General features: G+C 49.1%; 2 protein-coding genes across 3 annotated transcripts; both read right to left on the bottom strand.

Annotated features, from left to right (window-relative positions):
• Positions 1 to 20843: 20843 nt before the first annotated feature.
• SLAMF8 (SLAM family member 8) lies at positions 20844 to 31055 on the bottom strand. Of its 2 annotated transcripts, none has more exons than XM_059673628.1 (5): positions 30878 to 31055; positions 27028 to 27354; positions 23574 to 23870; positions 23368 to 23490; positions 20844 to 21483 (listed from the first exon to the last, which is right to left on the bottom strand). In XM_059673628.1, exons 1-5 carry the CDS (start codon positions 30954 to 30956, stop codon positions 21419 to 21421), a joined length of 891 nt encoding a protein of 296 aa, XP_059529611.1. In that variant the 5' UTR covers positions 30957 to 31055; the 3' UTR covers positions 20844 to 21418. The 2 variants fall into 2 exon arrangements, with proteins under 2 accessions (XP_059529611.1, XP_059529612.1); XM_059673629.1 differs by having other exon boundaries at positions 23392 to 23490; positions 30878 to 31053.
• A 23234-nt stretch (positions 31056 to 54289) lies between these two features.
• On the bottom strand, positions 54290 to 55176 carry FCRL6 (Fc receptor like 6). Its single transcript, XM_059675004.1, is given in 5 exon segments — positions 54290 to 54545; positions 54547 to 54670; positions 54817 to 54905; positions 54907 to 55080; positions 55169 to 55176. Coding segments are annotated over 5 exon segments (651 nt in total).
• Positions 55177 to 64267: the final 9091 nt, after the last annotated feature.

The raw sequence follows: 64267 nt of genomic DNA, 5'->3' as shown, positions 1-64267 counted from the left end.
CAGGCATGTTTGACTCTAAGACCTCAGGCTGTTTCTCTCATACTGGAATTCTTCCGACAGCATTCCTAACAAAGGCCATTCCAACCTTTTCTTGAATACGTTTAATGGCATCACCCTGTCTCCCAAATGCAGTCCATTCAGCCTCTGACTGTCAGAGATATGTTTCTTCTACTGAGCACAGTTTTTTAAAAATATATTTTATTGATTTTTTACAGAGAGGAAGGGAGAGGGATAGAGACTTAGAAACATCGATCAGCAGCCTCCTGCACGCCCCGCCACTGGGGATGTGCCCGCAACCAAGGTACATGCCCTTGACTGGAATCGAACCTGGGACCTTTCAGTCCGCAGGCTGACGCTCTATCCACTGAGCCAAACCAGTTAGGGCTACTGAGCACAGTTTTGGTCCCTGTAGAGCTTTTATCCCTTGGTCCAAGTTCTACCCTTAGGGAGCCCTCAACATCACACCTCCAATTCCACCGCCTCTCGTGGAACAGTGGTTGAACTCCGTACAAGGTGGCAGCACCACGCCCACAACAGCACCTGTGTCTGGTCTAGGGCTTGAGGGTCTCCTGAAGAGCATGGTGTTTCACAGTCACTCAGTTCTACCTGCCTTTGCCCAGCCACCTGCCTGCTGAGAGCCCTGGCACTTCCTTCTCTCTTTGCCTCTTTTTCTCTTGAGGCAAAACTGGGCTTCCTAATTCTTCCTTCTCCTACCCTGGGGCCACATGAGGTATGGGTATGATGGACCTCAGAATACCTGGGTTTCAAGGTTGTTGTTTTTAATAAATATTTTTATTGATTTCAGAGAGGCAGGGAGAGGGAGAGAGAGATAGAAACATCAGTGATGAGAGAGAATCAATGATCGCCTGCCTCCTGCATGCCCTACAGGGGATTGAGCCTGCAACCCCAGGCATGTGCCCTTGACAGGAATCGAACCCAGGACCCTTCATTCCGCAGGCCGATGCTCTATCCCCTGAGCCAAACCAGGCAGTGGGCTTCACATTTCTTAACTGAGGAAGCCCAGAAGCGCTGCTTAGTCATATATAATGAGGAGGCCCTGCTGGCCGGCTTGGGTGTTTGCAAAGGGTGATAGCATTGCTGGCACGGCCTTGACAAACCTGTGGAGGAAAAAAGAGAGGCAGTGGTGGCACAGAGGGAGCCAGCGACAAAGGTCTTGAGGTGGCGGTGGGAAGTGGGAGGTTCTTGGGGAGGGGTGGGGATACAGGGGGTGAGGGGGTTAAACAGCAGGGGAGCAGAGACCTGCAGGAACCTTCCATCCCTTCGTTTATTTGCACACACTTGTGAGTGCCCAGAAGATGACTTGTTAGATCCGTGGTCGGCAAACTGCGGCTCGAGAGCCACATGCGACTCTTTGGCCCCTTGAGTGTGGCTCTTCCTAAGCCTTAGGAGAACCCTAATTAAGTTAATAACAATGTACCGACCTATATAGTTTAAGTTTAAAAACTGGCTCTCAAAAGAAATTTCAATCATTGTACCGTTGATATTTGGCTCTGTTGATTAATGAGTTTGCCGACCACTGTGTTAGATGGTTAGGTCTTCGGCAGGGCCCTGGGCCTGGCACACTGGTGCCCTAAGCCAGAGGACTGACCAGGATGGCTTGCGGAGGGCCCTCCGGATGGCTTTGAGGAGCCTCCTACTGAGCCTGGTGCAGGGTGGTGAGGGAAGGAGGCAGCCAGCTGGCTGTAGGTACAGGCTGTGTCGTATGACATCACCTTCCCCGTTCCTGGAACCAGGGAGTCATGCTCAGACTTAGCCTTTACTTAAAGGGTGAGAACAGCGAGGCTCTGGTAAGAAAAGCTCACTAATGAGCAGTAAGAGAGATTGTAGAGACTCTGGAAACAGCTTCCTGCCAGGGTGACTCACCAGGGGAGCCAGGGGAGGTCCCCCATCCGGGCTGGAGGGCAGTTATTACTGCATCGCCGCTGCTGGGAGCCGCGAGGGAGGAGCCTGCTTCTAGGATATTGCTCCAGGGACCCTCGGTCGTTTGCTGTTTCTCCTCATTAGAGCTGGAGAGAAACACGTGGTGGAAAACGTTTAACAGCGAGTTGGGAGCAGGTGGGGGTGCACAGGAGGCAGGGAAGCCTTGGTTTATAGCTTTTGCCGTTTCTGTGGTGTAAGTTCTCCCACCACGGCTGACTTCAGGCTACCAACGTGATGTGCCTGGCGTGGAGTCGGGAGGATGAGCAGTAGCACCCACGGTAGAGTATTTCCACCGTCCAGATACCATAGGCGTCAATAACCTCAGGCAGTGAGACCGGAGGGAACCATAGTCAAAGAATTAGGAAGTGCTGCATTGTGAGTACTGACCTCCTTTGTTATATATAACTGATTTAATTGTTAGTTTACATAATTTGATTTTTTAAAAAAATATATTTTATTCACTTTTTACAGAGAGGAAGGGAGAGGGATAGAGAGCCAGAAACATCAATGAGAGAGAAGCATCGATCAGCTGCCTCCTGCACACTCCCCACTGGGGATGTGCCCGCAACGAAGGCACATGCCCTTGACGGGAATCAAACCTGGGACCCTTCAGTCCGCAGGCCGACGCTCTATCCACTGAGCCAAACCAGTCAGGGCTATAATTTGATTTTTATTAATGGCTGCATTTAACAACTGGCTTGCAAAACTCAGGTGGATCATGTCACCAGGCTAGAAGACTGCACACGCGCGGCCTCAGAAGGGGCCCTCCAGCACGGTCCCGATTCTCCTGTTTTCCCGCAGAGACACACACAGCACAGAGGCAGCTGTGTCCATTCTGCTTCCCAGTGTTGCCTTTGGCGTCTCTCTTCAGCCTTGCCGGAGCGGAATTCTAGTTGCTCTGGTCACTGAAACGTTATTTAGGTACCGTCTGTGTCCTTGGTAGCTACCAGAAACCCAGCTTCACATCCAGCCTGGGAAGTCTATTCAAGAGACGTTCCGAGTCCTTCCTGACTCGGTTTCTTCCCCGATCTCTTCCCCCGGTTTTAGGAAGCCATTCTCCTGTCTTCTCTTAAGCCCCAAATTCTCAGGACCATGACGGGGATGGAGTCACAGTGAATTTCCTTCTCTGTGCTCCTGTTAGAGTAACTACTGGCACGCACGCTGCCCAATTACATTGCAGTTACTCTAGGCCAGTGATGGCGAACCTTTTGAGCTCGGCGTGTCAGCATTTTGAAAAACCCTAACGTAACTCTGGTGCCGTGTCACACATAGAACTTTTTTTTATATTTGCAACCATAGTAAAACAAAGATTTATATTTTTGATATTTATTTTATATATTTAAATGCCATTTAACAAAGAAAAATAAACCAAAAACATGAGTTCGCGGGTCACCTCTGACACGTGTGTCATAGGTTGGCCATCACTGCTCTAGGCTCAGTCGGGCTGGGAGGAGTCGGGGAGGGATGACTATTTTTTCTTGCCTCGCTGGGAACAAAGGAGTTCTGAGCGTTACCCAGTCGCTGCGGAGGCAGGGCCTGTGTGGGGCAGGGAGCAGGCTCTGAACTTCAGCCCTGTCCTCTGCGCTTTCTTTCCTGGTGAGAGCCTGGGACACCCTTGCTCTGGGGTTTGCCCTGCATCCAGCCAGCCTACCAGGAGCAATCATCTCATCGGTTCCTGGTGTATGGAAACAGAGCTGATTCCATTTGGTTCCTTGCAGTTAGATTAGGAAGAAAGTGTGAAGGGAGAGAGCGATGAGAGAGGCAGGCCCCAGGCAGGCAAGGTGGGCGAGTGGCTGCTTTGGGAAATCTGGAAGAGCTTGGGTGTGGCCACTGGGCCTGCCAGGGAGAGTGGACAAGATGACCTCCTGCCACCCCTCTGCAGCCGTTGCCTCAGCAACCTTGTTGGGTGCATTTTGGAAGGACGGGAAGGATGGGATACTGAGTGCGCATGGGAGAGACCAAAACCCTTGACAGGGCAGGCCATGGAGCCAAGAGGATGGAGCAAAACTGCCCAGCTCATTTCACAGAGGCTGAGTTTGGGGTGATGGTGGGCTCATGCGGGCGTCTTGGGGAGAAGAGAGGAAAGGAGGGAGGAAGAAGACTTGTAATAAATATTTGTGAGTTAGTCATGATCACGTACGCAAAGGAAAAGACTTCAGTTTGGGAGTCAGAAAGACCTGAGTTTGCAGTTATTTCGTAAGCTCCAAAGCCTCAGCTTTTTTCATCTGAAAAATGGTATAGTAACAGGACTGTTTTTTTGTGATGTGCTTGTTATAGAGTGTGGTACATGTCAGGGATTCCATAAATACTGGATACCCAAGTCTCCAGTCCTCAAAAATGTAGTTTTATCTCCCACAGAATGGCAGGCATAGAGGCAAAGACCTAAGACACAAAGGTTGGGGTGGAGGCTGAGGTAACTGAGATCCACAGAGAGGGGGATGGAGCAAGAACAGTCAAGCCTTGGGATTGAACTTGGAGCTGGCTCCCTGTCTGGGGGAAGAGACACGGAGCCCAGGAAGCAGCAAGTGGAGAAGCAGGAGGAGCACCGGGCCTTGCCGTGGAGTCCCGGGCTCCGCACGCATGTGTTATATCAAAGTAATCCTCATTGCTAATAATGATATTAGTGAGGACCGGACGCACCTGAAACACGAGTTTGGCAGGGCCCCTGAATCAGGGTTGGCTGGGGACAGGCTGCCAGAATTCTAAGGGCCACCTCCCTGAGCCAGGGCTTGGCCTCCCGTGCCTTCTCAGCTACCTGCTCTCAGCTCCTGGCACCAAGGCTCCCTCTGGGCCCGGTGCCCGCTGTGGTGTCCTCTGGCTCCTGACCTTGATAGCACCTCCCAGGGGTACGGTCCCTCCTGAAGGGTCTCCACATGGCTCTCCCAACGCTGAGGAGGGCCCCTCCCAGCAGGGGGCACATACACGCTGGGAGAATGATCTAGTCGCGGAACTGAGCTCCTTCAGCTCACTACACCCCCCACCTTCTCCCTTTCTCCCCCTGTCAGTCCCCACAGACACCCTGGGTCTGTGCCCTCCCCTTCTCTACCCTAAGCCTGGTGGCCCTTCCTGCCGGTGACTCTCCGGGATTGGCTCCATGGCTTTTCAAATGCTGGGGTTCAGCTCCAGTCCCGGCTCCAGCCCCAGCCCCAGCCCCAGCCCCTTTCCTAAGGCTGTTGGCCTTGCCTGTAACTGTCTCTGTCCCTCGTCCTCTGTCACCCTCCTTCTCAGGCTGCACAGGTTCCTCACAAAGGCAGGCTTGCATGTACGCCCTGTGTACTGTCCGGTGCCCACCCTGCTCCCGGATAAGGAGGAATGGCGGCTACTGTTACCTTTCCCTGCCCCGGGAATGTCCTGTGAGCTCCCGCCTCCAGCAGACTAGACTCCCACGGCGGGCAGGGCTGGGTCACCTTCTTCCTCAACAGCCACTCCCTTAAACAGCGCTGACTTTCCCTCCCATGAGTGTGCTAGAGATTGTACGAAAGACTCCTCCCCAAACCGGGGTGCTGACAACCACCAAAGCTTGTGGTTACTAAGGAGCACGTGATGAAAAAGGCACACAGACCCCCCCCCAAAAGTCCGGGTGAAAACTGCCCTCTCCGAGGGCCCCTCGCTGAGGGGTCAGGCCGGCCGGGGAAGGTCGGGCTGTGCCCTGGGCCCCCTGGCCCGGGAGGAAGGCCACGGCCACGGCCACGGCAGGCAGGGCTCTGCTCCACAGCTCACCGTGCCTGTTCCTTTGACCCCAGGCCCTTTGGGAGCTCCTCTCTGCCCAGCACGCAGGTTCTCATTCAGTTTGTTACGGACGCGAGGGAACGCCATCTTTGGGGTCGCCACCACTAAAAACTGAGCAACAGGTTCTCGGTCAGGAGCCTCCGCTGCTATAACATTGTTCCTGTGGGGAAACCGGACTTTTCCCTTTCGGCACCACCAGCCTTTCCAGGAAGGGAGCACAGGGTCAGAGAAAGTGAAGAAGAGGGCTGACCCTAACCTCCCCCGGCCCGCCCCCCCGCCCCCCCACCTCTCTATCAATCTATAATCAGCATGTCAACAACACCCACATTCATGCACCCAGGCCAGACCTCGCTCCTACATCCCGCAGTCACGTATTATGATTAACAGACACCTCAGACTTAGCAAGCCCCACACATGGCCCCTGGTCCTCCCTCAACCTGCTCCGACCGCCGCCTCCCCCATTTCAGCTGATGGCAACTCTGTTCTTCCTGAGTTCCCTTCTTCCTCTCCGCTCCCCCCACCACCTCCAGCCTCCAGCAAGTTCTGTTGGTTCTACCTTCAGAGAAGACCTGCATTTCGGCCCTCCTCTCTTCCCCACGATTATTTTCCAGCTCCCAGCCACCATCATCTCTTGCCTGGGTTCTAGCAACGGGGTCTCAGCTGATCTTCCTGCCCCTCCCTCCTTCCCCCATTACTCTTTATCGTCAAAGGAGAAGTCAGATACTTAAATCATTCTTCTGTACAAAACCCTGAAGTGGCTTTGTGCCCTCCTTTGTACTCAGAGCCAGGCCGGGGTCCTTACACTGGCCCTCCAGGCCTTCCATGTCACCTTAGGGACCTAAGCTACGGTCCTTCTTCCCCTGGCTCTTCCCACTTGAGCCACACTGGCTCCTCACTGTTTCTTCAACCTCATCGGACATTTGCTGTGGCTCTTTTCTTTGCCCAGAATAGCTTTCTTTCGGATTTCCAAATGGCTTAGCTCTTTACCCCTTTCAAGTCTTTGCTCAACTATCCCTCTGACCCTTGCGCTGTGAGCTCTACAAGAGCAGGGAACTGGTTTTACTCATTCATGTACCTAAGCTCCAAAACATACCAGGCACATAGTAGGTGCTCAATAAAATTGCCTCAAAGAATGAAAGAAGATGGGAAGAGACGAAGTGTAGCAGGAGCAGTTAACTCCTCCCCAGGGCCCCTGAGGCGGTAGGAAGTTAGTGAGGGGCAGCCTGTTTCCTTGTGGGTGTCCAAGAGGTTCCTAAGGGGCCCAGGAGGTTGTTGAAGCCCAGTCAACTGATTTTGCTGGAAGGTGTGTGTGTGTGTGTGTGGGGGGGGGGGGGGGGGTCTCCAGGTCATAGAGCCTCCCAGCCTGAGACTCTTGGCTTCTTCGATGGGAGGGATATCTGAATGGTTGCTTATTGTCCACCTGCGTGCCTCCCCGGCCCTGGGCATTGCCCAGTTTGAAGAGGTGCTTCCTGTGTGCCAGCGGTAAGACTGGGGTATGAAATCTGGCCCGCCCGGGAGCTCCCAGCCTCACTAAGGACACTATGAACCTCATTTGGAAAAATTAAAGGATGATGCACGCGACTGCTGATTCAGCTTCATGCGAGCAGGAGCGTTGATGCTGTGATCACCCAGGGGAAGGTTTCTGGGAGGAGTCCCTAGGGCTGGGCTTTGAAGCTTGGCCTGGAGAACAGATGGATAAAGGGCTGTGTTCTAGGCTGGGAAGCAGGGGAAGAGCCTGGACAAAGGGACAAAGGGCATGAGTTTGTCAGGTGCAGGGGACAGACAAAAGCTACAATGGGCTGCTCACTGCCGAGTCATCTCCATCACCAGGCCTCCCGAGGGTGGGGCTGGGGGAGGAGGGAGTGAAGGTGTGTGTGTCAGCTGGAATGGTCCCCGGTGAGGGGTGTGGGTGAGAGTGAAGGGGGTGTTCCTTCCTCCACATTCCAGGCTGAGGGCCCTATTTCTTCTGCCAACGAGTGCCCAGCAAGGCCTCATTCCCTACCTTTCTCTTCACCCTCCCTCGACCCTGACCTTGACCCAGGCAGTGAGGGAACACTTTTCTTCTCGGCAGCGTAAGGGACAGAAGGACCGGCTGACGCAGCCCTCCAGGAAAGAGGCCCTTCTCTGGGGCAGCATGAGGCTGTGCTGGTCCCTGAGGCTGTGTCTGAGGGGGCGGGATGTTCACTGGGGTCAGGGAGGACATGGCCACAGCTTCCAGCAACGGGACCCAGCAGACTGCCAGCACCCTCCTCTGCTGGCCCCAGAGCACCCCCGCCCGAAGGCCCTGACTCCTGCTGCCCTGGCTCTCTGCCTGCCCTCCCCTTCCGTAGGCAACTCATTGAATATGGGACATATTAGCCCAGAGTGGCTGCAGAGCCAGAGGTATTCTCTGCTACAGCCCTACTCCAGCTGGGAGGCCCCCTGCCTGCAGGCACCGGTCTCCATCCCGGAAACTGGCACCTCCTCACAGCCCTTCCACCAGCCACTCGGACCCTCAGCAGCTCCTCTTGAGGTGCTCACCATGAAAGGACGCCCCCTAGAGAGATTCCGTGGCCTCTGCCCTGGCTCCTGTGACTTACCTCTCCGGGACGATCACTCTGTGAGTGGCCGATGCGCTGGCCTTCTGTGTCTGACCACAAACTGTTCCTTTGCTTGGAAAGTCCCTCCTGAGACACCATCGAGAGCTCCACCCAGACAAACTCTGGGACTCTGAATGCTGCAGGAGTGGGCATGTGGTGGGGTGCATTCAGAGGCTCCTGGGCCAAACACACGCCCCATGGCCCCGAGGCAGCCCCAGCGCTCTGCTCCATCATTAGACTCGAGCCCGGTATGGAGCTGGGCAGACAGGAGTCAGGCCAGCGGGGAGACGCGCACCAGGCCAGGATGGGCAGCAGCAGCTTGGGCCGAGGGGGCGGTGGAGGACCTGCAGCCCCGACTCAGGTTTCCGGGATGGAGACCAGTGCCTGCAGGCAGGGGGGCTCCCAGGCGGAGGAGGGCTGAAGCCTCCCACCCTCAGGTGCAGATGGAAGGACCTGGAATGTAATTCTGAATCTGGTTACAGCTGTGGACCAGCTGACCTGAGGGTGGAGTGGGGCAGAGGAAACTGGTTTTCTTCCTCAAATCGATTCATTTAAATCAGTGGTTCTCAACCTTGACTGCACATTAGAATCACCTGGGAATCTTTTTAAAATCCTGATTTCTGGGCCTCATCCTCTGGAAATCCTGTTTCTTTGTTACTAATGTTGTGGCCCCGCCCCATAACAAAGACACAGAATTTCCGGAGGATGAGGCCCAGAAATCAGGATTTTAAAAAGATTCCCAGGTGATTCTAATGTGCAGCCAAGGTTGAGAACCACTGATTTAAATGATTGGGTTGCATCATATGAAATTACTTATTCTGACCATTTTTTATTTCTAAAAAGAGCCATTTTCATATGATTCAACCCAATACATTGTTCAGCCTCAACATGTTCTGTTCCTTTAAGGCCCAGTTCCCCGATAACGAAGGGCCAGGTAATTCTTGACTTCACCCTAAACGTGCTCTTCCTTCTGTATTTCTAGTTTGATAAACAGCGCCTCCATCTGCCTAGTTACTCAAATCAGACAGCCCTGTATGATCCCTTGCCCCGCCTCACAACCAATAGTCCTGTCTACTCTAGCTCCTAAATATTTCTTGAATGTTCCCACTTCTCACCCCATCCTCACTGTTCCAAGCTGTGCTCGCATCTGGCTAGGATCCTGCAGTTGTTTCTTCATCGTCCTGCTTTCCCTCGCTCCCCCTTCAGTCCATTCTCCGCACAGCCAGCCACCAGAGTGCACATTTATAAATGCAAGGAGGACCATGTCATTCACCTTCTTTTGAAAAAGCTGAACATGTTAATTGATTAGTACATGTGTCTTTTTTTATAATATCTTTTTATTAATTTCAGAGAGGAAGGGAGAGGGAGCAACAGATAGAAACATCAGTGATGAGAGAGAATCATTGATCAGCTGCCTCCTGCATGCCCCACACTGGGGATCAAACCCACAATCCAGGCATGTGCCCTTGACCGGAATAAAACACAGAATCTTTCAGTCCTCAGGCTGACGCTCTATCCACGGAGCCAAACCAGCTAGGGCTCATTTGCCTTCCTAACACTCGTCAGTGGCCTTCCTTTACATTTAGAATTAAATTTTAGCCCTAGCTGGTTTGCTCAGTGGATAGATTATTGGCCCGCAGACTGAAGGGTCCCAGGTTCAATTCCGGTCAAGGGCATGTACCTGGGTTGCAGGCCCCATCTCCGGCCCTGTGGGAGGCAATGAATCGATGTGTCTCTCACATCGATGTTTCTCTCTCTCTGTCATTCCTCCTCTCTTCCCCCCCTCTCTAAAAATCAATGGAAAAATATCCTTGGGTGAGGATTAACAAAAAATATAACTAAATAAATTTTAAAACTTACCACTTTAAATCCTACTGGACTCTGCAGGATCTGACCGCTGTTCTCTCTTCCCAGAGTCTCCCTTGCTCACTACCCTCGTGCCATGGGATCTTCCTTTAGAAGCTCATGTTTGCCAGGATCATTCCAGAAGGGCTCACCCTCAGCATGGCAGGCCCTGCTGGCCCCTTCTCAGAGAGGCTCCCATGTTGCTCCTGCACCGGCTGTGTTTTACTCCCTGATCATCCTTGCTCACAACCTTCAGTTCTTTTCCTCTACAGAGCTTAGCACACTTTTAATTAAACATTTGTGTGTATTTGTCTACTGTCAGTCTCTCCAAACGAGACAGCCAGCTTCCTAGGTGCCATGTGTGGCTCACAGCTGCAGCTCTAGTGTGTCTGGCACACATCGGCTACATGGGAGAGATGTGCTGAGTGATGAACGCTGGGGATGCTCAGTCCTCCAGGAAACCAGGGGCTGTTGGTCCTGGGACCCTGCTCTGCATTGTAGGGGATGGGGAAGATCTCAGGTTTAGCAGGTAGATGGGAATCATGATAGAAAAAAGGCCAGGGGAGAGGACCCTATAGTCAGCCCTGCCCTTAACATTGGTACTGATAACTCAAACTAACAGTTTGCTACATAAAACATGTCCTGGCCTCTGACATTGACGAATATACCTTCACAATGGCCCGGAAGGCCAGATTACACTCAGAGATCTTGGACTCTTTGGATTTCACACCAGAGCTTGGTAGCATAGGAAGAACTGTCCCCCAGCCCCAGGACTGAGGCCAGACCCCTTCTCTTTCACCCACAAATCTTTCCCACACTGTGAAGCGCCTTCATATTTGAGCTCCATGCAGACCCCCAAAGCTGCCCTTTAGCTACGCTCAGACCTAGGGGTGCACATATAGGTAGTTTGGAAAGGGGCTTGTTCCAGATTCCCGTGTGGACAGGGAATTCCATGATTCTGGATTCTTTTTTTTTTAAAAAATATATTTTATTGATTTTTTACAGAGAGGAAGGGAGAGGGATAGAGAGTCAGAAACATCGATGAGAGAGAAACATCGACCAGCTGCCTCCTGCACACCCCCCACTGGGGATGTGCCCGCAACCCAGGTACATGCCCTTGACCGGAATCGAACCTGGGACCCCTCAGTCCGCAGGCCGACGCTCTATCCACTGAGCCAAACCGGTTACGGCCATGATTCTGGATTCTTAGTGCGTTACAGGCCCGGGGCAGGGGCCCTCTTGCCTTGGTGGAAGCCTGGTACTGTCTGCCTTTGGCCTCCTAGGAGTAACTGGCCAGGGGATGGACTGACAGACATCCTGTGTGCTCATCCTTTCTGGACATAGTCTCCAGAGGAATCAACTCTCTACTACCTGCTGCCTGGAGTTCGCTGAGGCTCTCGCTGGCACCTCTGGGCTCCGGTGTGCACCCAGCCCCTCTCAGGAGTGCATGGGAGACAGCTCCGCACCTTCTCCTTTTCCTGGGTGCTCAGGCCTCAGGGTACCAGGCAAGCTGGGAGCTCAGCCCCATCCCTGCACTCCTGTCCCTCTTCCTGGAGTGGCCAGGCCTGCTGTCAGGCTTACTGTCATCTTTGTCTTTCACATTCTCATGTGCCGGAAGCCGGTCCATCCTTGCTGCTTGACACAGTCGCTGCAGGGAAGAGACATCTGCACAGCTTATGTTCCAAGGGACCTGGTGTATATGGCATACTGTTCTTAATATGTTTGCTCCCCTTCTTGGTGCTATGTGTTTTAACCAAGGTCACCTCTCTGAGAAAGGTTGTTTACCCAGGTAGGGATTTTTCCCTGAAGTTAGGGAGGGGATAAAACCCCTTAACTAAGTGCCAGGCGGGTAGTTAATCACTTTAACTATGACCAATCACCCTTAAGCTACATAATCTTTACTCCCTGGAATGGAGATAAGAAATGCCCTAACCTTTGGAATAGAAATTGATAGGATTAAGATCAACTGGTATAAATACAGATGTAACAAGACAATAAAACAGAACTTGCTGGACATCCTGGACAGAACTTGGCTAGAGACAGCTCTGAGCACAGGCCGGGGGCTGTGACATGGTTTACTCCTTGGAATCACTTATTGACACACTTCTCCATTAGCATGTAACCTCTTTGAGGGCAGGGATGGTGATGCCACTATTTAGACATCTCTGTGTCCAAGTTGGTACTGGTGGCCAGTAGGTGATGAGTAAATGCTCCCTGAATGAACAGACACATGCATTTCCTGCTCTACAGATTCCTGTTCAAACTTCTTTTTGTATTTTATTTTGTTAGACCAACTGCCACTTGTGATAAGCTATCTTGCAACTCCTCCCTATGCCCCTAAGGGGGGAACTCTTGACCCCAGCGAGGCCAGTCAAGTTCAATCTGTTTGTTGGGAATTTTAATCTTCAGTGAGCAACACGGGAACAGAAAATATTCCATGGGGGCCCTTGAGGAGGTTGTCCTGAGGCCTGCATCCCTGAGGCCACCTGGCGTGTCCTTCCTAAGGCCTGGTTGGTCAGAGTTTTCTCTGGTCTCTGAGTGCTATAGGCTGAATTTTTGTGTGCTCCCAAAATGTATATGCTGAAACCTACTGCCCAGTATGATGGTGTTTGAAGGTGAGCTCTTTGGGGGTGGGGGGTTAGGTCTTGAGGGTGAAGCCTTCATGAGTGGGATTAGTGCCCGTAGAAGAGAAACCCAGGAGCCTTCCCTCACCCCCTGTACTGTGTGAGGACACAGCAAGAAGATGGCTCTCTATGAACCAAAAAGTGGGCTCTCACTAGACACTAAATCTGCTGGTCCTTGATCTTGGACTTCCAGCTTCCAGAACTGGGAGAAATAAATATCTGTTGATTATAAGCCTCCTAGACTATGGTATTCTCTTACAGCAGCCTAAACCAAGACACTTCTCTACCCACACCTTTCTAATAATTCCTTCTTTTGCTTTAGTTAAAACCAGAGTTGTCTTCTTTGCTTGCATCCAAAGAACTCTGATACAAGTGTTGTCCCGTTATTCTGAAATCTTCTAAAGAACATGATTTCTTAAAGGGCCCTGTGATCATATTCATTTATTTGACTGCTTTTATGCTACTTTTTTATGTGCTTTCGTACTACTACTCCCCATCAAGCTCTCCTGTGAATCCGGTTCTGATCTATTTCCTGAGTGATATACTGAGGAGAATGGCAGAACAAAGGGAGCTAGCATAATTCTACTTTATAGGAAGCACAGATTGTGTCTGACACCTGGGCCAGATCCCTTCATTGGCCTCTTTTGTTCCACTGTCTATGCATTCATTCTTTAATTTATAATTCATTCTCAATGTCAGAAGGATCTGGTGGAGTGTCCAGGGCAGGAATGGAAAATTGGTTTCATCTTGGCTCCCCACTTCAATGAATTGTTGGGGTTACTTGATGTACTGCATGTGGACTCAGTGGGAAGAGTGTGCCACAATTAATTATCTACGTTCAACATGGCCTTTGAAGGCAGGTTCTTTATTGGATACAACTTCCCACCTAACTTGTGAAATGTCTCTAGTCTACATAGCATTGTTCTGAGGTGATTTCTGCTTAAGCACATTCATTGAAACAGCTCACTTCCTATTTGGATTTCTACATTTGTTATTAAGTCCTTCCCTGGGAAGGACTGATTTAGAAAGTTAATTCTGACTCTGCCACCGACTAATTATGTAACCCTAGGGAGTAACACTATTTGGACTTCAGTTTTCCACTGAGAAATGAAAAATGAAGTGAGTAACCACAAAGTCTCCTTCCAGCTTTAGGACTATTATTCATGAGTCAATATCTGCCTTTCAGTGTCACGTTCCACTGGCCTCAGCCACACAACCTGGCTTGCAGGAGAGCCTGTCAACTATCTGGGGACTTGTGGCCGTCTAAGCTGTTTGTTCAAGGTGAAACATGACTGGTTTCTTTAATCATTTCTTGAATGATAAGGTTTCTAGACTCTTCACCACCTTCGTCATTCTCTTCTGGACATTGAAGTTTTCCAGTGTCTCCCTGGAAGTGAAGTGTGCCTTCCAGAACTGGACGGCCAGTTGTGCAGTGGGAGTGTCCCCACTACTCACTCATGTGCTCGGTCTGGCCCTCCTGGCAGATGGGACCCACGTGAGTAGTGCACAATCCGAGGGGAGGCACCGGCTGAGACTGTGCCGGATCTGGGGATGTGCTGTGTTAGAGGCCCTCTTTCAGGCTGCATGCAGAACAGATGCAGGGAGCCACTGAGTCAGAGCTGGAGGGAGATGGTGTTTCTCTGCAGACCAGTAAGTTACCAAGTGCTGATGAACTGAACAGGTGCTACTTCTAATAATGGTGGAAGGAAGATCTTCCAGAGATGTCCAGATGAATGTTTGCAGCCATTGTTTTTAAACAAGGCACTGGGTGCTCCTGTCTCCATTGATTAAAATAATGTCTCTCTAACCCTTTTCTTTTCTCTAACCATCTCTCCATTCTCTCTGACATCATGTCACATGACACCTTTGCCCCATCAGCTCTTGTATTTGTCCTTTGCACAGAAGGACAGATACAGAGGGTCTTGCTCAAGGAAAATATAACAAAAACAAGTAAAAGCAAAAACAGATTTGGAGAGGACTGGTCTTGAGCCTACTGGAAATAATAGTACAAAGGTTGCCATAGGGCTCTCCTGGCCATCCTCACCCCAGGGAAGGGGAATTCTGAAGACTGCAAGGTCCCATGTGCTGTGACCCAACGCCATTACTCTGACACTCCCCTTCCACTCTCAGCCCCTTGTTTTTGTGTGTTTTTTAAAAATATATTTTATTGATTTTTTTTATAGACTGGAAGGTAGAGGGATAGAGAATTAGAAACATCAATGAGAGAGAAACATCGATCAGCTGCCTCCTACACACCTCCTACTGGGGATGTGCCCGCAACCAAGGTACATGCCCTTGACCGGAATCGAAGCTGGGACCTTTCAGTCTGCAGGCCGACACTATCCACTGAGCCAAACCAGTTGGGGCTGTTTTTTAATTTATTTATTTTAATTGAGGTAACATCTACAATAATAAAAGCGTAATATGCTAATTAGACCGGACATCCGAATGACCTTCTGGACCTCCTTCTGGATGACCTTCTGGATGAAGGCAGGGCTGCGAGGGCCAAGGCAAGCCACCATGGCTGCAAGGGCCGAGCCCCTTGCATGAATTTCATGCATCTGGCCTCTAGTTGGCTAATAACATTAAATAATTTCAGGTGTACAATGTTATAATTCTTCACCTGTACCCATTTTACCCTTCCCTTCCCCGCTTCTCTTCTCATAACCACCACTCTGTGGTCTGTATCCATGAGTTTGTTTTTGTGTTGTTTTGTTTGTTACATTTTCATTTTTTAAAAATATATTTTATTGATTTTTTACAGAGAGGAAGGAAGAGGGATAGAGAGTTAGAAACATCACTCAACTGCCTCCTGCATACCTCCCACTGGTGATGTGCCTGCAACCAAGGTACATGCCCTTGACTGGAACCAAACCTGGGACCCCTCAGTCCACAGGCCGACGCTCTACCCATTGAACCAAACGGGTTAGGACTAGTACATTTTCATTTTAAACAGAAAGGCAACCAATTGAATGGAAAAAATATTTGCAAATAATATATATGTCCAGGGGTTAATATCCAAAATATATAAAAAACTTACATAACTCAACAACAACCAAAACCAAACAACTCAATTAAAAAAATGGGCAGAGAATCTGAATAGACATTTTTCCAAGGAAGACATACAGATGGTCAACGGGCATGTAAAAAGATGCTCAACATCACTAATTACTAGGAAAATGTAAAACATAACCACAATAGGATACCACCTCACACCTGTTAGAATGGCTATTATCAATAGGACAAGAAATAACAAGTGTTGGCGAGGATGTGGAGAAAAGGGAAGCCTGTGCATTGTCGGTGGGATTGCAAATTGGTGCAGCCACTGTGGAAACAATTTGGAGATTCCTAAAAAAAATTAAGAATATAACTATCATATGACCCAGCAATTTCACTTCTGGGTATTTATCTGAAAAATATGAGAACACTAACTTGAAAAGATATATATAAACTCCTATGTTCATTGCAGCATTATTGACAATAGGCAAGATATGGAAACAACCTGTGTCCATCGATAGACAAAAGCACAAAGAAGAGGGGGTGTATCTATTCAATGGAATATTACTCAGCCATAAAAAATGATAAATATTGCCATTTGCAATAACATGGATGGATCTTGTGGGTGTTATGCTAAGTAAAATAAGCCAGACAGAAAAGGACAAAAGCCGTATGATGTCACTCATATGTGGAATACAACAAAAAAGTAAGAAACAAACAAACAAAACAAAACTCACTCTCTTGTTTTGACCCAGCTGCCTTGGCCTCCATTCTAGTTCTCATAAACACCAGCCATGCTCTCACTTCAGGGCCTTTCCATTGTCTGGTCTCTGGAATGCTCTTTTCCCAGACACTGCATGGCTCACTCTACTTCATTGGGTTTCTGTTCCAAGATCACCTCATCAGAAGGTGTTCTCTAATCGCCGTATCCAAAGATGGACCCCTTCTCCTCAACATAGCATTTGCTAGTCTTTCACTCGGCTGATCTTTCTTTTTTTTTTTTTTAATATTTTTTATTGATTAAGATATTACATATGTGTACCCTCTACCCCCCCCCCCCCCCCCCCCCGCTCATCCCCTCACCCCCCCGTTGTCCATGTCCATTGGTTAGGCCTATATGCTTGCATATAAGTCCTTTGGTTGATCTTTCCCCCTTGCCCCCACCCTCCCCTACCTTCCCTCCAAGGCCCGACAGTCCAATCAATGCCTCTCCGTCTCTGGATCAGTCCTTGTTCATCAGTTTATGTTGTTCATTATATTCCACAAATGAGTGAGATCCTGTGGTATTTATCCGCTCTCCAGTTCCATCCATGCTGTGGCAAATGGTAAGAGTTCCTTTTTCTTCTTCCTCTTCTTAAAGGATACCTTTCAGCATTTCATATAATACTGGTTTGGTGGTGATGAACTCCTTTAGCTTTTTCTTATCCGTGAAGCTCTTTATCTGACCTTCCATTCTGAATGATAGCTTTGCTGGATAAAGTAATCTTGGTTGCAGGTTCTTGCTATTCATCTCTTTGAATATTTCTTGCCACTCTCTTCTGGCCTGCATGGTTTCTGTTGAGAAATCAGCTGACAGTCGAATGGGTACTCCCTTGTAGGTAACTGACTGTCTTTCTCTTGCTGCTTTTAAGATTCTCTCTTTATCTTTTGCTCTTGGCATTTTAATTATGATGTGTCTTGGTGTGGTCCTCTTTGGATTCCTTTTGTTTGGGGTTCTCTGCGCTTCCTGGACTTGTAAGTCCATTTCTTTCACCAGGTAGGGGAAGTTTTCTGTCATTATTTCTTCAAAAAGGTTTTCAATATCTTGCCCTCTCTCTCCTTCTGGTACCCCTATAATTCTGATGTTGGTACGCTTGAAGTTGTCCCAGAGGTTCCTTACACTATCTTCATATTTTTTGAATCTCTTTTCTTTTTTCTTTTTCGGTTGGGTATTTTTTGTTTCTTTGTATTTCAAATCTTTGACTTGATTCTTGGGATCCTCTTGTCTGCTGTTGGATCTCTGTAAATTATTCTTTATTTCAGTCAGTGTATGCTTAATTTCTAGTTGGTCCTTTTTCATGTCCTCCATGGTCTCACTATACTCCTTGAGGGATTCATTAAATTTATCGGCGGTTTCCATAAAATTCTTGAAAAACCTTATAAACGTGGCCTTGAACTCTATATCCAGTCATTTGCTTTCCTCCGTTTCTGCCATTTGTGACCTTTTTCTTTGTCTCCGCATTTTGGCTGCTTCCCTGTGTTGATAGAGTGGCCCTGCGCGCCAGGTGTCCTGTAGGGCCCAGTGGCTCAGCCTCCCCAGTTACCTGGGGTAGACACTCTTGGTGCACTCTTGGTGCCTTGGTTGTTGTAGGATCACTGGGAGGAATTGACCTCCAGGCCAATTGGCTGTGGGAATCAGCTGTGTCTGAAGTGGGAGAATGGTCCCCCTCTGACCACTGGGTGCAGTGGCTCCTGGATCTAAGGAGGTGCTAATTCAGCCCCTGCCTGAGGCCACACAGCAGGAGCCACGAAGAGGCTCAGCTGTGAAGCAATGCAAGCCGCTGCGGGGCCTTGGGCCTTCTCTTGGAAGTTCCGGGTCTGCCTGGCTGGGCTGTAGTTAGGTACATTCACATGCAAAAGCCTCTGCCGCAGCCTGGGTGGGGCGGGGTCTCAGGGAGTCAAAGGGCGGTGAAAGCAGCTATGGTGATTCTCCGCGCCCGGAGCGGCGCGTCTCAGTGTCCCGGCAACGGCTGCAAGCACCTCTGAGGGAAAGCCGCCCTCAAGTTCGCCCGCTGCCGCCCGACAGACCAGCCTCTCCCCGTATGAGCCCTGGGTCCCCAGAGACCCGCTGGAACCGGAGTTCAGAGCAGTCGGGAGCTTGTGATTCAAAAAGACAGCCGCGTCCTCAGGCACCACCCCCTTTCCGCGCGCGCGAGCCGCCGCCGTACCTCTGCACCTCACCTCTGCAGCTCCTCTGGCTCTCAGCGTGCCCCTCTTTTCCTCTAGGTGTAGAAATTACACTCAGCCAGCCTTCCTGTTGTTCTGGACGATGTTTGCTCTGACCCTTGCGGCATTCTTCAATTGTTGTGTGAGGCGACAATTTCCCGGTGTTTATCTATGCCGCCATCTTCAACTGTATTCGGCTGATCTTTCTTAACAGAATCTACAAACACCTGGCCTATACGTACTTGCTTATTTATTACCTAGAATATAAACTCTGTAAAGGAAGGGCATTGCTTTGTCCACTGCTGATTTCCTAGTGTCTTGAAGGGCATCCAGCACACACTTGACCCTCAGTCAATACTTGTTCTTGTGTGACTTTTAAAGCATCAATCCACGTGCCCATTAACACACATATTGTTCTCACAGAAGCACTTTGAGTTTTTCTCAAAGGAGGTTAATTAGTCCACTAGTTGACAAGTGAGTCATTGGGGATGGGAACATCAATTTATCTGAACAGAATAGATCTGTTCAAAAAAGTCCTGCTGCGCCGCCCTACAAACCACTGTCTAAATGAGGTCACTAAGAGTTACCCTGTGAAGGGAGAACTGCGGGCCCCACCCCATCCGCAGCTGCTCTGATCTGAGATGGGACTCTGGGGATGAAGGAAAGTAAGGTGGGGCGTGGTATGTGTGTGTGTGTGTGTGCTCCCTTCATACAACCACCATGGCCCTTGCTAGATCTTGGGCTTTCTCTTTCACATAATTTTAGGAACTGAGGCCAGTTTTGCATGATTCACTAGCTGGCAGGTGGGGGCAACACAAGCTGCCAGGTTGGGTGGCCCTGTGCATGCTCAGGTGGACTTGGGGGTGATGGGAGAGAAGTGGGTACAGGGAAGGCATGAAGATTAGGTGGAGCCAGCTGACCAGCAGGGCACCTCTGAGCGGAGCTAACAGGCAGGGGAACTCCAGGACTAGTTACATGGAGGAGTGGCAAGATGAATCTGGAGGCCAGTTGCACTGACCAGGTGTCCCAGGTGAAGTGAGTGCACAGGAATTGAGGTGAAGAGGGAAGATCCTTGGACCCGACTAACATCCTGGGTGGAACGATCGAAGCCATCCTGGAAAATACTTCAAAACCTACCCCTGTTTACTCAATGCCTCCTTCCTCTCTATTATCAAGAGTTGAGTGAGGCCCCAGGAAAAAAAATCCAATTATATGTGGAAGGGAGTAACTGTGCACCTTACCATCTACTAATCCCAAAGTTTAGCTCATCAAATATTTTTCCAGTGGCAATACCCCAGAGCTTTTCTAGACAGAATCACTCAGTGGCAGAGAGTATTTTCCAAAGATGGCCACAATAATTGCTTTCATCCAACAAGCTCTTCTTTAAAAGTGACCTTGACCATCTTCCTTTTGAGTTGTGGGTCTTGTCCCTCTCTCCTTGAACTTGGGTGGATCCTCTGCATTTGCATTTGAAAATTAGTGTGCCAGATGCCAGGATGCTTCAGCTCCCTTCCCCTTCAAAATTTTTCTTCTTCTTAGCTTTTCCTAGCTCTTTCCTCTCTCAGCCTCAGGTAGAGACACTTACCTCAAACTGAGCTGCTTTTCTTGAAGTTGTGCAAAAACTTTGGCTGGGGCAAATTTAATATCTTTTTTTTCTGGTCACTGGAGGCAAGAATCTTAAATCCCACCCCCAGATCCTATAGGAGCCACGATAGTTAACAGAGAGGGTGAAGTTATCTACTAAAAAGTTGCTATCTACAAAAAGATGTTACCTGTAAAATGGCACCCATCCCCACCATGAGATATAAACCACCCTTTGATGGTCTATAACTGTAACTTACCTTTGAGGGTCATGAACTCAAATGACCTGAAAGCCTTTCAGGCCAGAAAGAGAAACCCTTGTCCTTCACCTCCCACCTTCACCTATTTCTAGACCTTTTCTTATGACAATGCCTTGGTCATCAGGATCTCAAACTGCAGGAGCTTGGGCTAGGGCTGGGACTGGGGCTGGAAGTAGGTGATTCAGAGAGTCACAGTTAGTTCAGAGGTCTAATGTCTCTTAAAGCCTGGGACCCAGGCTGGAGGCAATCCGTTGCTGCAGGTCAGTCTGTCAGGGCTATCATAACAAAGTACCACTGACTGGGTGACTTAAATAGCAGACATTTATTTTCTCACAGTTCTGGAGACCCAAAGTCCAGGTGTCTACTGAGGCCTCACTCTTTGGCTTCAATCTCTCTGTGCCCTCCCATGGCTGTTTCTCCCTGTGTGTGCATTTCTGGTGTCGCTCCTCTTCTTATAAGGACCCCAGGCATATTACTAGTAAATTAGGGCCCTATTCCAATGACTTCATTTAACCTTAACTATATCTTTAAAGGCCCTATCTCCAAATAGTCGTATTTTGAGAAATTTGGCTTAGGATTTCAACAAATGCAATGGTGGGAAGTGAATGACCTGCACAGTCACTGTCCCTGTGGGTCCTGGAGAATGTCCAGTGTCCTTTAGGGAATATCTTCTTAGGCCCATCTTGCCCAGACCAAAGCCAGGGCATGCAATATGGCCAGAGGGAAGGGAGAGAGTGTGGAAGGTTGTGCCAATGATTCCTGTCCTCCCAATGTGACGGCTGCCCAGGCTGCCCCTGGAGAGTGCAACGGTGTCTCACAGGAGCTACGAGGACCATGGTAGTTTCCAGGCACCAACTAGGTCCTGGACCATCATGTGCCTGGGCAGTGGGGTTCCTCATGAGCCCACATCAGTTTATCTCCTCCCTCAGGGCAGAGCCTACACAAGGGGGTTCTCTGTCTGTAGAGTGACTTCATCAGCACAGACTTCCTTCTTCTTTCTCCCTGCAAGGAGATAAGATAGAAGGTTACCCCTCCAATGTTTAGAATCTTAGTAACATTGGCCCAGCCCAAGGTCACCTCAAGCAAAAAACCAAACACACCCACAACCCTCCCCCCGCCCCCCATTTTATCAAGACCATGGAAAAGGAGATGCTTCAAAGACAAGTAGTTCTTCCTAATGTCTAGCCTCCCTCGGCAGCTATGCCATGCATTTAGCTATAAAGCGTACAGAAAGTTAGAGCTGGGATGGACCCAATTAAATGGCCAGAAGCCACATGGCAGAGCCAGAGCCAGCTCTGGACTCCCTGTGAGGAGCCTTTCTGTCCTTCTCAGTGGCCAAAGCCACTCTTTTCTGAGCCTTGACAACGTTAAGCTGAGTGAGAGAAGGTTGATTAGGGAGGGATGGCCAAGGGGTTTGGGGGTTCTTTTGGGGGTAATGAAAATGTTCTAAAATTGATTGTGGTGATGGATACACAACTCTGTGAATACAATAAAAGCCACTGAATTGTATGCACTTTATTTTTTTAAAAATATATTTCTTTATTGATTTCAGAGAGGAAGGGAGAAGGAGAGAGAGATAGAAACATCAATGATGAGAGAGAATCATTGATCGGCTGCCTCCTGCACACCCCCTACTGGGGATCGAGCCGCAACCCAGGCATGTGCCCTTGGCAGGAATCGAACCCGGGACCCATCAGTCCGCAGGCCGACGCTCTATCCACTGAGCCATGCCGGCCAGGGCTATATGCAGTTTAAATGGGTGAATTGTATGGCATGTGAATTATATTTCAATAAAGCTGTTAAAACAAAAAGCTGCTCTTTCCCGGCTTCTACATAAATCCCGGGGACCGCCTGGGACAGACAGGGCTCCTGGATGGGGTGTGACCTCAGCTGCTTTCCCCCATCCCCAGGGAAAGAACATACAAGAGCCAGTCCTCTGCTCCATTTCTATGCTGAGCGTCTCAGGCCTCATGCCTCCTTCTCCTTGCTGACCCGCTCTCTCCACCCTGGGCGAGCAAGCCACACAGCCTGCGATGCACAAAACCAGGAAGCCCAGGCCACTGGAGGTGCTCCTTTCAGGGGCAGGGCATTCGGGGCAAAGGCAGGGCTGATGGGTGTAGAGCTCAGAACCTGGCTGACCACTGAGTTTCCCCTTTCTTCTCCTTGACAAAGAGGCACGATCAGCTCCCAGGCAGACAGCACTTTGCTCAGAGAATATTTTCTAGGCAACAAGGGGTTGGGATTCGACTAAACTTTTACTCTACAAACCTTTATTGATACAGAAACTATTGCTAGATGCCCAGTGGTGACCCAGCATTTGCCTTTAAAGGGTTAAGAATTTAGTGCGAGAGTAAGTGCAATCAGTGCTGTAAGTGGGGTAAGCGATGGGCGTTAAAGGCAGAACATTAGCCAGCCAGTGTGGCTCAATGTTGAGCATCGACCTATGAACCAGAAGGTCACAGTTCAATTCCCAGTCAGGGCATGTGCCCAGGTTGCGAGATTGATCTCTGTTGTGGGGCGTGCAGGGGCAGCCAATCAATGATTCTCTCTCATCATTGATGTTTCTATCTCTTTCTCCTCCCCCTCTTTGACATAGATAAAATATAGATCTTATAGGAGATAATCCAATGAAGGAGTTGAGTGGGAAATCATGGAAAGTGTGTTCCAGACAGGGAAAATGGAATGTGCAAAGGCCTGAAGATGTATGTAAGAGAATAGCTCACTTGAAGAGCTACAAAAGAACTCAATTCTTATTGGAGGCCAGAATGCAAGATGGAGAGGGCCAAGAGATGAGGTGGGAGAGGTATAGAGGGCAGACAATCTGAAGACAAATAGGAAGAGGTCCAAATCTGCCCATCTTTCCAGTAGATTTAGCTCCCCACCCACCTCCAGCACGTGCAGAACTCCCACCTGAGCAGGGGCCCCAGTACCAGGCAGAGAGACCGGCCAGGACCAGAAGCAGCAAGACGGGCACCACCACCAGCAGCACATCCTTGTAGGAGGCCTTCCCTGGGGCAGGACATGGAGGGGGCAGGGTCAGAAGTGGACTTGATGCTTCACTACCCCACATTGACCCTTGACCTGTGGCATACCTGCCTCATGATGGCAGCTCTCCCAGGGGGTGACTATAGTCGAATTCCAGCTGACGGGGTTGGAGACAATGCAGGAAAAGGCCATGCCCTTGTCTTCTGGTCCCAGCGAAACCCTCAACACCTGTCCATCTGTGAAGAGGCCATGTGGCTTGATACCAAAGTCAATGGTCCCCTCCTGTCGCCAGCTATAGGTTATGTCACTGATGTTGGGGACCCAACAGGACAGGAAAGCCTGGCAGGTCTTGGAAGGCTGAGATACAGCAATGAACACTTGTACCGTAGGCCTGGGTACTGCATCTGGGCAAAAATAGTAGAGCAGGTCTGGGTTACTGGGGTGTTGGGCAGGGCCCTCGCCCTGGCTCTGGGATCCACACCGGGGTAGGTAACGCCTCTGACTAGTCCACTCTTGTTCCAAAACCTTGTCTGGCTTCCTGTTGACCGCAGGACCAAAGCTGAATTCCTAAGTGTGGGATTCAAAATCCTCCATAAAATGGTTGATGTCCATCTCTCCAGCTATCCCTCCTGCTAGTCCTCCCTAATTTCCAGTTCTCTGAAACATGTCATGCTCTTCCATGCTCCCATATGTCTCAGCAGTGCACACATACCTTTATCTTCTCGGCCCCCTAGAAAACGGTGGGCCCAGCTTGGACACACTGCCTGCTGCCCTGACTGCAAAGCCTTCCCTGACACTCCAGGTGTGGTGCTGAGCTTTCCAAGCCCTCTGTCTGTCTCTTGTCATAGCACTTCCCCCATGATATATCAACCAGAGAGATGGTGAGCATTTATCACATCAGGCAAAAACAAAACAACAACCAAAACAACAGCAGCAGCAGCAGCCCATCATACACATGCCTGGACTTTTGGAGATTAGAGTTTGGTGAGGCAGACAAATGCTGACAAGAAATGATTAAGAAAATAATTACAATGGTGCAAATAGGGCTATGAAGGGGCTCTGTCTTGTTATCTTCATAACCCTCACTCTCTAGGTGTTCAGCTGCCTGGGACATTCAACAAACTGGTGTCCTGCTCCCCTTTCCTACGCAGGTTGATGAGTCAGTCCCGGGTTTCCCTGGCAAGGGGGGCCAGCGGGAGAGCCTGCTGGTGACAGTGAGGGCTCAGTGTCTGACAGCATTCCAAAGCCAAGCGAGTAAAACCTCATGGATGCCAGCTCAGTGTGTTGGGATTTGGAATATGAAAAAAGAAAAAAGAAATGCTGGGCACACTAATAATATAAACAAAGTTTACAGGGGAGATATTTATACTCCTCAGGAGGACAAGCTGCTTCCAAACACGATGAGCACATTGACCTGTCTGGTAACTGATCTGCTAACTCAAATCCTTCTTTATCTATTGTCAGAGCAGAGCGCCTAAGGACGCTGTTTGGCAGTTTTGTGCAATTAGTTCTAATCAAGCTATGCATTTGGAAGCAATAAAACAGCAATTTCCTTACAATTTGTAATTCGGATGCTGAGAACAGGGCCTTCTGGAGCCTCGCGGAGTGGGTGCTGCATGTGTTCTCACACTCAGTGTCCTCATCTCCCACGGGCGGCAGCTGAGACTCAACAAGGGAGAAGCCCCAGGGCTGCCTGTACGGTTGTGTAGGTTACTCACTGCACGAGGGCCTTGGCCAGGGGGGAACAGGGGGAGGTGGGGGTGCTGAAACCCAGCCAGCATGCTGTTTGCCAAACTGGACTCCTGGTTCAGGGCCGCATGCATCCAGAGGGACACCCGTCTAAGTGCTTGTCAGCACCCTGAGTGGCAGCCAGTTAGCTGTCTCAGGGAGGGGGCGGGGTGTTTCTCTCCTCCCAATTTGCTACTGCCTTTCTCTCCCTCATGGTTTCCCTCTTCCTAGCTGTCACCCCTACTCTCCATCCTGAATTTGAACCTTGTCTTCCCCTCTACGCTACCAAATTTCCAAGGTTTTACTACAATTGTGCTTTGGGGTCATTCACATATCATTTCCAAGCCACTAGGTATCTAAATGAGAGCTGGAAGGCCACTGTTTTTTCTTGACCAGAAGAAAAGGTGGTAGAGGTGGAGGTGATGGCGGAGGGGTGGAGGTAGAGGTAGAAATAGTAATAGTGGTAGAAGTAATGGTGGAGGTAGAGGTGGTAGTGGTGGTGACTGTGAAGGTGATGGGGGTAATGGAGATAGAGGTGGAGATGATAGTGGAGTGGTGAAGTTGGATAGTTATAGTGATAGAAATGATGGTGGAGGTGAAGGTGGTGGTAATGGTAGGGTGATGAAGGAGGAAGGTAGAGATAGTGATGGTGGAGGTACATGTGGAGGTAGTGATAGTGGTAGAAGTGATGGTGGAGGTGGAGATGGTAGTGGTGGTGGAGGTAGTGGGGGTGGAGATGGAGGTAGTGATAGGGTGATGAAGGAGGAAGGTGGTGAAGGTGGAGGTAGTGATGGTGGAGGTGGAGGTAGAGATAGTGGTAGAAGTGATGGTGGAGGTAGTGATGGTGGAGGTACATGTGAAGGTAGTGTTAGTGGTAGAAGTGATGGTGGAGGTAGAGGCGGTGATAGTGGTAGGTGATGTAGGAGGAAGGTGGTGATGGTGGAGGTGAGGATGGAGGAAGATGTGGAGGTAGTGATAGTGGTAGAGGTTATGGTAGAGGTGGTTGTGATGGAGGTGGAGGTGAAGTTGCTGGAAAGAAAGCCCCTTTCTGTCCCCAGTGAATTCAGACACCTGAGCTGAAGTGCTGAACGAGGCTGCATGAATGACCCTGCAAACCCACATGGAGCAGAGGTCTGCCTGCTGAGCCAGGCTAACCTACAGAATTGTGAGAAATAAAATAGCTGTCTTTAGCCAATAAGGTTGGAGATGGTACGTTTTGCAACTACGAGTGACTGAAAGAACCCATGCATGTTATATATAGTTAAGATCTCTAAATATATCTGAAATAACTCTTTTAAAATATAAAATAAAAATTCTGTACTTCTAACTATAGTTGAATTATAAATTTTAATAAAAACATAGTGCCATAGTTTGATTGGCAATATTTCCCCGTTTAGTGGCACAGAAAATAATGGCATGTCTTAATCTGATACCTTTGGACTGGTGAGGCACAGGTGAACTTCCGTCCCAGATGCTTTCCCAGCCCCACTGCACTTCACTGCCATGAGCATCTATGTGGCAACCTCACCGATGCCCACTTTACTAATGAGATGGCGAATGTCGGAGCTCAGCCTTGTGTCTAAGACCACTGAGTCCGGAAAATGCCACGCTGGGCTCAGACTAGGACTGTAGAGCTGGGCTGCTCCCGATCCAGCTGCCTGGGGGAACCTAAGGAGCGTTCTCAGATGCGGCTGCAGGAGACTCTCTGAATCAGCCACGGAGTCAGAGGCCCAAGGTTTCTGGAACCCAGTTCTCCAGCTCCCAGGACTCAAGGTGCCCTTCCAGGACTGTGTGAGGGAAGGTGGGCAGAGAGCCAGTGCCAGGCACACTCACCATACACCTTGAGCTGCAGGGTCTGGGTCCAGGCCCGGCCTTCAGTGTCCACGAGCAACACGGAGAAGTTGCCGCTGTCCCCAGGCTCCAGCGGCCCGAGCTCCAGGCTCAGGTTGCGGTGCAGCCGGGTGCGGCCCAGGAAGTGGGAGTGGTACAGGGTCTCCAGGGAGCCCCGGAAAGACGTGGCCAGGAGCTCCTCCGAGGGCCAGAGAGACCGCCAGATGGCCTCTCGGACTTGGAAGCCAGGGTGGCACTCTGCCGCCAGCAGCACCGAGCCCCCCACCTGGCCCTGCACGTGGGCACCAGTAGCCGCGACAGGAAGCGGTGCTGCAAGAACAGAGCCACGTCACTCCGCTTGCCCAAGGCTCCTCAATCTCTCCTGCAAGCAGCACGGAGCAAATTGGGGCTCCTCTCCCCCCACTCCCTTCACCCACGTTGAGAATGCACTGTCCCAGGGGCTGGGAACAAAGTTCAAAAGAATTCATACCTGTGCTCATGGAGCTCAGAGAGGAAGCCAAGCAATTAACATATAGTAAAATATAGCAATTAAAATATAGCAAGCCAAGTGCCATCGTGGGAAAAGGGGGGGACTCTGGGAGAACACGGGTAGCGTGAGGGTGTAACCTCACCTGGTCTGGAGGGTTCAGGTAAACTGAGGCCAAAGGAGAAGCGGAATTTGCCAGGCCAAGCAGAGGGCTGGCTGGCGCGGGGATGGGAAGTGTTACAGGCTGAGGGGACAGCGTGTCCGAAGGCCTGGAGGGAGAGAGCATGTGCACAGGGAACTGAAAGTAGGTCTCTGCAGGGGGGCAGGGGGGGGGGTAAGAATGGTGCTGCAGAGCTGCGACGTAGAAACGCAGGGAATTTACAGAGAGAACCAGGTTGTGCAGGGCCCTGAGAGTGACACTGGCACCTGGGCTTTGTCCTCCGAGCAATGAGGGCCCTAGAAGAGGTTTTAGGTAAGAGAGGGACAGGATTAGAGGCCTGTGAGAGAGATCGCTCCTGGAGCAGGGCAGAGGAGGCCTGTAGGTAGGGCAAACCCGAGGCTGCTTGTGTTAACCCAGGGGTGGGGACCCTCCGGTCCTCGGGCCGTATAAGGCCCGCAAAATCGTTGGGTCTGGCCCTGCCAAGGCCTGAGGGGTGAGTTCACTAAATGTCTGGCCCAATATAGCCGGCTAATGTTTACATTGATTATTTCGAATGGCCCTCGGATGATGCTATAAAGATCCAAATGGCCCTCAACTGAAAAAGGTTCCCCACCCCTGTTTAATCCAAAGGTGAGTGATGGAAGTTTGCATTGAGGGGGAGCAACAGAGGGGAGTAGAGGTGGCAGGAACTGAGAGAGGTAAGAAGTGTAATCAGCCAAAACTGGTTTGGCTCAGTGGATAGAGCATCAGCCTGTGGACTGAAAGGTCCCAGGTTTGATTCCGGTCAAGGGCATGTACCTGGGTTGCGGGCACATCCCCAGTAGGAGATGTGCAAGAGGTGGCTCATCGATGTTTCTCTCTCATCGATGTTTCTAACTATCTCTCTCCCTTCCTCTCTGTAAAAAATCAATTAAAAAATATATTAAAAAAAGAAGAAGTGTCATCAATGGACCTGGTAGTAGATTGGGTCTGAGAAGCAAAGGAGCAAGGAGTCAAGGATGGCTCCCAGGTCCTTGGAACCCACAAGGTGCCAGTTCTCTGTGAGCCAGGACAGGAGGAGAAGCAGAAGGGGGAGAGGGGGCAGGGGGCTGAGTGCTGCTGGGAACGTGTGGAGTTTGAGGCCTGTGGGTGATGCCTCTGCTTCAAGTGCGCCCTGCCCTCTTCACAGGCTAATGTCTGCTCATCCTTGAAGCGTCAGGGTTCCCTAATCTCCCCCGTCCATCCCTGCAGGTTACACACGCATTCTCCGCGTTCCCTCAGCAGCCTGGGATCCTTGCTATGAATTGGCCTTGTTTCTCTTGTTACCGCGTGGTTATGAGTCAGTGTCTCCCGCTGGCCTGTGAGTTCCTCTCTCCATCTTTGCACTCCCAGTTCCCACTCTGTTCAGGAGGAGGATGTAGAAACTCAGCAAGTTTTACAGAACGAATGGCAGGATTTGCTGATTTACCCAGTGCCTGGCACAGTGGTGGCTGCAGGGGTGCAGGGCAGAACGAGAGGAGATGCGGGACAGACCCAGGTGCTGGGAGTTCGGTTAAGGAGACGTGCTCTGAATGGTCACTCAACCAGCCACTGGTAACTCTAGCCAGCCGTGGGCAAACTACGGCCCGCGGGCCGGATCCGGCCGGTTCGGCTGTGCTATCCGGCCCGCGGAGCCAAAAGAGCGGAGGGTTCTCTTGCTCTCCCCTCCGCTCCTTCACCACCAGCAGTGTTAACATGTATTAGTTCCCTCACACAAACACTCCATCCATGCTTTTGTTCCGGCCCTCCTGTCCAGTTTAAGAACCCATTGTGGCCCTCGAGTCAAAAAGTTTGCCCACCCTTGCCTAGCCCCTCATATGCCTCCCTGCACTCCCTGGCGCCAACCATCTCTGGTTTGATTGGCGATGACTTCAGGGGAATGCAGAGTGGAGACAGGACGTAGAGGAGAAATAGCACTGGATGGCCGTCAGGACTCCTGGGTCCTAGCCTGCCCCGCTCTGCCCAGAATGAGCCGTGTGACCTTCAGCAATTATGTTCCTTTCTGGGCTCACACCGTCCCCTCCATATAGCAAGGGGTGCACCCATCAGTTGCACTCACTTCGTTTACCACCAAGAGGCTTTTGGCCAAATTCTTTTTGCCTCCCAAGGCCAAGGATTTGAAAGATGTTTGAACCAAACAGATTTCTTTTTGTGAGGCATTTCCTTCACATGTCTAGAAATGTTGAAATCTGCAGAGATTGGAGCCCTCAAGCTTGGAGACTCTGGAGGGACACAGGACAGAGTCATCTCCAAGTCACTGTTAGTCTGAGGTGGACAAAGGTGTCTTTGTCTTGGCTACACCCCCGGACTCCCATGCCCTGGCCTTGCGGTGCTGAGCCGCGTCATACTGAGCACTTCTCACCCAAGGGAGGGAAGTCGGGCACCAGGCAGACTGCAGGGATTGCCTGGGGCTGAAGAGACCCATCAGGCAGGCATCCCATCACCAGATCATCCGCCCCCAGGCCCACATGTGCTGCATTAAACTTGCTCTCGCCTCTCATCCCTCCTTACACAGACCTCCTGACGGGCCCTGGCTTCCCACAGGCTGTTGGAAATACATCCTCAGATTGAAAGATCCCTGCTCTGCCCTGCCCTCCTTGTGCTCCTCAGACACACAGTATTTAGAATCCTCACGTGTTAGCACTGCCAGACCCGCACCATTTTCACAGCCAGCTCTTTCCAAACCACTGGTGCCACCAGCCTCAGTCTTAACAGCCTCTCCAAACTAAACCGACTTCTCCCAGGGCTGCTGCCTCCTTCCGCCCAGGACCCTGCATCTCTTTGCCTGGCCTAGTTTTAAAAGTTGCCCCAAAGCCCTGGCAGGTGTGGCTCAGTGGATAGAGCGTCGGCCTGGGGACTGAAGGGTCCTGGGTTCGATTCCCGGTCAAGGGCACATGCCTGGCTTGCAGGCTCAACCCCTAGTAGGGGTCGTTCAGGAGGCAGCCGATCCATGATTCTCTCTCATCATGGATGTTTCTCTCTCCCTCCTTCTCTCTTCCTCTCTGAAATCAATAAAAATATATTAAAAAAAAAAAAGTTGCCCCAAAGCTTGCATCAGTATTGCCGACCCCCTCCCAGTGCCTGGGTTCTTACTTGGGATTGGGGAACCCTGTGCAGACATCTGGCGAGGGGCAGCCGGCCGGAGGGGGCAGCTCTTTGAGGACGGGCCACTCACCTGCCCCACTTACCTGCCCAGAGAAGGGGCATCCACAGGGACCACACAGCCACCCTTCTCCGGAGAGCCAGGACCGCCAGCATCCAGGACATCCTCTGCCGGCGGGGAAGGCTTGAATGGGGACAGGCCGCGTGGCTGCATCGAAGGAGCTGTGACCCTTCTGGAAAGTCCCATGTGCAGAAGGAGGAATCTCCACTCAAAACCAGAGGCCCCGGAACTGAGAACATCCCGAGGAAAGTGGAAGTTGGCTGCAGGCCTGGCTGGGCTCTTCCAGGAGCCGATTCTTGTAAGTCAGTCCCTTTCCCGGGCCTTTGGCTGGATATGCAGTCGCAGGCCTCCACACAAGCCCACATCCTGTCCTCCGACTCTCTGGGGGGGCCTAAGTGGGCAACAGGGAAAGCGAAGGACCCGGGGAGGAATCCCTTAGGGCTGAAGTGGGTAAGAATGAGGGGAGGGCTGGGGCCAGATTCCAGGGGCCTGGAATCCTGGGGTTAGTGTCAGACTTTGGTTCTGGAGGCCAGCGGCTTCCCCCTGTGGCATACGAGGCTTCTGGGGGAGTCCGGGGTAGCAGGGCAGCGAGGGGCTCTCCACTCCGAGTGGTTCTGGAGCTGGTGGTCACGGGGAGGCTCTGAGCAGCTCCTCGTGGAGGGAGGGGCTGGGGGAGGACGGCATCAGGGCTGCTTGGGGAGAGAGAGGCGGCAGGGAAACCCTGGGGGCAGCGGTTGTGATGGTTCTGACCGAAGCAGGAAGGAGCTCTCCAGAGAGAGGGCAGAGCAGGGGTCCTGACAGAGCTGCCTGGCTCTGGGCAGAGGCCAAAGGAAGGCAGTCGTGATGAGCCATTGCCAAGTCCATCACTCACGCAGCAGGTATTGGCTGAGCATCTTCTCTGAGCCAGGGGCTAGGGACACACAGGTGAAAGGCACAGCGCCTGCCCTCCAGACGTCTGCAGTTGCGATGAGAAGACAGGCTAACCCAGTCATCACCACCAGCACAGGAGGGGGTCAGGGAGAACTAGGAAATACCCCCCCACCCCCACCCCACAGGGAAAACCTCAGGGTGAAACTGACGGGGAGGTGGGAGGGGGTCGGGGGGAACAGGAAAACATCCCACCTTCAGAGAAAATGGACCAGGAAGGCCCAAGAAGGGTTAAGCCTGCGGTGGCAGGTTCCCCCACTGCCATTCACTGGTCAGACCACAGCATTTACCCAGCTCCAGGGCGTGCACTGGAGTCGATTGGCTGGTGAGTTCAAGGCCTCCTGCATTCCTTAGAGAGCAGCTGCCAGTGGGCTGCCCCCAGCCTTCTCAGCCCTTCTGGAAGCCCGGACAGGCACAGTAGTGCCATCAGCCCATCTCTGCTGGGGGCCAAGGGCTTGGGGCGGGGAGAAGGTGGTGACTATGGCCAAGCAGCTGCCTGAGCTCACATGAACCTGGAGAGCTGCTGGGGGCAGAGACTCGGGGCTAGGGCACTAGGGTGGGTGTGCAAGGTGCGCCATGCCAATGGATGCCCCGACTAGCTCCCTGGACTGGCCTGATGGCTGTGTTTCCTCCCAGGGGGAGAGGTGAGGAAGGGACAGAAAGGGGGGGGGGTGTTAGAGGTGAAGAGAGAGTGGAGCAGGGAAGGAGGCAGAGGCAGAGTCCCGATAGAAGGGAGGAGCACACAGCAGGCTTTTAGGAGCCAGGGGTGAGGAGGAGGGCAGCCTTGGGGCTCTGGCGGAACTTCAAGGCTGTGCTCAGGATGGGGGCTGAGAGTGCAGGAGGAACCCCACCTACGCCCCGTCTTCCTGTCTGCCTTCAACTATGCGGTTTCCCGTTTCCATAGAATGGAGAAGCTGCTGGCACGAGCTGCAGCCGACAGCAAGCCACCAGGGCCTGGCCAGCCCCAAAGCTGCTGCCCGGGGCGGGGAGCCCAAGCCCTCCCACCCCCCTGCCAGCCAGTGCAGGCAGCAGTGCTGGGAGCAGGCAGGAAGGCTGGGTTTGAGGCAGGGCCTGGATGTGTGGATTGGATGCACCTCAAATACCCTGAGATTGTCAGCGTAGGTAACTAGATATTAATAAAGGCAGAGAGCAAAGGGAACCAGACATTATTAAGCACAATAAACTGGGAAGCAGAATCCAATATTCGGAGTGCTTCACTAAGAATTACAGCTCCCCCCCTCCCCCCGGGCATCCTCCACCCTCCAGAGGAATAAAAACAACAGAAGAAATTACTCTGCTGGGCGCATGTGCAGCAAAAGCTCAGATGGCAACAGTAGAGGCTGGTCTATCTAGCCGGGGGAAAGATCGGATTGGATAAGGGACCCAAATCCTGGAAGATCGAGGAAATAGATTGGTTAGGGAGTGGACACATCAGAAGCCTGGGAAAGCCTGGGAAGTTGAATGGTTAGTTTGAAGAAGTGCCTGGTTTTTCCCAAGCTTGAGATAATATAATCAGCCTGACAAAGGGCTCTCTCTCTCTCTCTCTCTCTCTCTCTCTCTCTCTCACTAGTCCTGTTTGTTCACGAATTTTGTGGTGATCATGTAGGTCTAGCAGTCACCTGTGCGGCAGCTGAGTGGACCTAACACGGCCACAGGGCCAGCTGAGCCCGGACTGTGCTGGCGGGATGGGGACAGATACGAACTATGCTTTGACACGCACAGAACTTTCTTACCTTGGCCTTTGTATCGAGCTTGACGAAGACAACACTGGCCTTCTTCCACAGGGGGATGGATGGAGTTGAGACCCTGGAAACTTGGGGGCAGCCTTCTATTTCCACCCAAAATAAATCCCACCACACCACAATCTCCCGCGGGTGAGCCCCTGCGATCCCGTGAAAGGACCCACCTCCCCCCGCAAGAAGATGGCACTCTCACACATACACGGCCCTGAGGGTGATGCCTCCTTAAATTCTGTGCCCCAGGTGCCTCTCCTGCCTCCTCCTCGCCCTGGCCCTGTTGGGTGTAGGTAGAGGGAGTGGGACCTTTGATGGGCCAGTGACCTGATGCACACAACTGCAGAGGGAGAAACTGAGGGGCGAAGAGAGAATTCAGTGGAATGGCCTGGAGGAGCCGGGGTGGGAGGGGTCTGAGGCTTGGGTAGGGTCTGCTTTTCAGGCGAAGACACGTTCCCAGAGAGTTGAAGGGAGGCTACAGAAGACAGAAACAAAGCCAGAATTGTGCCTCATTGAGAGGGGAGAGCTGGAAACTCATCCATCCCTTCACTCATTCACCAAACACGTTGCTGGCTTCCCATCTTGTGCACACGCACGCTTTAAACATTTATAGAGCATCTGGCATGTGTAATCCCTGGGAGGGTAGGAGCTCACACCGATGATGACAGCGGTCATGACACTGACAATAAAAGTAACTATGCATCTGTAACCCCCGTGGGAAAGAATTCTGGAAACAAGTACAACACAGGCTGTTCTTTCAAAGAGCTCGAGAGGGGATCCCCCTGATCAGAGTCACCGCGAGCAATGGGTGCTGAAGCAGGAGACAGCTGACCACTCCGGGCCTGCCAAGGGCAGCCTCTTCCAGCAGGGCGGAGGGAGACAGGAAAGGTGTGCCGGGCACAACATTTCCCAGTGTTGGAAGAAAAAGCCTGGCTCTTCCCATCATGTGAATCCTGGCTATAGTTTCTGTTTTCACAGTCAATACAAAGATGAAGGACTCAGAGCTGTTTAGCGGATGCTCATTGAAATAAAAATGTAGAAGGCCCTATTTCCTAACCGGATCTAAATTTAAAAATCTATAAAGGAAAGAAGTCCCAACATGTGAAATCTGCCCGGTTCAGGGAAAGAGCTGTGCTCCATTTTCGCTGTCTGTATCTAAACTGTAGAGCTGCATACCAGGCGAGGACTGAGTAGCAAATGATCTCTTACAATGAATGGAACTGACCACACCACAGTGCAGGCTGGTGTGTAGGTTCTTGACTGCCCACGATGGCCACCAGAGGGCAGCCATGAGGCTCTCAGCTACCCTCTGTCCTACTTAAGGGGGCAGCTCCAGGCTGCCTCTCCATCCTCAACCCAGCTATGCACTTCTTGCCTCTCTTCTTAGCCTGTGGGTGAGTGACCCCATACAGCCCAGGTCCCTAGAGGAGGCAAAGCCAGGTCACCCCTGCTGACTGACTGGGAGAGAAAAATAACGTTTCATAGCTCAGAGTCTTGAGACCGTGGAGGGTGCGGTGGGCAGTCCCGTGACAGTGGCACTGGGGCAGGCAGGTGTCCTGGCACCCTTCCTCGGTGTCTGCAGGGTCAGTCCCTCGAGAACTTGGAAGGTCCCATTGCCCACGAGTGTCCTCAGGTCCCTGCTTTAAGGACGTCTGGGCTGAAGACCACGGGTCTCTCTGAAAGCTCCACTTTCCCTTTGTTCTTTATGGGGTTCTCCCCCACCCCCATTTTCTTAATAATTGTTTGTTTTGAGAAATTCCAGCTCATTCTTCTCTAAACTAAGGGGAAAGGGTGTTTTCAGTGGTGCAAATACCGCTGGGCTGGGGAAAACTTCTAGGAGACAGCAAAGTGCCTGAGAGACCAGGCCAGTGGTGTGTGTGTGTGTGTGTGTGTGTGTGTGTTTTAGCAGAACTTGTCAAACAAAATAAAAAATAGTCTGGGGGCTTTGTTAGAAATAAATAATAAAGATCTATTCAAGAGTCTTAGAATTTGCAAATGGAAACACAGGAAGGCAAAAATCCAGAAGTGTTCCAAAAAAGATTAAAACATTAAGCGATTTTATAGTAGAAAGTGCATTCGTGAGAATAGCCAGTCCTGCATTCTTAGCAGTAGGACAGGTCCAGGACAGGTATCAGCCAGATTAGTTGGTCTGGATGACGGATGCCAGGTGGTCTGGGTATGTGAGTCCTTCAGGAGGTAACCACAGGGTGATCCAGGCATTGATGCTGGACTGGAAAGTTCAAAAGTTTAAGTTTCTAGGTTGTCAAAACAATAATAAAATCATTTTCTCCTGCCTCAGCCTGAAGCATAGTAATCTCCATCTTGGGTAAAAACTGTTTAAAATTTTAACCCTGCTATTCTGGCTTCTGTAAATGTTTGCTTGCTTAAATAATAAAGAAAATAAGATGACTCCCATTCCAGAGAGGCCATAAACTGTGCCCCAGACAGAGTTGTCAGTGCTGGCGCCAGGCCAGGCCTTGAGATGTGGTCTCACGGCCCCTTCCCAGCACACAGGACCTCTTTCTCAGAAGGTCTGGAAATCTCATTCCAAATTTGGAAGACAAAGAACTAAAAAAAGTATAAATAGGAAAGACTTCCTCTATTTGGGGCCCAGAATTTGACAGAGACACTCTACTCTGAGTAGATGAAGACATCCCCAAGGTACCGCTAGTACTAGCGTAATAATAAAAGACTCCAAATTAATTTGGCTTATTGATTAAGGCGTCTTCTGATTTATAATATAACAAGCCTACTTGATTTTAATAATTGAGCAGCTTGACTATAGTGACTCCATTTTGTTTCTTTACTCTATTCCTCATTTCCCCCTTTGATCAAGACTTTTCTATCAGAAAACATTATAGATCAAAGGAAACATTTAAAAATCCCTCAGGTCACAATGGCAACGCCTTCCTTGGACAGGGGACATGGGCTGGAGACATTCTGCCATACCTCAGTGTACAGTCAAGTCAATATTTGTGCCAATTTTTAGGTTGTAGCATTAGGGAAGGATAAATGAAGACATTATCATATATCAGTTTCAGAATCTAGTCTCAGTCTTGTCAATAGGTAGTCCAGTTAAACAGTTGTCTCCCATTTCAGGAGGTGAAGGTGCAGGGAGCTCCCAAAGTTAGGTGGTGGTACAAGCCCTAAGATATTTCGTAAGAGGCACCTCTATGGAAACTAAAGAAAAACAATTGCTAGGGATTGAAGCAGACTGTACTCCCAGTTTCTGACTTCTGAAGGCAGTCAGGCAGGAAGATTTCTAGATGTTTGGCTGAAGCATCAGCATTTGGAGTGAAGGCAGGCAGCGACGATCTAATAGATTTTCCTGGTGGTAATTTGAACGTCTCTGGTAATTTTTCTGCCACAGGCACAGAGATTATCCATAGATGAGCTATTTTGGGAAAAGTTCAGTTTCAGTTCTCAATGATTCCAAGTTAAAAAGATGGGAGAAATATTGCAAGTGTTACTTTGGAGGGAACTAGAAGATTTCAGGATTCAGTCCAGTTGGTAAGTAGGAACAAAATCTCAAAAGATAACGAACAGCACTAGAATCTAATATCCACGAAGGCATAGTACTGAAACATAATTTTCCTCTCTAAAATCACCCTCAATTTTGCCAAAGATAGCCAAATTAAGAGAAGTTTGTTTGCAAAATAACTTTATTTTCAATAAAGTTGGCATGATATTTACACGGGAGCAGCAAGTATAGTTATTAACCATATAGGCTCTTTTAAATCTGCTTTGCTGAAATTTTTCTTAAAGAATCTCCAGATTGAACTTTCAAAGAGCTTTCCATCAGCCTTTGCCTGCAATACCTATGAATTTGAGTGAGTCCCTTTATTTTTTTCTTAAGATCCCCCAAGTATCCTGGGTTCCTGTACCTGCAAGGAAGTGACCTTCCTCACTCACCTGCTAAGGCTGCTGGGAACCCTGGAAGCAAGGTACCAGTTCAATATTTCCAAGGGTATTATTGGTTTCATAAATTAATCTTAATTCCTTAAAGCTGTCTAGTCATATCTGAGTCTATGCAGGTTCTCTCCAATAGGCCATTTCAGTCAAAGCCTTGGTAATATAACCAGTTTTCAATTGTGTCCTGTTACAATAGAACAGATTTTTATTGAAATTATGCGAAGAACAATATTGCCATGAAAAGAAGAATACTCATTGAGAGTTTCAAAATTCTGGGACAGGTAGGGAGAAAAAGGTAAATGTTTTAATTCTGCTTACAAAGGTATAATTTACCAAATTGTTGTAAGCCATAGATCATCTAAGAGAAAAAAGGTTTCTTTATATCTAGAAAAATAAAAGAGTAAAGAACCAGTAATATTTCAAATAAAAATCATAAAATTATAATTATGCCCATCAGTTCATTTGGTCCTATGTTATTAATTCTTATTGATCTTGATCCTTTGTATGCCATTTCATAAATGCAATTTTTCCTCGGTTCTGCAAATTTTCATCCATTTTAATGGTATGATCTGAAAGTAGATCAGAAACCTGTATTTTAGAGTTAGTGTCAGAGTTCTTTTGTTCATGAATCTCTCAAAAGATGAAACATATTTGCAAAAGGTATCAGAGTAAGACAATGCATCTCTGTAAATGCAAAGACTTAGAGTGACAAGGTTAAAGATCTGATGACAGTGCAGCTGACAAAGAAATTTGCTTTTCTCGAAAACACTCAACATTTTAAGATAGCAATTAGAATTGCAAATGAAAACATATCAGGACATTGTAGATTCTTAGAAATTCTATATACTTTCTAGAACATTTATTTTAATAATAGTATTTATCATGCATACAAATACAACATAATAATTATTTGCCAATGTTTCCCATATAATTTTAGCATATAAAATAGGCCTAATTAGTATAATACCCTCTATTTTTTATATAAAGAGAGAAAGAGATTTCTTTGAAGATGTTTCAGGGATCCTTTTTGAAAAAATATTAAAATTATGTTCAGGGTAAGAGAAAGGCTCTAATTTTTGAATCTTGGAAAGTTTGTCAAGTATATCAAGAGTTTTAAAACACTTGGTCAAATAGAAGCATAGGTCACCATGACATAATACTTAGTTATCTATTTAATTATTGTGACAGTACAGACTTCACAGGCAACACAGAAAGTTAAATAGATGTAAGCAAAATTTAGATCTTTAAAAATTAAGATGACTTGGTTTACTTAAGCAATCAAAGACCTGAGGATACAGTGCACAGAAAATGATCTTAATAAAACACAAATCTTTACTTTCCCTTTATAACTTTTTATTAAGAACATACTAATAGTACAATAAGAATCTCCTTTTAACAGAGAGAAAACCAAATATAGTTTTATAGCAGTGCACTTTTGCTATTAAAAGAAAGCTAACTTAAATAAATATATTCCAATCTTAACTTGACCCTATGTAAAAAAAAAATTTTTTTTAAGATTGCTTTTCCATAAACTTTTTGCAGCTTCCACAAACCTGTTACAACTTTAATAAACCTTCTACAGTAATCACATACCATTCCGTTTTTGCTCTATCTTTACCTTAGGACAGAATTACTTCTTTTTTCTTTCAACAAAAACAACCCCATGTACTTTTATATCTTTTCTTATCCAAAAACACACTCTATTTTCCTTTTCCTCAACAAAAATGCATCCCTTTTTTTAATTCATTCTTTTACCAAAACATATATTAATTCCTTTCATATTAATTAGAATTCTTAATCCTTAGAAGTCTTAATTTCTAGTGAAAACTAAAAGTAAGCAATTACGAGTTATTATATCAACATTTATACATTGGCAAACTCACGAATACACTTTATAACCTCTAGAATCTAGGCTTTTTCACTGAAAACTATATAATTTTTAGAAACATATAAATCCTCAACAAAGTACACAACATATTCATTAACAGATTCAAACTTATTTTTTAGTTTCTCTGTAATAAGTCAGAAGTAGATAGACTTACTTAGCAATTAATGTTTCATCTTATTTGGAAATGATCTATATATTCAATAAATTTAATTTGACTCATCATTTAACTTAACTCGACAAAACTCTATGGTTTCAAGTTACCAAAATATTTTGAAAAACTGTGTAAGTAGACATTCCATAAACATGCATATTGTTCACCTAACACTTTTTATCCCATCTACATCTATTTATTTTATTTGTTCTCAATAATTATGTTTAGGTTACCCTGACAATTTTATTATATCATTATCTTTCTTGCAGACAAATTTTACAACATAAACTTATTTGGATATTAAACCCAGGTAGAATGAAAGTATTGTACTTATTTCTGGTAACTCTAAAGGCATGCCTAACTAACCAAACCAAACTTAAATAGCTTTACAATCAAGTGTTTCCCCCGATCATGTGATCCTGAAAAGCATTGGGGTTAGTTTCTATTGTGTTTTTTGAGAATTTTTATGTAAGTGCTTAAGTTCTTTAAGCCAATTAAACAGAACTCTTTACAAACTAATTCTGGTAATATCCTCTGGAGGTAGGCATACATATACATATACATATACATATACATATACATATACATATACATATACAGACAGCCACAATCAGAGACCTGGTAGTTTTCTTTTTAAAATTTTAGCCACGACAGGGACAATAAGGCACCCCCCCCCCCCCACACACACACTAATTTATAGCAGTTCGAATAAGTGAAGTTCACTTGTTCAGATGGCTAAGGCCGTTTTTTAATTCATATTTGTGGAGAAGACAATTAAGATTTATATTTGTCCTTGGGAAGGAGAATTGGAGCCAGAGTGCCCATTTGTGCTTTTTTAGAAGACACTTGTTTTCTATTTTCTTTGTCTGTCTGAGGAATTGAGGATAGTAAGGAGAGGTGGGCTTTGAGCTGCTTCTAGAATTGCAGTTCTGGTTTTGCAAAGATCTGTAAAATTAGAACAGTTATTCTCAATTCCCCAAAGAATTGGGTTGTGACTTAAGTGACATCATAGGTTGATCTACCTGTCTAACTACACTGTTCCTAATTTGCTTCTTTCCCTCTGGGTACATAGTTTTATGTTAAGTTAGGGGAAGAGGCTTTAAAAAATTCCCACTAGGCTTGAAATTTGCAACTTCCAATTTTGCCAAATTTCTGTTCAAAAAGTTATTAAATCCTTTTGTTGACAGTGGTGTTAGACCTCGGTTACGTAGTTCTGCTAAAAAAGAATCCAGAGCCAAGAACTCTAATGCAAGAAGTTTATTGAAAAAATCACAGAGGTAGAAGAATTGAGCCAACTGGGCTGTGTGGGCTCAGGAAAGGAGAGAGAGAGAGAGAGAGAGAGAGAGAGAGAGAGAGAACATACTGGGTCCCTTACCTTAAGGCAGCGGTTCTCAACCTGTGGGCCGCGACCCCTTTGGGGGTCGGACAACCCTTTCACAGGGGTCGCCTAAGACCATCGGAAAACACACATATATAATTACATATTGTTTTTGTGATGAATCACTATGCTTTAATTATGTTCAATTTGTAACAATGAAATTGGGGGTCACCACAACATGAGGAACTGTATTAAAGGGTTGCGGCATTAGGAAGGTTGAGAACCACTTGCCTTAAGGGTTTTTATCTGTTTTCTAAAAGCAGACATTGCAGTGAGATCTCGGAGAAGGATCTCAATAGCATACGTATTAGCTTTCCAGGTGTGTCCTTTCAGGGTCATGTCTCTACTGATTGGCCAGTGCTAAGGGAGGGGGTCATTAGTCATTGCATCTGGTCCTGATGTCAGTCATAGAACACTTCATCTGGTTTGGCTGCTTTTCTGGGCCTGGAGCTGAAACACAACTGAGGCCTCGATGTTATTTCCAATTTAACCAAAACTCTGTCTCCATGGTCAACAGACCTGAGGCCTCGAGGCCTGTTCCCAAGACTATTCAATGGGTGTTAAAACCTTGTTGTCCTGAGGGCTTAATGCTTAAGGGAGTGGTTGTGCAAGGGCTTGAATGGGAGTCCTGTGAGGCTATTCTCTGTCCCCCTTGTTCCTCTCTACAGGGGTCTGAACCGCATGACTAGTGATATGAAAAAGCGCACGGCTAGTAGCAATGCTAGGGGAGGAAAGGTCACCTTGAGGTAAGGTCCTAGCCTATAATACTTGTTTGTTCTAGTTTTGCCTGTTTCTAGGCACCTGGGACTTCCCACCCTGGTGAGGTTGGGTACCTGGCCTACTGTTCCTGCTCTGCTCATGCCCGTCTAATTGCCTACTTGGTCGTTTTTGAAATATCTGGTCAGGTTTCAGGCAGGAGAAACAGTAAGAAATTTAAAGCACCTGATCAGATGGCCAACGTTTCTTTTAGAGGATTTTTTAAAAAGTCAATTTGCCTTTTAGAGGCTTCTGCATATCAATCAAAGAATGCATGCATTGTCCCAGAGGTTTGGAGGGCCCTCAGGGTGGACTTAAAGTTTTTCCTGAGCCATGTTGATTGAAAATTAATATCTAGTAGGTCTTTCATTACCAAAAAGGATTTATTCAGGAAAAAGAGTTGCAATCCTGTGTCCTCAGGCATGGCAAGCCACATGCACGCTCTGCCTGGCCTGCCAAGATGGAGAGGTATTTACTCAAGGGAAGAGGAAGTTAAGAGAAGGGGAAATTAGAACCAGAGAGCGTTATTATAAGCATACAGTTTTTCCTGTAGAGTTCTTGCAGACTCTCGCAATTGCTTAGCAGACTTTCAGAAGCCCTAGATCCTCCCATAAATTCTTGGACATTGGGCTTTCTTAAGGTTTCATCTAGTCTTTATCAATGACCATTAGAATTTTAAATTATTTTGGCTAAGTTGGTTCATTTTATTAAAAATAAAAGGCACAGCCCAACTCTATCAATGAATAGAGTGTGGGCCTGTGGACTGGAGGGTCCCTGGTTTGATTCAGGTCAAGGACACATACCCAGGTTTCGGATTGATCCCCAGTAGGGGGCGTGCAAGAGGCAGTCAATCAATGATTCTCTCTAATCACTGATGTTTCTATCTCTCTCCCCCTCTCCCTTCCTCTCTGAAATCAATAAAAAATATATTTGAAAACTAAAAGTAAAGTGCACAGCCCAGCTGGTGGGGCTCAGTGACCAAGCGTTGGCCCAGGAACCAAGAGGTCACTGGTTCCATTCCTGGTCAGGGCACATATCCAGGTTGTGGACTGGATCCCCTGTAGGAGGCAGCCAATCCATGATGTTTCTCTCTCATCTCATTGACGTTTCTATCTCTCTATCCCTCTCCCTTCTTCTCTAAAAACAGTAAAACACATTTAAAAAATAAATAAAAAAATAAAGGACACAAAAGAAAGGACCAAAATGTGTGTGTGTGTGTGTGTGTGTGTGTATAGCTAGAGTTGCCAAGAAGGGTACTTTTTGGGAACTATTGCAGGGTCTCATGTTAAAGATAAATCCCCCTGAAAGCTGTGGTCAGACAAAAAAACAAGAGACATTAAATGTATATTTGAATCATTTAGTGTCTTAGAGGCCTCTAAATACCAATTGCAAAATGCCTCCAATTTAGCTTGCTCAGCATTTCTAAATCTCTAATTGTGCACTTAAATAGAATATTTTTGAAATCTCAAAAGATCCCCACAGTGGTCACTGTAATTCTAAATTGTTCTTCTTATCAGAAGTCCATTGAGACAAATATTTAGCAGAAGATAGACCATAATTCCAGCTGACTTTCTAGAAGGGAGTTGTCCTTCTGCAACAGACTTAAAAAGAGGGCACCCCATCACAAAAACTGGTATCAGAGTATCCAAGAATAAATACTCTAAATCTTAACTGAAGGAGGGAGGTTTAGAACCAAGGTAGCTCATCACCGGAATCCTGGAGCTGTCGAGGCGAAGACAAAGCCTCGTTTCAATTCAACAACAGCACCGGAATTGAAGCAAAGTTTTCTTTGGATCCCATGACACCTGACACCATATACCCTGGTATGTCGACTGAACTCAAAAAAGGGTATGGAGGCTTTGGTAGAAATAAATGATAAAAAATGTATTCAAGAGTCTTAGAGTTTGCAAACTGTTAAGACAAGTAGGCAAAATCCCAGAAGTGTTCCAAAGAAGAAAGAAAAGTTGAGTTCCGTAAAACATGCATTCGTGGGAATAGTCAGTCCTGCATTCTTAGCTGTAGGACTGGTGGAGGACGGGTATCAGCCAGATCAGTTGGTCTGGATGATGGGTGCCAGCTGGTCTGGATATGTGAGTCCTTTAGGAGGTAACCAGAGGGTTATCTGGAGGTCTGATGTGTATCCAGGCATCGATGCAGGCCTGGAAAGTTCAAACGTTTTTAAGTTCCCAGGTTGTTAAAATGAGAATAGAATGCTTGCCTCCTGCCTCAGCCTACCTGATTTTAGTAATTGAGCAGTTTGACTATAGTGACTCCATTTTATTTCTTCACTCTGTTCCTTAGACTTCTCATCTATTTGTGTTGAAGAACCTGTCTTTCTTTTTTTTAAATTTCCAATCCTTTGAGGAGCGTTACTTTTGTAGAATACAATAAAAGCAAACTACTAAGAAAATGAAATTAAAAAGGGTTTACATATTCACAAGTTCTAATTTTTTATGATTATATTAAACAAGCATAAAACTGCTCTGTTGGATTGCTATAAAAGTTTCTAAGTTTTTTATTTCAGTTGCACTACTTATCTCATCTTCTACTGGTAGACACAAATCACAGACCAGCCCCAGTCCTCAGACCAGCTGTTGAGTGTCACTGGGATAGGGTGGGGGGGAGGGGGGGTGGGGGCGGGGAGAGGAATGAAAACACAGACAGGAGGCAGTCTTTGGGGATAACCACAAAGGCTGGTTCCTTCCTGGTCCCCATCATCAGTGTTTTCTTAATGAGTTGTCTTGTCTGTTTTATTTTTTTAAAAAATATATTTTATTGATACTTTACAGAGAGGAAGGGAGAGGGATAGAGAGTTAGAAACATCAATGAGAGAGAAACATCGATCAGCTGCCTCTTGCACACCTCCTACTGGGGATGTGCCTGCAACCAAGGCATATGCCCTTGGCCGGAATCGAACCTGGGACCCTTCAGTCCGCAGGCTGACGCTCTATCCACTGAGCCAAACCGGTCAGGGCTGTCTTGTCTGTTTGGACTCTTTACAAGGGGCACCTGTTTATAGAAGGTGTGGCAAGGGCTTGGGTTCTGCTGGCACTTCCTGGTTGACCAGTGAGGACCCTGCACTTCTAGGTGACATGGCTTGTGTGGCTCAGTCATGCTGGCACAATGAGAGAGGCACAGGGGATGGGGACCTGATGTATTCTGGACGTGGACTGGACAGGTGATGAGAAGATGAGGAGGAGGAGGAAGTGGATGGAGAGGGGTTAGAGTGGGAGAAGAGAAGAAGGAAAGGGGAATAAAAGAGAAGTGAGAAAAAATGCCAGCATAGGTTATCTTACTAGTTCTCTGGGTCTCTCTGTCTTATCTACTGTCTTTACTCAGAGCCGAACCCCAGGCAATTAAGTTTCCAAAGGTGAGTGGATGCGTGTAGTTCATGCTTGATGAAGTATGTACTTTGGAGGTAGACCAGGCTTTTAAAACTTTAATGTTCATACAAATTGCCTGGAGACCAGGTTTGGATTCAATAGTCTGGTACTGGGTCTGTGTCTGCCTTTTTAATAAGTTCAAGGGGAAATGCTAGATGTTTGAAGCTCCTTTCATTCCAGGAGTTCTCTGAAAGTGCCTACTTCTTCTTAGGAGAGGTGGGTGGGTTTGGTGTAGGCCAGCATCTGTGACTGTGATTCCCGCGCAGAGGCCTGAAAGGCTGGGGCCAGGGCCCAGAGGAGCAAGTATACTAGTAACTGATCCTTCATTAACCACTCAGACATAAGGAATGTGGGTGCCTTAAACAAACCAAACCAAACTACAGGCCCTGCAAATGATTTACACTGGTGAACTATATGAAAAAATAGCTTATATAATATTAAAAAAATAGATTCTACAACCATGTATCTCTTTTTAAGTATGTAAGGGCGAAGTGAGTTTCCTCATGTACTCCTCACACGAAGGCTTTGGACTAGCCTCGGTTCCATCAACCTGGGAACCGGGAAGGGTTTGCACGTGAAGGCAGCATTCGTGGTGCTGGCCCTTGGTCTCACTGAACCTCAGAGTTCCCTCAGCCCTGACTTCACCAGCAGCTTGAAAGTTGGAAATGCTGTACAGGAGCAGCCCACGGCCAGCCCTCTGGGATATGCAGGTTGATGAGCTCTCCTTACAGGGTCTGTTCCTCATGTTGGGACCATCCCATCAGTACTTCATTGACACTTCCAAAAATACTGAATATTGAAAACTTCCTAAGCAAATACTCTCAAGGTTTTATTATTATTACTAGGGGCCCGGTGCACAAAAATTTGTGCTCTCGGGGGGGGGAGGGGGGTCCCTCAGCCCGGCCTGTGCCCTCTCGCAGTCTGGGACCCCTCAGGAGATAACAACCTGCTGGTTTAGGCCTGATCCCGGGTGGCAGAGGGCAGGCCCAATCCCTAGGTGCAGCCCCTGGTTGGGCTCAGAGCAGGGCCGATTGGGGAGTTGGGGCCCCCTGTCATGCACAGATCAGGGCGATTGGGAGGTTGTGATGCCACCCTCAGTCATGCTCAGGGCGGGGCCGATTGGGGGGTTGGGGCACTGTCTCCTGTTACACTCAAGGCAGGGTCGATGGGGAGGTTGCGGCGCCACCCCCTGTCACGCACAGAGCAGGGCCCATCAGGGGGGTTGGGGCTCTGTACCCTGTCACGCACAGAGCAGGGCCAATCAGGGGGTTGGGGCGCTGCCCCCTGTCACGCACAGAGCAGGGCCCATCAGCGGGTTGGGGCGCCGCGCTCTATCACCCACAGAGCAGGGCTGATCAGGGGGTTGGGGCGCCGCCACTCTCACACTCAGGGAAGGGCCGATGGGGAGGTTATGGCTCTACCCGTCACACACAGAGCAGGGCCCGTGGGGGGGCGGGATTGAGGCACCGCACCCTGTTACACACAGAGCCACAGGGCGATCAGGGGGTTGGGGAGCTCCCCCCTATCAGTCACAGAGCAGGGCTGATCAGGGGGTTGGGGCGCCTTCCCCTGTCAGGAACAGAGCAGGGCCGATAGGGAGGTTGTGGCCCCGCTCCCTGTCACACACAGAGACGCAGGGCGATCAGGGGGTTTGGGCGCTGCCCCCTGTCACGCTGATCCCGGTGGTGCTGGGAGGCCTCGCGGCTCCGCTGATCCTGGTGCTGGGAGGCCTCTCGGCTCCGCTGATCCCGGTGCTGGGAGGCATATTACCCTTTTACTATATAGGGTAGAGGCCTGGTGCACAGATGGGTGCCGGCTGGTTTGCCCTGAAGGGTGTCCTGGATCAGGGTGGGGGTCCCCACTGTGGTGCCTGGCTAGCCTGGGTGAGGGGATGATGGCTGTTTGCAGCTGGTCACACATCCTTCAGGGTGGGGGTCCCCACTGGTGTGCCTGGCCAGTCTGGGTGAGGGGCTGAGGGCTGTTTTCAGGCTGGGGGTGACTGAAGCTCCCAACCACTCCTTTTTTTCTTTTTTTTATTTATTCTGGACCAGCTTTAGCTTTGAGGCTTGGCTCCAGCTCTTAGGCCTCCGCTGCTGAAAGTAGGTTTCTGGCCTTTGCTTACAATGTTGCGATCCTGCTGGCTGAAGCCCGGAGGACTAAAGCAGGTTTCTGGGATTTTGTTTAGCTTCTATATTTGTTACATAGTTGCTTAGAGTTGCAGCTCAGAGGCCTGCAGCGGCAGGTTGGGAACGTTGGAGTCCTCCGTCACTGAAGCAAGCAAGCCTCATGTTAGTTTCAAGCTGCCTGGCTGCCGGCCGCCATCTTGGCTGGCATTTAATTTGCATATTGCCCTGATTAGCCAATGGGAAGGGTAGCGGTCGTACGCTAATTACCATGTTTCTCTTTTATTAGATAGGATTATTATTTGCATATTATTTGTACTGATGGGGTGGTCATAATAATCTGGCCACTCAGTGTATATAGAGAGAAGGGACTCTGACCTTGCACTTGTGTGGCAATAACACATCTGTGGCTGCTGTGGCCAGTTCACTGCTTGAACCTGATGTGAGCGTGGGGATTGCCCTTCCCACACCTTTGCCTGCTCTTCGGCTAAGAGGGGGACTCAGAGTTCATTCAGGTGCTCCTTGAGTTTCCTCAGAACCCCGACCAGGACAAAGGGCTCAGAGGCTTCCTGAGTGCTGGGCCTGGGGACTGGAGGACCCAAAGAATGGGCTGGGACCCCACTGGCTCCTGGGGAGCACAGGAGGCTTCAGGGGGTGTGTGCTGGGAGGACATCATCACCAGGAGAGGACCTCCTTGAAGTACCCAAGGGGATCTTTGCGGACCCTGCTTCTTACATTCAGCCCTTTGGCTGGAACTTCACCAAGATGCAAGCATTTCATCTCAGCACAGATGTTAGCAATGACCTGTGGGAGAGTTGGGTCGAGATGAGGAAGCAGATGTAAACAAGAGGATAAGGAAAGGGCAGGAGTCCACTCACCGCTTCCCCCAACGTTGACTCCACAGGCCTGGCTGAGGGGAGCAGGGAAGCACACTTGGGCCAGGGCATTGGTGCTCCCAGCACATCGCCCCCCACCTCCTTGCAGCTGTCTCCCTGGGGAGAGCATGGACCAGCCCAGGGGCACTGTTCCCCCTTTTACTCCTCGGGACCCCAACTCTCAATCGGCGAACAGGCAGGCCCGGGAGCCGGAGACCCAGGTCTCCACCCAGTTAAACCACAGCAGCTGTGTGACCCCAGGCCAGTCGCTTGGCCTCTGAGTCACCGCTTCCTCACCAGGGGTTGGAGGTAATAATGACCGTCTCACACGGACTTTAGTGAGAACCGAGAGTGACGAACTTGTCAGAGTTCCTTTAAAAATAGCTACATTAGATACTTAGTGTGTACCAGGAACTCTTTCAGGAGTGAGGATTATGCTATTATATTAATCCCACATCAGTCTTGCAAAGTAGGGAGTATCAATTCCTTCTCATACGGAGACGAGAAAACCAAGGCTTGGCGAGGTTACTCACCCTACAGTCACTTCCCTAAGAGGTGGAGCTGGATGCAAATGCTGCACCTTTGCACACGTGGAACATCCTCTCAATGAGAAAAGACCCAATGACCCTCCCGACTCTGGGTTTCAGATCCCTTCACCCGCACGCCAGGGAAAGCAGCCGAGAGCGTGAGTTGGGAGCAGATCGCCCCACCCCCACCCCCCCAAATCATGCATTCACCTTTGCTGCCCTAACAGGAGTAAAGCAGTCACATTTCCTTATCTTGCCAGTGAGAACCATATATTCTGAGGTTGGTTTCTTCTCTCCTTTCTTAGGTTTAAGTCTTCATTGCTACTCTTCTCAGGAAGGACCTGGGCCATCTGTCCTTTCCCATCTTCCCTGGGGTAACTGCCCCTGAGTCAGGAGATTCCTCTCCAGTGGTTGGCAAACTCATTAGTCCACAGAGCCAAATAGCAACAGTACAACGATTAAAATTTCTTTTGAGAGCCAAAATTTTTCAACTTAAACTATATAGGTAGGTACACTGTTATTAACTTAATTAGGGTACTGCTAAGGCTTAGGAAGAGCCACACTCAAGGGGCCAAAGAGCCGCATGTGGCTCTCGAGCCGCAGTTTGCCGACCACGGCTCTAGTGTCCTTTATGGGAGGAAGCAGAAACCCTAGGCTGACTCAAACCCATTTCACAGACCAAGAATGGAAATCTCAGAGCAGGCGAGCTATGAAAAAGCTCCCTTTTCTGAATGCCTATGACATGCCAGAGGATCTTTAAGGTTTCTAGAATCCAGGTTCTATTCCTATTAATTAATAATAGTCTTGCATAGCAGGCATTCTCTCCACTTTATGGATTAGGCTTAGGGAGTTTAAATAACTTGCCTACTCACACAGTGAGTACCTTGAGTCAAGTTGTGAACTCAGTTCTGCCTGACTCAGAAACCCACATCTTCCCTCCCTCTGCTGGAGAGAGGACCAGCCGCTCCCTGTCCCCGCCTTCCTAGCTCTAGCAGCATGGCTGGAGCCCACGGTCTTCATGACTTCCTCTGATAGCTGAGAATGTCCTGTTTCAACTTAGACTCTGGGGCAAAGACAAATTGCATCATTCTCTTTTTTATTCCTCCACAGTGCTCAGAAAAGGGCAAACGTTCCCTAGTTAGGATGGTAACAGTGGTGGTGGAGATGATGTTGAGGTGGTGATTATGGTGGTCACAGTGGTGTTTATGGTGGTGAAGAAGGAGATGACGGTGGTGAAGGAGGAGACGATGGTGGTGAAGGAGGAGACGATGGTGGTGAAGGAGGAGACGATGGTGGTGAAGGTAGTGGTGGTGGTGATGGTAATTTTGGTCACAAATGGTAATGGTGATGATAGTGGTAGTGACACCTCACCCTAGAACCCAAACTTCTCCTTTACACGAGGAAACATGTCAAGTTTGGCCCAAGATCACTCACCTTCACTCTTCTTTGGGGTGGTATGAATCACAGAGTAGATAATGCCTTCATCTCTTTCATTCAGGTAATGAACTGAAAGAAGGAGTGAGGCTGAAATAGGATCTGCCTGGCTGTCCCACGTCAAGATATAAGTCAGTGTCTTTGAGCGAATGATGGAGGGAAGCCAGTCAGGAGCTCTGTTGTGGCAGCGGGACGTGGTCATTAATGTGGAATATCCATCTAGGCAGGAGGTGCCTGGCCCTTGTAGCAGATTCTAGCTGCCACTCCAGCCCAGCACTGTTCAAACTAGAGGTTGGCAAACTTTTTCTGTAAATGAGATAGTAAATATCTTAGGCTTCGTGGGCCATAGTCTCTGTTGCAACCACTAGGGTCTAGTGTGAAACCAGCCAGACACAAACAAAAAACAACTTTCTTTACAAAAATGCATGTTGGCAGGGCTTGGCCCATGGCCACAGTTTGCCAAACCTTAGTCTAACCACCCCTGCCTTCTCTCCTGGAGGTCGGCTCCCTCCTTGCTTCCCTCTCCCATCCCAACTCCACAGCATCTGCTTCTCAAGAGCCATCTGCTTCCTTCCCTGGATGACTGAATCCTGAAACTCTGGCTCACAGGGCTCCCTTCATCTCCTCCCCTTAAAAAACACTTCCCTGCCTTCATGGCAGACCATGGTCCTGCTGAAATCCTTACCGCTGGCATAAAATGGGTGCTGCTCTCCACCTGGGGCCTGGGGCCGATTCAGGGGTGAGAGGGGCCCTAGAAAATACAAAAGCAGCAATTCACCAAATACCTTCAGAGAGTAGGCTGGACAGTGGAGACAGAGAGGCTAAGAGAAAAAAATGTCAGTGGAGGCTGCTGGAGGGCCAAGGCTGGTTTGTTTATAAGGGCCAATTCACAGGTCTGGACATGGTTAATTTTTATGAGATGTTTCCTTTGAAAAACACCCTAGAGGGTAGGGTGGCACCATGGAAATCACAAACTGGTAAGAGGCAGGGTCAGAAATGATGGGGTACACTTTGCATGGAAAGGGCCCAGACCCACCAGTTGGGCTGCTTTTTAGAAGGAGGAAAAGCTAATAACTTTGTACATTATATACCAGACACTGGGTTAGGGAGTTCAAATTCATGCAAAGCTCCTAATCCAGTGACCATCACATGGCTGGATGTCTAAAAAGCTTCTTTTCCTAATTATTCAGTGTCTGTTATTCTTTGCAACCACCTTGCAAAGGTCGGTACTCTTTTCTCCATTACCTCTCTGAGGCTCAGAGAGGTAACTTCTCCAAGATCAAACAGTAAGTGGTGGGGACAGAATTGGAATCCAGGTTTGTATGCTTTTCTCCACTAACATGCTGCCCCTCTGGTAGCAGATGCTTCCAGAGCTTTAAACATTAGCTCTCAGGTTAGAAACTGGGTCACATGTGGATTTCAGAACGCTTGGCTCATGACCAGTGTCCAAGAAATAGTCATTAGCTCTAACTGGGGTAAGATCTGTGGACATGGCGCCTCCTGAAAAACCAAGAGGACATTTATGGAGACTCAGAGGGGCCCCTGATTATTAAAGATCCCTAATGCTCACCTGTCAGGGCTGTGTTTCTGAGTCTTCACTCAATAAGGAGCTCTGTGAATTTGACGGGAGTCTGTTTTATGGGAAGTGTAACAACAGGTAGTGAAAGAAACCCTTTGAAACAAAGAAAGCAGAACATCTATGCCTAGGTAAGTGCTACCGGAAGTGGACTCCTTGCACGACCACATTCTAGTTCTGGTGATACTATTAGTCTAGCTCTAGGTCAAAACACTTTGAAAATAGCCTTTAGAGGTACAGTCTGTTGAATATCTTTTTTTTTTTTAACTTTAAAAAAAATATATATTTTTTTGATTTTTTACACAGAGGAAGGTAGAGGGATAGAGAGTTAGAAACATCGATCAGCTGCCTCCTGCACACTCCCTACTGGGGATGTGCCCGAAACCAAGGTACATGCCCTTGACTGGAATCGAACCTAGGACCCTTCAGTCCTCAGGCCGACGCTCTATCCACTGAGCCAAACCAGTTGGGGCTGTTGAATATCTTTAGTGGTAAATATTTTTGTTTGTTGAGGAATAAATATGCCACGTGGAAACGGTGAAGGGGCTTCCAGACCCAGGTATGGAGAATAAAGCTGTTGATCTGACCATTTTGCTTGTGTCCTATGGGACTGGGCCTGAGGGTACACAGAGCAACATTCTAAAGAAGGCTTCGTGCCCCTGAGACTCTGAGGTCAGAGGACATCACCAGGAGTCTTATTTTCATGAGAGACAGGTGCTCCCTGTGTGGGTGGGGATGGGTGGGGAGGCAGAATCCTCACACGAAGAGGGATGCTCTTTACTCCCGATGAAAGGCACCTTCCTCTTGAGGATCTTTCACCAGTGACTGCTTCTCCACCACCTTGTCTGGGCTGCTAAGGAGCCGGCTGTGCCCTGTTGCTTTGCCTTTAATGCTCTGACTCAGGGGTGAGTGCACAGAAATACCAGGCCAGGTTGGCCAGGGGAAGGAGGCTTTAGTATAGAGGCAGGGATGGTAGAACTCACAGATCTTCAGTTCATGGCCCATCTCCAGCTGCCTTCCCATCTAACTCTGGACCTGCCTCACCTTTCTCTGACCACACAGGTGTCAGACTCAAGACTAGAAGGAAGAGAAGTGAGGATGGGCGGTGGGACAGACAAATAGTGCTAAGATAAGAAGGGGAGAAGAAGTTGGAGGCTGGCCCAAGCCGTAATGGAGGTGCCCGGTGAGGTGGGGGACTGGTCTAGAGCTGGGGAGAGACCCTTTCAGGGGTCCTGGCTGATGGTCAGGAAGGAATACTTGGGTTGCATGACTGGTGGCCTTTCTCAAGAGTAGTTTGGCCCAGCTCCTGGAGAACTCACCACCGATTCCTTAATAGAGAGAGCTGCAAGCTTGAATAAATACATCTGGGTCTGAGGTCTATGAGAGCCATTACATTTGCCCTTGACAAGTGGAAAATAAGTGTGTTGCTCCTGGAGTAAGTGGGTAAATGTGAAACTCTGTAGGTGGATTTGAAGGCCTAGAAGTAAACTGGCACCAAATAGCTTTGGCATTGGCAGACTTAAACATGGCCTGAAGCAAGTAAGGGTTAGAGTTGGCATAATCATGTGGCCACCCAAGGTGATGGATTTGAAAGCCAAATTTGATGCTTAATTATCATGCCCAAGACAGGAAGAAGAAGAGAGTCTAGAGAGTGTCAAAATCAATAGATTACCCAAAGTGCTATTTATCTAATCATTTACCCTCTTTTTCTCTAAAGAATCATCTACATTCGAATTTTAACAAAAATTTGTTTTTTTCCAATGACGCTGATTGGAAGAATTAGAGAATGAAGAATAGGAGATTGGGCCTCTTGGGGAACCTGCCCTGTCACCTGCTTAGCCTAGATTGGTCCAGGTAAGAAATTAGGAAATAGCAGCATTGGGACCAGGTCATTGGTCAGTTCTTTTGTTTCTGTTTCCTTGTGATGAGTTAACACCCACTGGACACTGACCAAGGGAGCGTGTGCGTGAGTATGCACACACACTGGAGTTCTCAGTTTTTCTTTCTCTTCTGCTAAGACCAGAGTTCTGCTGAGTTTAATGAGAGAGTTGGAGGCCTTGGCGTTTTTTTAGTCACCTTGTCTGAGTTTTGTCCTTTGTGTGCCTCTGTCCATGCCCTAGTGTGCAGTCGTCTGTCTGTGTGCGTCTCTGGGTGATTGTGTATGTGTTTCAGAAGCTGCTAAGGGTCCCTCTATGTATGACATGTGACAAGAAGTCCCTCTTCCCACCGATACCAAGGAGAAGAAAGCACTGGATCTGTCACGCTCTGGCATTCCAAAGGCTGGCCCGTGTCTGGCACAGGGACTCATCACCTAAGAAATTCCAAAAGAGTTACTGACCAGTTTTTCTCCAGGGTCTGAAATAACCCAGACGTGCAGCAGCAATGACCGTCACAACAAGCAAACTTGCAGACAGCCGAGGAACCAGACAGTTACTGCTGCTCGGAGAGGACAAGGCATGAGGTCCTGGGGGATGAGGAGGCGTGACCATGCATGTTGAGGATGAGATTCAGAAATGTGCTCCACACAGGCACAAAAGAGGCAGATGGCTGGCATGAGGGGCAAGCACATGGCCTGGCCTGCACACGCCCTGGAGATGGGAATCAGGGATGACTCAGAGGAGTCCAGCAGGGAAGGGCCATTATTATGGAGGACTATGTGGCCCTCACTCTGTGCTGCCCATTCTCCAAGGACTTCATTGTAATCCCCCCCCCCCCCCACCGGTTCAGTGAATAGATACTCCAAGCAGGGTTCATGCTGAGTCGTGCAGTACCTGCTATGGGCTCAGTACTGTGCCCACCTGGTGGGAGGTACATGGAGTAGTGGGGTCTGTCCTGGCAGCATGGGGCTCGGAGGTGGGTGAGGGATAAGATGTACCATCCAGGGAGGATGTCTCAGGCTGACTTGTCTCCATGGAGACCCTGCTCTCAGCCTCACACGTGTGGTTCCCAGCATCCTGCTCTGACATCCTTGGGAAGAGAAGGGAGACAGCTTCGCCGTGGGGGGCTGAGCAGTTCCCCAAAATCTCCCTTCAGGTAGAATGAGTACAGGATAGGAGGGGAGCCCCTCTGAGCCTCATAGAGGAGCTTCACCATGTCCCCCACAGTAAGGCCAGGGGTCCTGGAACTCAGGGTGAGCAGAGAACAGGACACAGGAGCTGGGGCAGCACCCCAGGTGAGAGGTCAGCTGGAACACCAGGACTCCTGGCTCCACCTCCCTTAGAGAACACTCCCCCACTCCCAGGGGGCCTCACTGCCCAATGCCCAGACCCCTGAGGAATATCTCCATCCCTCCTCCACTTACCCCACATCCTGATCTCCATCTGGGGGCTCTGTTTCTGGACCATGATGCCCCCAGGGGCTGCCTCACACCAGTAAACCCAGAGTCTCCCTGCTGGCTGCTGGGATGCAGAGCTCTGAGTGGAGGCCCCTGCTCTGCAAGGTGCAGCCCTCCTTGTAGAAGGAGAAGAGGAGCCATGAGGCTGGCCTCTGAGGGTGGAGTTTTGTCTGGCATCTCGGGGTCAGGGGTCTTCCCTCATGGGGCTTGGGAGAGGGGACAGGAAGAGTTCTGGGGAGAAGTTAGCCCAGGGCTCAGGAGGGAAGTCCTGCACAGTGAGGCCCCAGGAGGCTGAGGGAGACAGGATCTGGCCTCTCACCTCCCCATGGGCTCTGAGGCAACTCCCACACAGCCCCAGCCCCTGCATCCCAGAGCCAAGGGCCTTAGAGGACATCTAGTCCCCTCTGGTCTGGCCCAGGTCTCAAGAGGGGGATGGTGAGTAGCAGAGCTGGTTCAGGGCATCTTCCCACCCCCCTCTTTCCCCTGGCTCCTGATGTGTCCTAGGTGTGGGGTGGGGAGGTGGGGGTGGTGTCAGGGCATGTGGACAGCATCCTGGACAAGCTAGGGCCCTGTAGATTGGCCCTGCATCAGGGGCAGCCAGAGGGAGGGGTGCTGCCAGATCCCAGAGCAGCACCTTCCTCTCCTCCAATCCGCCAGCTGGTGACTCCCCTTGAACTTGAGCCATGGCTGTCCCTGAGGTGTGTCTGCTCACGTGTAGGAAGTGTGTTGCTGCCCTAGTGCAGCTGTACTGGCCACTGTTCCTCACTGTGGCTGTCCCATGGTCAGAGGCTGGCTAGCCTAAAGAAATGGAGGGGTTTTCATCTGTGTAGACCTTCACCTGGGACAGGACTGAGTTCTTCCTTCCCTGGTGTCCCAGTCAGGATGTCTCCTTCAGACACGGGGTTTGGCCAAACCTGGAGGGACAGCTGGACTGTGAGACCGGAACAATGTCCCCCTGGAGCTGCAGGACCCTTCAATCCTTTCTCTCACTGTCCCAGCCAAGGGCCTCCCATGGAGGATGGAGGCCCAGACAGCACTCCGCGGCTGTCCCTGTCCCTCAGTCCTTCATGCCAGAACAGGGTGGGACCTTGAGTGCCTTTACTCCCCTTTCCTCTTCTCTCCTCTTCTTCTCTTTATTCCTTCCCCTCCCCTCCCCTTCCCTATTCTCTGCAGCTTCTGTCTGGTCTTCGTCCCTCCCATCTCCTTGTCTCCCTGTCTGTTCTACTCCCCTCTACCACCAGGCCGAGCTTGGGTCAAGTTGGATTCTCTCCACCCATTGCTCTGCCTCACTCCTCCTGACCCGATGCTCGCTCCCCGAGGTTGGGTTCTTAGGCCCTGGCTACCTCAGGGCAGCTCCTGCGCCTCCAGGGTGGTGCTGGAGGTGTGTGTAGCAAGCGCCACAGCCTGGGCTCCTGCCTCCTGCTTCCCTTGTCAGGCTTCCTCAGGCCCGCTGCTATTTCCACTCCCTGCAGGAAGTTTTATTTCCATTACAGTCATGGGAAGGGCCCTATAATTTCTGTCCTCATTCCTAAAACGCATTTTGTACCCTGAGGGGGATGAGAGAAGAGCCCCTGGGGACCCTGCATCATCTGCAGGGAAGCCCCAGGCTGGCCGTCCTTCTTTGACAAGCCAGACACTACGGGTCCCAGATGGCCTCAGGCGCCAGGATGATGGTCCGAGCATATTGATGAGGACTCAGATAGGGAGACTTACCATATCAGCTCCTCGGAGAGGCCCAGCTAACCCGCCTTTGCCTGGATCTCCTTGGATCTTTAGGTTCCACTCCCCTCACCCTGGAAGTAATGATGCTCAAGGGTAACTGACTGAGGTGCCTGGCGTCCATGACTGCTCTTTCTAGCAGCACCAATTGTTGGTTGGCATTCTCCCTCCCTGGCGTCACAGAACATGTCCTTGAAGGTCAAAATGACTATAGGTCAGAATCTTTTCTTACTTGACAGAAAACTCTGTGGAGGCCAGTGGACCAGGATGGATAGGAGGGCAGGGAGCTGAGGGAGAAAGTAGGTTGATCTGCAGACAACACACCTGTTTCTCTGACTATGAAAAGGAGAGAAGGGAGACCTCGGCTTTGATGAATGGAGAACACAGGAGCTCCAGGCCACTGCAAGGAGGACACAGAGGCCAGACCACTGCAGGGAGACAGAGGCCAGACCACTGCAAGGAGACAGAGGCCAGGGTGACTGCTGAGGAAACAGGATGGAGTCCCAGAGCCACTCTACTGGGACTTGAGTTACCCTAGAATTACCCTCAACCTGAGACCAGTGGAGTCCTGGGTTTCTCCTCTTCCTAGGCATTAGTTAAGACTCCTGAGGGAGGGGCCTAGTCTGATATTGCTCTAAACCTGTTTCTGGGAGACCCAGTCACTTAGTCACTCAACTTTTATGGTTGACTCACTGCCTGGAATCCTGTTTTGTCCCCATCCATTCATTTTTTTTGGCCCAGAAACACACTTGGAGAGAGAAGAGGCATAGATAAGACTAACCAGTTTTCCTAACATAGGGAACTTCAAGAGAACAAAATGAGAAAGTTATGTTAAATAGTAGAAAGAACTTTCTGACAAAGAGGCTCTAGAGTGGGTGCTGATGTCCATTTAATCATCCAAATTGCTAGCCCCCTAGGCACCTAATCATCCAACCACCTAACCACCAGCCACCCAACCACCCAGATACCCAACCATCCAGCCACTTAGCCACCCAGTCATCTAAGCAACTAGATACCTAACTGCTCAGCTACTCAGCCATTTAGCCATCAGCCACCCAGTCACCTAACCACCCAGATACCCAGCCACCCAGATACCCAGCCACCCAGCCACTTAGTCACTCAACATTTATGGTTGATCCTCTACTGTACATCGGTTCAAATGTCACCTCCATAGACATGTCTTCCTGTGACCCCCAATCAAAAGAATTCTCCCCAGTCGCTATCACCAGCTCTGATTGCATTATCATCAGAGCACTTATCACTATTTGAAATTACATTATTTATTAAATTTCCTACTTATTATCACCTGTCTGTTCAGGCTAGAATGTAAGCTCCATGAGAGCAGGGACTCTGCCTGTCTTGCTCACGGCTAGATATGACCTATGGCCAGGATCTGTGCTGAGAACACAGTCTGTGCTCAATAGGCAGCTGTTGAACACACATGAATGTTAGTTCTTGTACCCAGTCATGTGGGACAGGGGTTTTATATGTGTGTGTGTGTGTGTATACAGTTAATATATCTATATCTATATCTATATCTATATCTCTATCTCTATCTCTATCTCTATCTCTATCTCTATCTCTATCTCTATCTCTATCTCTATATCTATATCTATCTATATACACACACATATGTATATATGTATATATGTATACACATACTCATCTATAATAATAAAAGCATAATATGAAAAACAATCAAAGAGCAGAACAACCATCCGGACGACCTTCCGGATGACCCCACTATGACACCCACTGGCGCCAGGCCAGCCAAGGTGGGTGTGATGTGATTGGTCGGGGGGCCGCCATCGCCCCATGATCACCCCACAGAGGGAGGCCCAGGCCACCGGCCAGCAGGGTGATCAATGGGGGTAAAGGGGGACTCTGCGATTGCCACAAAGGCGCAGGCCCAGGCCACCCTCTGTGCGACGATCGATTGCAGAGCCCTGCAATCGATCACCCCACAATCTATCATGCTGCAGAGGGAGGCCCAGGCCACTGGCTAGCAATGCTGTGGCAGGTGTGCAGGGCCGGCCAGCGATCACCCCACAGAGGGAGGCTCAGGCCAGCCAAGCAATAGCACCCCACGCCTGCTGCCTGCAGAGGGAGGCGACTGGTGGCAGGGTAGTGGGGAGCAGCGCTGCACAGATGGCAAGCAGTGGCAGTGGCAGTGGCATGGGTGGGGCCAGCTGCCGGCAGCAAGGGTGTGGGGGGATGAAGGAAAGCCTCGATAGGCCCTGATCATCGGCCAGGCCTAGGGACCCTACCCAAGGGGTCCTGGATTGTGAGAGAGAGCAGGCCTGGCTGAGGGACACCCCCCCTCCCACACACGAATTTCGTGCACTGGGCCTCTAATATATATATATTTAAAACTCTACAATGGACCTAAAAATATAAACTTTATAATGTTTGGCTACAACTCTCCAAACTAATGTCTCTTTCCTTCCATGAGATCGTTTGTCAAAATTCTTGTCATTCTAGCTTTTGCCGCAATAATACTAGCAAGCCGCAAAACTGGGAACCTCGCCCCCAGGGTAACCTATCCTCCCCTTTCATATCAGTAGTCAGGCAGCTGAGACCCCTGTTTTTTCCTCCCTAAGGATAACATCGAGGCCTCAATGGTATTTTAGCTCCAGGCCCAGACAAGTGACTCTGTGATGGCCTCAGAACCAGCTTTCCCCCCAAAATCACTCCACAGGACTGCTTGCAAGCCTTCACCAACCAGCCTCTCAGGGAATCATGCTGCTGCAACCCCTCACTCCAACCATGAGAAATCGATACAGCGTTCCAGCCAACTACAATCAAAGTCCATCCCCTTATGATCTCGATGTCCCTTCTCAGCAGGAAATAACTATGGAAGAAATGACCTCTGTCCCTATTCCATAAAACAAAAAGACTGGAATGTTAGGTCTGATAAAGTAATTGAATCATCTAATCGATACCCCACTCCCCTGAGAAACTGACTTTTAGATCATTTTGCAAACGGCATTCCCTTTCGCTTAGACCAGTGGTCGGCAAACTCATTAGTCCACAGAGCCAAATATCAACAGTACAACGATTGCAATTTCTTTTGAGAGCCAAATTTTTTAAACTTAAACGATATAGGTAGGTACATAGTTATTAACTTAATTAGGGTACTCCTAAGGCTTAGGAAGAGCCACACTCAAGGGGCCAAAGAGCCGCATGTGGCTCTCGAGCCGCAGTTTGCCGACCACAGGCTTAGACCACATTCCTAAAACCAGTAACTTTCCCTTCCAGACTTACCCAGGATCCGGACCTGCCCAGAGAATTTCCCCACCAACAAAGCCCATCTAGAATCCTTTAAAATCTCTGACTCCCTGTCCCTGGGTGCTGGCGCCATTTTGGGGCTCGGCCCATCTGGTTCCCAGATGACCTAGTAAATTTATAATTCTTTACCCTTTGGGCCTCGAGTGTACCTCCTTCGGTGAACCTAACAGGGATGTGTTAGGAGAGGGATCAAAACCCCTTAATGCTAATGCTCTAAATAAAACAGGCCTGACAGGAAGTGGGGAGGGCAATAGAGGGGATGTTCTTCCAGAGGGGACTGGACGCCCAGGTGCCCTCATCATTCAGGTCAGCTGCAGGGGAGGAGCTGTGAGGGACAATGGCTGTTGGGATGGGAAGAATCAGTCCCACTGCTGAGAGGTAAGAAGAGAGAGCCGAGTAGCTGGGGTTATGGGGCAACACCCGGCATAGACAGAATGGCGGGCTCCAGAGCCACCCACCTGAGCTTGAGCCCTCACTCTGGACACTAATCTGCTGAGAGTTTGGCTAAGTTCCCAACCTCTCTGCACCTGAGGCCCTTATCTCTAATGTGGATTAATGATTACACCTGCATCAGACGGTTGTTATAAAAGTAAATGAGATAAAAACATGCTAGTAGAACTTTCTGTGATGATGAAATGTTCTCTGGGCTGTCCAGTCGCTACTAGCCACATGGAGCTATCAAGCACTTGAATCAGCTAGTGAGATGGAGGAACTAAAATGTTCATTGTTGTTCATTGTACTTACTTTAAATAGCTAATGTGACAAGTGGCTGCCTTATTGGGTATTGCAGGCGTTGACAATGCTGGGCGAGTAGAAAGTGCTTGATGAACCGTAGCTGTGGTTGAGGAAGAGTCGGGAACCCTGAGCCACCAGAGCCTTCCTCCCAACCTCAGCTTTTCCCAGGATCTCCCAGAGAGGGGAAGTGATCTGTGCACAGTTCTCAACCGTAAGGCCTGCTGGGATTGGAGTCACCTCCCTAGATGGGACTGGGGGCTCCAGGAAAGACCTGAGACCATTTCTCTGGATTAAGTCCAAAGGAAAGAACAAACTGGGAAACCGATCAAAAACTTAGAACTTAGGACAGAAGCTGAAAAGACCAGGAGCCAGAGGACCTGGAGCCAGACTGGGAATGAAGTTGCGGGCCTTGCCTGCGGGTGCAGGAAATGCTGTGGGGTATCTGTTCATGTCCTCTTTCCCTCTCCTTTCTCTCTAGAAAACAACTGGAGGGAGCTTGAAAGAGCTGGCGCGACCCCTTGTGGCTAATGGACAACAATTGCCCTAAGGAGGTACTCTTCGTATGTACTGAAATGTCATTTTCCATTTCCCTACCAACCCATCAATCCAGCCAGCTTTTTTTTTTTTTTCAAACTCTTTCTGGATGCCCATCCCTCCCTGCCTCCAGGAAGAGGGGGGCATCCACTCAATATAGTCTTTGCACTTCTTAAAATATTTTTTCATGCCTCCATTATTCTATTTTATCACACTCTAGTCCAGGGGTCCTCAAACTACGGCCCGCGGGCCACATGCAAATACAAACATTGTATTTGTTCCCGTTTTGTTTTTTTACTTCAAAATAAGATATGTGCAGTGTGCATAGGAATTTGTTCATAGATTTTTTTTTAAACTATCGTCTGGCCCTCCAACGGTCTGAGGGACAGTGAACTGGCCCCCTGTTTAAAAAGTTTGAGGACCCCTGCTCTAGTCTATTGTATGTTTTGTTGTGTTTTTTTTTTCTACTTCTAGCCTGTGATCTCCTCAAAGGCAAGGCCAAATCTAATTAATCTTTGTGTCTCCAGGCCTGGCACCATCTGAGCTCCAAGATACACCCAAGTATAATGTTAGGAGTTCTGGAGTCAGAAAGATCTGGATTCAAATCCCAGTTCACTGCTTCCTAGTTGGAGGGCCAGGGGCAGTGGCTTAATCTCACTAGCCTCAGGCTTTAAATTTGTGACGTAATAACGACATCTGATTTCTAGTATCATGGGAAGGATTACACTTCTTTTTCTTTTGCACACACAGTCTCTTGTATACTCACCCCTCCACCTGAAATGGATTCTACCCTTATATCTTCTTAGGAGCCTGATAGTACTACCAGTGCTATCCTAACCTTTTCAACTGGGTCTTTCTCACAGATGATTCTGAAAGATGCTCTAGTCTCCATCTGAAAACCAAACCAAACCCTGCCAGCAACCCTGCTCTGGACTCCACACCCCGCTGTGAGCCCCATTCACAGACGAGCTACTTGAGAGCGGCCTCTGGTGGCCATCACCAGTTGGTGTTCTGAGACTCACTGTTGTGCCTCGAATGGTTACAAGTATTGTAAGATATTGATCTTAGCCCTTGGGGCAGCTGGTTGGGGCCACACTGGAAGCTGGAAGCAGCCTTGCTCTAATACAATGTTCCATTTCAACATAATTTTCTACATGAGCCACCAAGTGAAAGGGTTTGGAAGCACCAATGTTCATTCCCTGGCTCCCTGTCTCCATCTGCCCCCCCTCACCCGTTCCTCAACCCATTCCAATTTGGCTTTAGCCTCCTTCACGCCCGTCTCCAGCATATTTACCCCATGGACAGGTTTGGCCCTCATTCTGTTTGATGGATGCCTACATTGTTACTGCGGATTCCTCCTCACTTCCTTAAACCCCCTGCCTAGGACACCTCTCCTGGTTCTCCTTCCTGCTCTCTGCCATTCAGCTGCCTTCCTCTAGTGCGGTGGTTCTCAACCTTCTGGCCCTTTAAATACAGTTCCTCATGTTGTGACCCAACCATAAAATTATTTTCGTGGCTACTTCATAACTGTAATGTTGCTACTGTTATGAATCGTCATGTAAATATCTGATATGCAGGATGGTCTTAGGCGACCCCAGTGAAGGGTCATTTGATCGCCAAAGGGGTCACGACCCACAGGTTGAGAACCGCTGCTCTAGTGGCTTTGAAGTTCTTTAGTCCCTGATCCCAGGCCCTTTCCTCTTTTCACTCACTCTACAGTCTCTCCCTAAATAATCTCATCTGCACCCATGGTTTAAAGTTGCCTTTCCAGCACAGACCATACCGGGTGTTTCAGGTAGGAAACTGCTCACCTGAGAGCTCGTGTGGGTGTCTCCAAGGCGCCCTCAACTTAATGTGTCAAGACTGAACCCAGCCTCTGCCTGCCTCCGACCTGGTCCTCTCTGGTGTTTCCTGTGTTCGTCAGCAGCACCCTCTGCAATCAGAGATCTTGCTTCCATGATTCTGATTCGCCCCAAAGTGCAAATTATCCAAACAAAATGTTCCCATTAATAAGACCCCTTTTCATAACAGGCATCGTGTATGCGTGTGCACCTGTGTCCACGTGCGTTATATTCAGTTGTATGTGGCCACTCTCTTCCACCGGGCTTGGTCAGGGGACACACATCCTGTCTTAACACCTCGCACATGCATCGGGCATTAATTCCCACACAGAATTTCAAGCTTCCTGAGGGCGCGGCCATGCTTGTCCTGTTCTTTGCGGAACCTTCAGTGCCCGGCACAGCGTATGTGCTCAACAAGTGTGTGCGGGAGGAGCCCGAGAGGAAGCTGAGGCCTCTGGTACTGGGGTGGCTGCTGAACTGTATTCTCATCCGCCTTCCTCGAGGCCCTCTCACCCTCCCATGTTCTTATTTGTAAATTAATGGATTTTAGGGTGAATATCCTAAAACTCTGAGTTAGTCTAGGATCCACATAATTCAGTACCTTTCTTCCTTCCTCAGTGGCACTGGGAGATTGTCTTTGGACAATATCTTGGAGGACCTGCCACTTAATCCATGGCATTCCTCTGAGTCACAACTCCACCCCCATCTCTGTTTCCTTACTTTTGATTTTATACATATAATTACTTTCTGTCTTGCATGTATCATCCTATGTAGCATGTTCACATTTTTTCCATTGTGGTTCAGATAGGACATCCTTGCCTAGAGGCTGGAAATGAATGAGGTTGACATATTTAAATTTTATGTAAATGGAATTTTATTGTGGGAGGATTCTGCAATTCATCCTGCTCCTCAGCACAGTTTGTGAGTTGAATCCATACTAACACATGTGGCTATGACTCATTTCCACGGTGGCTTAGTATTTCACTGGATACATAGACTCACTTTATTTGTCCTCATAGTGATAGATAATGGTCCCAATTTCGATTTTTGACCATTAAAACGCTGCTGCAAGGACCCTTTGTATACACCTCCTGGGCACCTATCTCCTTGCTTGAGGTCCACTGGCCGGGCAGGTAGTCATTGTTGAGACTGGATCCCAGAGATGTGTTTAGGGCAGGGTCCTTCCCCTGGGTCACTGGGACATGTGGTCTTACTCCGCCTCTCACCCAACTCTTTTTAAAATTTGAAAGCAATACAAGACAACAACTTGCTCATCCTGAACTAAGGACTAAAAAGGACCC

The sequence above is a fragment of the Myotis daubentonii genome, chromosome 18, assembly GCF_963259705.1.
Source record: "Myotis daubentonii chromosome 18, mMyoDau2.1, whole genome shotgun sequence".
NCBI classification, from domain to species: domain Eukaryota; kingdom Metazoa; phylum Chordata; class Mammalia; order Chiroptera; family Vespertilionidae; genus Myotis; species Myotis daubentonii.
The sequence above is the reverse complement of the archived record's forward strand: the minus strand, read 5'-3'. Positions and strand labels throughout refer to the sequence as shown.

What these genes read in the sequence shown, in the direction of transcription:
- SLAMF8 (XM_059673628.1), bottom strand. Translation starts at nt 30,956, where the DNA reads ATGTCCTGGATGCTGGCGGTCCTGGCTCTCCGGAGAAGGGTGGCTGTG. An exon ending in GAGCTGCCATCATGAGGCAG is followed by an intron (nt 23,491 to 23,573) that starts GTATGCCACAGG and finishes GTCCTGCCCCAG; the next exon opens with GGAAGGCCTCCTACAAGGAT. An exon ending in GAGTTCTGCACGTGCTGGAG is followed by an intron (nt 21,484 to 23,367) that starts GTGGGTGGGGAG and finishes ATCTCCTTGCAG; the next exon opens with GGAGAAAGAAGAAGGAAGTC.